Consider the following 72,089-nt stretch of genomic DNA (forward strand, 5'->3'; position numbering starts at 1 on the left):
ACACATGGCAGAGGTAGATACCTACTTTTCTGATTTGTGGGGGTGTCATTTGTTTTTGTTTAAAAAAAAAATAACACACACTGAAATCCACCCTTTTTAGGCCTCTTTAAAAAGGGACAGTGTCTTTTTGAGATAATTGCAAGAATATATATATATATATTATTATTATTTATTATATAACAATGTCAACATCAAAAAAAAAAAAAAAAGTAACATCCTAGTTGTTTTCGTCCAAGCACTCTGATTGTGTTAAAGGCAGCAGGAATTGTGTGTTCACTTGAAAACCAGACGGAATGAGGGCACAAGTTTTGTGCAGCAATAACACAAAATTTGTTTAAGTGTCTGGAGAAGGGAATGGCGGGGGGAGTGTGCTGTTTTGTCGATTTTCTTTTGGAACAAAATAATAGAAAAAAGTCACAATGAGTTACTATTTAATCTGTGGTTTCAAACAGCTGATCGGATCAGTGTCCATCTCTCGCGTCCTAACTGTGAACATTCAGTTAAAGGAGTCTTGCAGAATATTCTTGTTTGTTTGTTTTCAATTTTTCATGGCTAGATTTCTTGCATTTCCCTTATTGCCTTGTTAGCTGTTCTCGCTCCACTCTGGCACCATGCCCACCCCATGAACAGAGTGGTACTGGTGAGGTGAAAGGGTTCTGGGCACCCCATGGGAATAAAGGAATTCTGCTGGCTGTATGCTGGGAGGAGATTGGATGCCCGTTTGAGGTCCACACTGCCGGATGATGGGCTGGTGAGAGACAGATGTTTGGTGCTGGAACATGCTATGTGTGTCCCCTATTTGTGGTGATGTATGATTGGCCACACCAGTGAGACGGGGCATAAGAGGACCAGAGGTGAAATGGGCAGAGAAATGCTGGTAGGGTAATCTGTCCATAGGCTGCATGGCAGTCACTGTGCAACTGCTGTAAGATGGCACGGTAGGCCACGTATTACAGCTAATGTCTTCCAGGCTGGGCACAGGGTCCGTGGGGGGAGCAGAGCTGGCATACATACAAGCTTGGCGCTGAGCAGATTCAGTCCTGTACGAGGTATTCAGTCCTTGCTGCTGGGAGTAACTGGACCTGTAGAAGGGATCCTCATCTGCTGGTGAGGTTTCCATGTAGGGTTTCTTGTACGGATGCTCAGTGGTGGAACATTCCTCATCTGCTGAGAAATAAAATGCATAGTTATCAATAAGAACATGTTGCCCTGTGTTGAGCCTCCCATCCTAGGATCTTAAAATGCTTTACAAGGATGGGTCAGTAGCATCATTATCCACGTTTTTTCAGAGGAGAAACTGAGGCACAGCAAGGTGACTTGCCCACAGTTACACACAACTGGGTCAAATTCTGCTCTCAGATGCATTGCTGTAAAGCTGGAGCTATTCCATGGAGCTGACCCAGATTTACATTGGTAAAACCAAAAATAGCATTCGACCCCAGGTCTCCAGACCTCCCAGATCCCTACTTTGTATTCTAGAAAGGAAAACAGGCTACAAGATAACCAGAGAACAGCCAGGACAGAATTTAGCAACAGGTAACAAAATTCTGTGCTAGGTTAGGTTTTCCACATGAAGTGCCTACAGGTCACCTTAACCTTAGTCTCAGGGAAATCCTTTAGAAATAAGAATGGGAAATGTTTATTGTTAGGGTCCAAGTTTATGTGATGAGAGACAGTATGGTCCAATGGATAGTTCATTAGCCTAGGACTGGGAGACCTGGCTTATATCACTTGGCTCTGCCACTGACCCCTTGTGTGACCCTTGGTAAGTCATGGCACATCTGAGCCTCTGTTTCCCTTCCCACCTTTTCTCGGTCTTCTGCGTTTAGACTGCAAGCCCTTTGATCCAGAGACCGTCTCTTGCTATGTGTATGTACAGTGCCTAGCACAATGGACTTCTGATCATAGCTGGGGCTTCTGGGTGCTATTGTAATCCAAATAATACATAATGATATACTTCAGCTATAAATATGGAGTTTACCATAAACCCACCCTGGATTATATTACTGTTGCCTGATCGGAAACATCTAATTTCAGGGTTTACACCCCTAAATCAAGTGTGACAAAAGCAAAAGCAGCTTTCACTACTAAATCATAAAGAGCTTTTTCCAGGGCCGTCTTTGGTTTCTGCAGCATCAGTAGTTGAGTTCATAGCAGCAAGAGGAATAAGAGAAACAGCTGAGATGCAAATCTCAAATAAATATGTATTTAGTCATAGATTGAAATCCTGGCTCCACTGAAACCAGGGGCAAAATTCCCATTGCTTTCTATGAGAGAGGATTTCACCCGTATTTTTAATGCCAGATGGGACCATTGTGATGCTCTAGACTATGTCCTAGCCTGACTTCCTGCGTAATGCAGGTTATAGAACCTCACTTAGTAATTGCCGCATCAAGCCTATAACGTCTGGTTGAGCTATAGTTGAGCGTTCGCATCTCTTTTAGAAAGACATCCATTCTTAAATTAAAGACTTCAAGTGATGGAGAACTCACCAGGCTTTAAATAAAGTCTAGAAAATATCTAGAAAAGTGGACTTCTGACGCTGAGTTTTCAGAGAAGGATGCAAACACGAGGGCTGGTCAAAAACTTTCCATCTAAATAGTTTATTGAAACCCCAGTTTTCTGTCAAAGGTTTGTTTGTGAAAAGGGTCTGCTTTTCATGCACAAAAATTGAATTCTCATTGAAAAATGAAGCACCTCAGAGTAGAAAAGTTTGCAGGTTTTGGCTCAAAATTGAAAAAATTCTATTTGGAATTGTCCCCACAGTGCCTCACAGGAGTTCTATTTTGGGTTCCTCAGGACCCTACATTTCAAGACTACATTTCCCATGATGTAGAGTGGCCAGAGACTCCCTTGATCCACTGCAGTGGCCCAGCAGGAGGGGGAGATCATGGTGCATCATGGGAGTTGTAATCTGGCCTGATATCCAATTCCATAGAGGAGAATCAGGGCATGAGGCACTCAAACTCCAACTCCCATGAGGAACCACAGCAACATTTTTGCAAATAAAAATGTTCAGGTTTTGGCCTAAAAATTTGGGGGTTGGATTATTTTTTTGCCAAAAAGTCAAAATTGTCATGGGGATGGGGGGAGGGGGAGAAGGGAAGGGAAGGGGCAGGAATGAACATTATCAGACCAGTTGTAGTGAAGAGTGAACGTGCAAAGATGCAAGTACCCACCAAAATATGTGTACACACACACTACCTTCAAAATGCATGTGCAACTATCATCTCTGCAAGTGTGTGCTCTCCTGCAAATACAAGTCTGCACATAATGTGCCTGCAAAAATCCCCAGGCACCCTGGTTGCATGCAAAACCTAGTATTTGCATGTGTTGTCAGACTACATCTCCCATGATGCACCATGGGCTCCCCTCTTGCTGGGACATCGCAGTGCATCATGGGAATCCCTGGCCATGCTACATTGTGGCCGATGTTCTCTTGCCGCAGAACCCATCCCACAGAGAAAAATGGAGACATAAGGAAAATATGCAAATGTAGGATCTTGTTGGTGCAACCAGTGAAACACACTTTTACAGGCTTGCCCATAGCTCACTGCTTTGAAAATTGGGATACTTAACAATTGCCTGTATATCCAAATTCATATACCTGGGGCCAAATTCATTTCTGGAGGATTGCAATCCCATTTTACAACACTGAAATCCACATTTTAAGCAAACACCAGAAATCTGAATCTCTAGCTATAGATACAGCTATAGATAGTTTACACTGACAATCAGTGGATATTGTACACTTTCAGCTGCACTTAAATCTGAGAGTAGAAGAGGAGAACAGCACAATTTTGGGGTGAAATTTGGTGACTTTTTAAAAGCAGTTAAACAATTATTACTTGGGTATAAACATGCATTATTCTCATTATCATTGATCGGATGGATCTCAGTAGTACTAGAAAAACAACGAGGAGTCCGGTGGCACCTTAAAGACTAACAGATTTATTTGGGCATAAGCTTTTGTGGGTAAAAAACCCCACTTCTTCAGATGCATGGAGTGAAAATTACAGATGCAGGCATAATGACACATGAAAAGAAGGGAGTTACCTCACAAGTACTAGATTAATACTAAATTAGTACTAGAATAAAGCTTACATAGTGTCAGGGAATCATGGACATGATAGCCCTAATCCAGCAAAGCACATAAATTTAAGTCCTTTTGAAGTCAATGAGATTTAAGAACAAACTTAAAGCTAAGCACATGCTTTTGTGCTTTGCTGAATCTGGGCCTATATCAGGAGATGGATTTAGAGTAACATCCTGTCTAACCCTCCTGAATATTTCAAAATTCTGGTCCCAAGAGCCGCTACTGAATAATAAGAACACTAGGGCTGAAAAACGTCTTGTAAAATGAAGCATTGTTCTGCTAATAAATTTTTCATCATTAAGCTGTAACACAGCCCCAGCTATGCTCTGCTGGCTCTAGGAAACAGCAGCCCTGGGTTTTACTGTTTATTTTCCTTTTTAAAAAATAGTTGAACTTTGCGTTTTTTCATTGTACTAAGAATTTGCTTGAGTTACAACTGTAGGTTGTTGATTTTTCCATTTAGTCAGGACATTCTTCTCCCTTCCACAGCAGAACCAGGCAAACCTCTCCAAGTTCTATACCCTTTCCCAGATTTACTGTCAGGTGCAGAGAAAAAATAAACCTTTCATTTTGTAAAATCAGGACATTATAGGTCAGATCCTCAGCTGATGTAAGCTGGCATGGTGCCTATGAATTCTCTTGACATCAGTTGAGAAACGGGCTCTCTACTTCCACACTTCAGTTTCCCCAAAAGTCTGATACCAGCCCCCCCAAAAGAATTCTATAGTTTATCCTAACTGCTCTCAGTCTGCCCTTTGGTCCATCTTCCCAACCCCCACCCCTGCTCATCCTCTGAACAAGTTCTTCAGTAAGGAATAAAATGCCGGTTCATCTTGAAAATAGTTGCCATTGTGCAGTGCAGAATCCAGTTCCTCAGCTGGTGTAAACTGGCAAAGTTCCATGGGGCCAGATTCTCTGGTCTGCTCTGCTCCCTTTCCACTCTTCCCAGAGCTCCCCAGCTGGGAGTACACCTGGCATGGAGTCCTGAGCAGGCACAGAGCTGACAGATCAGATTCCTGTGCCTTCCTCCCTACAGCTGGCAAATGGATCCTAAGAAGCCATTGCTATCTGGCACAGTTTAGAGCAACCCCAAGACACCTCTAAACTGTTCGGGGGCCAGGACACAGAATCCAAGGGCCATAATCCTCATCCAGACTGCTTCCCCACTTCCCAGCCTACAGTGAACATAGCAGATAATCTTGACCATTGTCTTCAGTGGACGTGGGCCGATTTACATCAGCTGAGGAACTGGTCTTGTGTGATTTTTCCTTGATGTTAATAACCTGATAGCTTTCTAATGTATTCATTCTTGCAGGGCCCAGTCCTGCAAGGTGACAAGCACCCTGACCTCTGGCTACCATCACTGGGAGCTGAGGCTGCTAATCATCTCACAAGATCAGTCTATTATGATGGGCAAACCTCAAAGGTTTGAGGGTTCTGCTGAGTGTGGAGAAGCAGTCAAAGTTTGGGCAAAGCTTCTCCAAAGTGTATCCAAGCAAAACGGAGACTGTTAAATTAGCTGGAAACTTCGTGAGAACTGGCTTCCTCACAAGGAATTTGGTGCTCCTTTTATTGAAAGGATTTGAGCATAATTGGACCCAAGATTTTCGGTATTTACGACTTCCAGCTGGGTCGTAAATACCACAAGAAGAGCTTTTTAAATGGAATTTGCACATTTCTACCACTGGTCCCATCCAGAATCAGGTACAAAAATGTAAACTATATGGGCGGTTTTGTATCTTGTGGGTCAGATCCTCAGGGTTTCTCCTTTCAAGTCACTGAGGATCCGGTCCACTAGACTCAAGGCAACAAAGACTTGGGCCCTGTTTTTGTTTATAGAAAAAGTTTGTCCACATTCATCAGGCTCAAAAAAAAAAAAAACAGGTGGGCTCAATTTGAGTTTATGCTGAAGGCTTGAATGCTTTTTGTTATTATTATTCTACTCAATCTAGTTTACCCTCCCTGGGTTTGAATAACAAGCCGAAAGTTATAAGGCCAACAAGAAGTAGCAAAGAAAACAATTCCTGGGAGGAAAAGGGAAGGACCATTTTTAAAATCGCCTAAGCAAGGGTGAATGATGCCTGTATCCTGGGACATGGGTCCAAAGAAAGGACTCACGAATGGACTTCGAGCCAATTGCTCAGCTCTTATAAATCCACTGGTCCAACAATGTCAAGATCCGCAATACTGCTGTTCAACTCAAAATAGATTCCAAGGCAGAAATGGCAGCAATTTGTATGGAGACTTTGAAGGAGGGAGCCCAAAGTTGGAGCATCCCAGGATGGGGGTTCAATATCCTATGGAGACAGATACATTCGCAGGGTCAGGTCAAAGCCCTTGTTTGCTACAAAGGCAGGGAGGATGCATTTGGTACCTTTGGTGTCAATAGGATAACCATAAGTAACCCCTTAGACTGAACAACAGCCACTGAATTGGGCCTCCTAAAACTCTCAGAAACTGGGATGGTGTATGGCAAAAAAAAAAAAAAAAAAAAAGACCTTAAAGGAGAAGTTGTGCGGATTCTATTGAAAAACAGGGCTGTAGCTTATCTGTCCAGTATACAGAGAAAACAACAATCCTGCTGCTTCCCAAAGTGAAGGAAGAAATGGGTAGGACGAAAAAGAATGGTATAACAGTGCGGTACTGAATCGACAGAGGCGTGTGCCCTAATGGTGCCTGTTACGAGAAAAATGGGCATTTCCATATCTGTGAAGACCTACTGAGGCTCGGTGAAGCAGTAAGGAGAGAAAGTCATATTCTTTCCACCATGGACGGTATCGTCTCCAACTTCGCTGGTACAACAATTTGGAGCTAAAAGTAGCTAATCTGTCATCTAAAAACCATTCTCTTTATGAACTACTTTAAACAGACTCTGTGTGGATAAAGCACAGGAATGCACTGAAGTAACTAAAGACTCTGTTGATCTCATCTCTAGTACTGCCATTTTATGAGCATTTCAAGTCTACGGCACTTTCGGAAGACACAAACAACAAAGGTCTCAGTTACACCAAGATGACTGGAAGCCTGTAGCATATTATTCCAGATGACTTTCAGATGCTGAGACCAAGTATGCCCAACTAGAGAGAATGTTTGTCGAGTGTATGTGCATGCAAAGAGGGCCACAAGATATTTGCAGGGTCTTATCTATAGAAAGCTTATAACAGACTGCAAGCCACTCATGCTATTAAAAACAGTAAAAACCTAGACATACCTCCTAAGACAGCACCTACATTTTTTAAGATTTAGATTTATTCAGAATACTGCCCCAACAAAGCCCCTGGCATGATATTTAAGAGCGCCATGGATCACCCGGATTTTCCAGAGGCTTGGTATGATATAGAAGCTCATGTAGGTGCCCTTTTGAGTGGTCTGCCAGGCTCGCCGCTGACATTTAGAACTACTAGCACTGATAAACAACTATAAACTGTATCCAATTTTATATGGATGACCAGTCAGACCAGTTACTTGTCAGAGCATCCGCACCCAGCATGTGACTCCTATGGAATAAGAAGAGAACTCACCAAAGCTGAAGGTCTGATTATCTTTGGCACATGTACTCTAGTCCTTCAGGCTTGGCAGGATGCTGTATTAGAAAGGGTACCTAAGGGACTTCACAAAATGCTAGGAGATGGTCCAAATGCTGGTGTGAAGGCCCAGAGTAGGGCAGGTGCTGAACAACAAGGTAGAATCCTGGGATAACCAGAAAAAGCACAAGCCAAAGAATCCCTTGTACCCACATAATTATCCAGAAGGGCTTGGAAACAAATAGCACCTGACCTGTGTGACAAAAAGGCACCTACATGTCTGGGAACCACTGGTTATATTTCTAAATCTGTAGAAATTCTATTTCTGAATAGACGCACAAGTCAATGGGCTATAGGAATCTTAAAAGGCTTTTTTTTTCTTCTCATTTTGGCATTTTGGAAGAAATTGTCTCTCTCAATGGGGCCCAGCCCTGAGGTCCAAGCTTTTGGGATAAAATATTTCTTCCTCTCTCATCACCCACAAGCAGAAGGACTCAGTGTGGTCTCTGAGCAGCATAGATTGTTAAGAGAATTCTACAGCAACAGGATCCCACATTAGCCCAGCTGTTCATCTACAGGGGAAAACAGATCAGTCACCAAGGTAAGTCCATCTTTGCTCAACAGATAAGAACAATGCTACTAACCACAGAGGCAAATCTTTGTCCTAGCAAGTGGTTGAGAGGCTGCTGGGAGATGTGAGATGCCTCAGGATTTCCCCTTTAGCCTTTGGCATACAGATCAAAACTTACCCAAGCCTAAATCAAGAGACCCAGTCCTGATAAAAATGGATAAGGAAAAAAAAAAACTGGTCATGACTAACTGTTGCAGCTACACTCTGACAGTCTTCATGGTAGAGGCTGATCAAAGTGTTTAGCACAGAAAGATACAGGCAGCATCTTCAGCTAGTTCTGGACGCAGCTGAATTACCCTGTGATCCCAGTAACCATTGTACCCACCGCACAGCCTTGCTGAAAGGAGATATTTCTGTTGAGACTAGCGTACAGGAGTTAATGCCTCTGCGGATTTGATGATCCAAGTAAATCAATTGAAGAAAACCCTCCTCAAGACCAGAAGCTGAGCAGAGCTGGGTTAATAATGAATCTGGGGAGCTTATATTTTTGTAAAGTATTAAAGCTCATTAAAAGTTATTTATAAAGAAAATAAAGTGAGGGGGGAGGGGAAGATGTGAAGTGATGTGCGCTGTGTTCTTAAAACTGTAGCAGGAAGCCAGGTAGGAGTTGGATCCGGGAAAGTACAGTGAAGCGAAGAGAGAGAGTTAGGGGGATACTGTTTTCCTTATTCTAATAAAGTTCCTTGTTTCAGTGTTAGAGGAAAGTGACCCGTGACAAATGCAGCCTGAGAGTCAGGTGAAAGCTCGGGTCAGGTTCTGATTTATCCCAACTGGTTTGCTCATCCTTCGTTACTTTTCTTTTTAATTAATCTCACTTTGCAAAGAGCCACTTGGCAGCTATGTTAGCTCTCTCTGTTTCCCATTAACTTCTTGTTTCTTTTCTTTAAGCCCTGGTGGCTGTTTTCGATTTATTAGATGCATGGGGTGGGGTGGGGGGGCACAGAAAGGAAGGCAGAGATTCAGGCTCCTGAGAGGTACAGTTCTGGGCTCAGGGAAGAAGTCGGTGGTATCTGACAGGACACTGCCACTCTTTGATTAAAGCATTTGGCGGCTTTGATAAAAGGCCCTTAACTGCTTGTGCCACTCAAGCCACTGGAGAGATAGCGAGGAGACAGCAGACGAGGGCTCCCTTTGCCAGTCCCCTGCACTTTCACAGGGCCATGCCTGCCGAAAGGGGCTGGTGAACTTATTGCTGAGGAGATATCGTCTCTTCTGTGACAATAAGAGGAAGTGAGATAATTGGGGGATTGAGGGAAACCACCCATGGAGCCACCACTTAGCGGGAATCCCAAAACTGGAAGGAAACCTCTGTTGATTCCTTATCACTTTACAATGTGGAGGCCGATGATGAATTGCTTTGTGTGGCCGGGACACACAGCAGTCAAAGATTGCCGTGAGTGTTTGTTGTTGTTCAGGCTTTCTTGTTTTAAAAAAAGAGCATGGGGGAAGAGGGTCTGGCAAAGGTTACGCTAGTTGTGCAGTGGAGCGGCACTCAGATGCACCGGAGGCGGGGCTCGAACTAAGGGAGGGAAAGGGTAGCAGCTTTCTCATGACTAAGGCCTGGTCGACACAAGGGGGGGATCGATCTAAGTTACGCAACTTCAGCTAAGTGAATAACACAGCTGAAGTCGACGTACTTAGATCGACTTACCGTGGTGTCTTCACCGGGTGAGTCAACTGCTGCTGCTCCCCCGTCGACTCCGCCTGCGCCTCTCACGGCGCTGGAGTACAGGAGTCAACGGGAGAGCGCTGGGGGGTCGATTTATCGCATCTAGATGCGATAAATTGACCCCCGCTGGATCGATCGCTGCCCGCCGATCCGGCAGGTAGTGTAGACATACCTTAAGTGAGCTGAAGGGCAGAGTCTGGCTCTAAAGGGGGGTGGTCTCCTGGACAGGGGGTGGACTCATGTTCTAGGAGGATTGGGTTCTGTTCCTGACTCTGCCATTGACTTGCTGCGTGTGACTTTGGCTCTGCTTAGGTTATAACATCCTCAGGCATTCCCCATGTCTTACTGCATGTATTTGCAGCAGCTAAAAGGATGGGTGATCTCAGTTGGACCTGTTAGGTGTTACCATAATGCTACTAAAGGTGACCTAGAGCAGCCTTATGCCTGAGGAATCAGTGCTAGGGAAGTCACTATTTTTTCCCCTCTGGCATGCCTCTATGGCTCAGTCTTGCAAGCTTTCCCCCCCTGACTGCATATGCCTTTCTCCTGCTGGTGAGCAGCTATTCACAAAAGCAGTCCCACTGACGTTAGCAGGATTACTCATGTCTGTAATTGCTCCTCAGTCTGAATATGGGGTTCCCCGTAAAGCTTTGGCAGGACTGGGCTAAGGTCACACAGCAGTCAGTGGCAAAGAACTCAGGTCTCCTGATTCCCAGTTCAGTTCCCTATTCACTGGACCAAAGACTTAAAGGGACAATAGGCCCCATGCAGGCTGTCTGCATTGGGGTGTATTGCACCCAAATATAAGACAGTATTCAGCAAAACACCACTTGAAACCCAGAATATCTAGGTATGTGCATGTTTAGATGAACCCTTAGACCTTCTCAGAGGCTGTAGAGACAGATAAGTCACCTTATCTCAGTCACTGGCTAGCTTTCTGGATGTGGATTTGACTTGTAGCTGTGTTGCCACCTCTGTGTTTTAACTGAGCTGCTCTTTCGGAACCGAGTTGAATCAATCCTGTTGATACGAACAGTGGCAAGACAGCTCGTCAGCCAGCGCAATTCGGCGTCGCTCCTGACGTCAGTGGCACTGCAGTGGTTTACAACATCTGAGGATCTGGCCCAATGCGTGTAACGCAGGCGACACTGACAACAACAAGCCTTTGCCCATCCAAAGGACTTAACTTTAACCCGTGGCTGGGGAAATCAGGTATTTGTGAGGAATGCCAAATGGGTTTGACATCCATTTTTGCACGGGGAACCAATGAGCGAGATGAGGGGAAGTTGCCAGGGCCTGACCTTTTCTCTTGGTGCAGTGGTAGATCTGGCTGTGCTCCTGGGAGATCGGGTACGGGTTGGCAGGCGGTAGCAGATCCTGGGAGGTGCTAGACACCCCATTCTCGCACTGATACTGGGATGCTAGGTTGGAGGAGGCCGAGAGAACCCTGGTCTCACCACTGAAAGGGCTGTGATTAGAGGCCACTTTTTGTCTCACCGTGCTCCTAGGAACCACTGGGTACTCTTTACTGAAAAACACAGGTGAAAAAATGCAGCACGTTAGTATCGTCCATTTGCTCCAACTTCCAATAGAACCATCTCCCCAAGAATCTACGCTTTACTCATGTTTTATCGGGATAACACGCTACGGGGGACCATAGCACTGCTTATTTTTCTTCCCTCTAGGTCTCTTTAAACGTGTACCTCTCCCGCTCTGACTGCTATTATGTATGTATAATAATAACCAGACCTACTTCTGCCATGCTGCTTACGGGGAATCAAGCTGACTTGGATGTAAATTATATATCGCTTGCCTATTGCTGTTTCTGTTCCTTTCCACCAGCCTCCGTCAGTTTGTCTGTCCTCAGATTGTGATCTCAGAGCAGAGTGTGTCTAGAAAGCACACAGCCTACAATGGTGCTACCATAAATAAATAATCAATTATAAATAATCTAGCTGAGCACGGACGTCTGCCTCATCTTGGGGGCACAACAGCGTAGCTGAACCGATGCAAACCCCCAGTGTAAACATGTTGCGCCAGCATAAACTGGGACTTGCTCCCTTGCAGCTAACCTGCTTTGAAGCATCGTTGTAGCTAGCTAAAAACCTCACGGTGGACCAGGCCGTATAGTCCTTTTCATCCATGGTTCGCAAAGCACTTTAGAAATGTGGGTTGGCGTGATTATCACCCTCTGGGAAACTGAGCAGCTCCACGGAGGTCAACTGCACCCACTGTGTTATTTGTATAGCAGCCACATCCAAACAGGGCCGGCTCCAGGGTTTTTGCCGCCCCAAGCGGCACAAAAAAAAAAAAAAAAAAAAAAAAAAAGCCGCGATCGCGATCTGCGGCGGCAATTCGGCGGGAGGTCCTTCGCTCCGAACGGGAGTGAGGGACTGTCCGCCGAATTGTTGGACCTGCCGCACCTCTCCGGAGTGGCCGCCCCAAGCACCTGCTTGGCAAGCTGGTGCCTGGAGCCGGCCCTGCATCCAGAGACCTCAGCCAAGATCAGGACCCCATGGTCTGTCTGTGAGGGCATAGGAGGCTTTAATTGACACATCATGAGAGGCAGTTCCTGACTCAAGGCGTTTACAATTTAAATAGACAGGGCAGACACAGAGTGGAAGGGGAAACTGAGGCTCGGAGAGGTGAAGCGAATTATTCAAGTTCACCCTGCAGGTAAGTAGCAGAGCCCAGAATAGAACACAGGTCTTCAGTCTCCCAATCTTCTGCTGTATCCACCTCTGATGTATACATGGAGGTTACTCGTGTGACTAAGGTCTGCGAGCTGGAGTCTGGGCCTGATTCTGCAAACACATCCGTGGGACTCGGGCATTAATGGGACATCTTATGTGAGGAAAGGGACTCCTGGTTGCAGGATGGAGCCCTATGCAGGATCAGGCCCCTTGGAGAGAACCCATCGCTGTGGCAACTAGGAGCTTATTTACAAAACTTAACAAAGCCAATTATAGAAAACTCCCTGCAGCAGGCAGCGTTCCTCCAAACCGCTGCCTCTGCTGCTGCCAGAAACATTAGCAGCCATGCTGTCATGGGGAGAAAAAGTCAACCGAGAGCTCAAAGCCAAACAAATGTGTCTCACATCGTGCCCTGGAGCCGGCCAAATTTTGGGCTCTGGTCGTCTGCCAAGCAGAGAGCGTTGCAAAGATGGGGTCCCTTCCCCTGAGTTAGCCCATGGGAAGGGCTAGTAGGAGCCCAGCTTTGCTGCTGTGAAGGGCTTGAAGGCCAGAGGCCCCTCTCACATGCCTGGGCTGTACAGGATAAGAAAGAGGGAAAGGGAGTGGTATGAATGCACTGGCCTGATTTTGCAGCACCTTTCCCTCCCAGGGAAGCCAATGGCAGTTGTGTATTTCTAGGGCCTCAGAGATGCACCTTCAACTTGTGCGGGTTCTGCCCCATGCTCTTGTCAGGGGAAGGGTTTTGCCTTCTGGAGAGGGCAGGGGGCCATGGCCCTCAAACATCATGGAGCTCAGGGATCCCCAACTCCGGGTTATATCATCCTCTCTAGCACAGTCAGCAGCCAAGAGTGTTTTCCTCCTGTGTATGCTGCAGCCTCTGTACTCCAGGAACCAGAGTGAGACCAGGGATATAAAATGTCATTCAGAACTCTGTTTATTAGTTACATGACAAGATGGATCCTCCGGAGTCTAAGCATCCAGCACCTGAGTGTGCCTGCATCGTGCGAGAGACCCCTCACAATGGGAGGCCATCTGGTGATTACACAGATTGCCAGTGAGGAGTGTGCTCGACCCACTGGCAGCATGGGTCCCAATGCTACATCAGTGGTCTGCCCCCTCTCAGAGGAGCCAGGCTAAAGGGGAGTTTACACTTTAACTCCCGCTTGCATTTCCCCTTGAATCCAGAGGAGAGTATGCTGCATATAGTGCCTGATCCCCAGTCCCTTTTCCCTCTGCCCCAACATACCCTGAGAGCCCCCATTGTGCATGGTCACAAGGAGGGAGGGGCTCCCCTCGGCTTGGAGTGGGGGGACAACACAACATTGCTTCATTTCCCTCTCTGTGGCTGCTTTGGGGAACACGGGGGTGACTTTCCATGGTGTTTGTCATGGAGAGAGAGTAAGTCTGTGTAGGAATGGATCATCCCCTCTCTATTCACATGCACAACTCACACAGAAGTTACATATACACACACAGACAGTATAGACCACTACCTTCAAGAGGAAGTGATGGAAAATCGGGGGGTTGCCAAAAGTGTCTGCTTTCAGCTGAAAGTGTTGATTTTTGTTTTTTTGTTTTTTTGTTAAGAAAAACCAAATGTCTGAAAATCAGGATGTTGTTACTCAGAATTGCCACCACAGTGCCTGATGGAGTTGTAATTTGGGTATCTCATGCTCCTGTTCTCCTCTACTCAGACTTTATTTCCTGAAGATGCACAATGGCCATGCCATTTCCATGAGGCATCAGTTCCCTTTACATAGAGGGGAGACCCAGGGGAGATGTAGTCTGGCCAGGGAAGCTGGCCTGTCGAAAGAACGCGAAGTACAACTCCCATGGGACACCTCAGTGGCATTTGTCAGAACAGAAACGTTACGGTTTTCAGCTCAAATATATGTTATTTTGATTTTTTGCCAAAAACTTACAATTTTCCATGGGAAAAAACCCTATTTTTTGACCAGCTCTATATAAAATGTCCTTCTTCCAACTTGCCTATCTATCTACTCATCTATCCATCTATACAGACAGACATCTACAAATTTATATCTTGGTCTTCCCTGCGGTGTCTAAGTTCTCACAAAGAGATTTCTCTGGCACCATCTAAAGCAGCAGTCGTCTTGAAACATTTATTAATGTTTGCAGCGCACACTTGATATGTACTGTGAACATTTATCATCTGAGATTGCCCCCTTGGTCTTTAAAAATGCATTAGACATTTTTCAGTGCCGAAAAGTGACTGCTCCAAAAATAGCCAATTGTAATCGTAGGCCAAAGGTTTAATGGAACGCAAGGTTTTACTTATTGCTGGCACAGAAAGATTGCTGGGTGTAGGACTTTTGTTTTTCAAAATAACTGCATGAAGGGGGACAGGGGAACGTGAAAGGCTGCATGCTACTGGCAAGTGTATTCACCCTTCTGAGCAACAAGGGGATACTGTTGTCATACAGCCAGAATGCCAGGGCTCTACCTTTATATTACGATGTTAATGTAGTACGTTTTTTTCACATTAAACATTGTATATAAAAAGGCTGGTTTAGGAAAGAATTTACAAGGAGGGAAGCTATTTAGGGCGTTCGAAAGGACTAATGGTAAATGTTCAGTTACTGTATTTTATTACTGTTTTGCAGTAGAACTGAGGGGCCCCAATTGAGGTCAGGGCCCCATTTTCTAAGCATTGTACATACACATAGGAAGAGGCAGTCCCTGCCCCAAAGCGCTTACAGTCTGAACAAGCAAGAGATAGCCAGAAGACAGTATTCTTTTGTTTTATTACCATTTTACTGGTGGGGAGCTGAGGCCCAGAGAGGTTAAATGACTTGCTCAAGATCACGCAGGAAGCTTCTGGCAGACGCAGGAACTGAGCCTGGTTCTGCTGCGTCTCAGGCTCCATCTATACTTAACCTGCTATGGCAGCACAGCTGTTGCACTGCAGAACTTCAGGATAGACACTGCCTATGCTGATGGGAGGGGTTCTCCCCTGGGTGTGGGGAATCCGATTCCCCGAGAGGCGGTAGCTAGGTCGATGGAAGAACTATTCCATAGCCTAGCATTGTCTACACCAGGGGTTAGCCCGGCTTGAATGCATCACTTAGGGGTGTGGCTTTTTCACACCCTGGAGAGACGTAGCTATGCTGATTTAACTTTTCAGTGGAGACGAGCCCTGAGTCTACCACCCTAACCACAAGGCCTCACTGTCTCTCTTAAAGCCAATGGGAGATGCATGGCTAAAACCCTACACAGCTGTTTTAAAATCTGCCCCCTTAACAGAGAGCGGGGGGGAAGGAGAGAGAAAAGAGGGGAGGCAGGGGGAAGTGGTCCTTCTCCATGCCCCTGACCAGCAGCAGCAGGGAGGTCAAGGGATGATGGATTCCTGGAGTGACTTCTGCCTGCCAGACAGCGGCACCAAAGCAGCCGCTGGAGGTGGGGATCTGGAATGTCTCTGTACAGCCTGGCTAGCAGTACTAGAAAGCAGCTCCCATATGTGGTGGCTAAGTACAGTGGGTGCAGAGTAGGGAACTCGCCACGTGTCCTATGTGCCCTGTCAAATCAGCTCATGTTTTAAATACCAAATCCTCACCACAAACTGCTCAGCAACAACCCATAGGGCTTATAAAGAATCAGAGAAAATCACCAGCTGTTCTGCTCATGAATAGAAAAGGGGAGACATTTGGGGGACATAGAGAGGGGGGATAAATGATCTGTGATGAATTATTTGCCCATTTCTAGTAAAATCTATTGCATGCTCAGAGGAACGAATCCTTGCTCAGTCACAGTGCCCATCGACATCACTAGGAATTTTACCTGGCTAGCCCTGAGCAATATGTTTTGAGCAACAGACTCAACTCCAGTTTCATTGCCTGTTCAGCAAAGGATGTACAGGCAATGAAAGAGTTAATGTGGGGCTGCGAGGCCAATTATGCTACCTGGCTGCACCTGGAGGGAGGGCTCAGCTTAATGAAAGATGAAGCCCAGCTGGGGAAGAAGCTGGGTGGTGACTATAAAGAAGGGAAGCCTGACTGAGAAGGGAGTGGCAGGAAATAATTTTCCAGTCATGCTTTAGGACTACAAAGTGGAAACATGAGGGGTGGGATGTCAAGGAGGCAGCCCAGGAGTAGAGTTAGCCCTGAGATCCTCTTCTAAATAGAGACATGGAGCAGCCTCTGGCCTGGAGCAAGCTCTGGTGCTGAGGGTCCCTGATAAAAGTGCAGGACTGGACTTCCTGGGAGGTGTTCAGCTGAGTAAGGGAAATGTGAGCGGGATGAGAAGTCAAGCCTGAGGAGGGCAGAAGTTGGGTTAAATTTGAACTTTGGTTGGGGGATTCCAGCAGGCAGCCCCATGAGCCCTGGCCCTGACAGAAGGACTAACTTGAAGAAGCTGTGGGAAAGGCCAGTTGACAGGCTTTGGTAGAAAGAAGGTCAGGGAAGCTGCAGCACAGAGTCTGACTGAGCAGACATTGGTGGCTGGTAGGGTCCTGGACTGGAAACCAGTGTCGGGAGAGGGCCTGGGCTCTCCTAGTCAGCCCTGGAGATGATGGTGCCAGAGCTGAAGACCTTTCGTAAGGACATTGGATTATCTGTGGACATTGTTACCCCAGAAAGGGTGGGACTAAAATGTGACCAGGCCAGGGGGCTGAGCCATGAGAAGAGAGATGACCGGAGCAACCTGTCAGCTGAGCGCTCTAGAGCTGAAAGAGGCACTCCATCATCCCGAACCACAAGCGGCTGCATCAGTGGTAAGTCCGCTCTTCGACGCCACCCTTTTTAAGTTCAAAGTGCTGGCAAAGTTCACAAGCCCATATTGGTTTTATTTATTATCAATAAGCTTGGCAGAATTTGATTATTTTTTTTTAATCATTGAGAGATTATATTAAGTGTTTTATCTATGCAAACTTTCATAGTTGCAGGAAATTATAGGGTGAGAGGGGGTCTGATGATGATGATTTAATGACCGTAAACACAGAGATTCCAAAATGTAAAGCTTTAAACAATGCCGCCTAATTATCTGCAGCTCCAGTTCTGTGAATGCTGGAGCTGGCTGTTTTAGCAGAGCTGTAAATATGTGCTCCATGCAGCATTCTCTAGAACATGTTTTATACACATTAAGATGGGACTCTGAGTTCTCAGGCAACATGTTTCTTTCTTTGCCTATCTGTGAATTTCAGTTATCGGTGGACATTTTTGTGTGTGTGTACGGTAAAATTCTACATCAGCAACGTAGATAATTAGCCTGGGAAGGACTAGAATTTTAACAAGAAAGGCATTTAAAAGAAGGGTAAATGGAGAGCTGAGCAAACTAGACAGGGAGGGCAAAAGAGAATATAATAATCGCCGCCTTCAAGAGTCAGAAAAGTGGTTCTGTAAAAATCCCACCTCTTTGCTCTACATCCCCCGGCTCCCTGTGTGTGTCTGAATTTTATCTGCTTGTTTTACTGGCAAACAACTTTTGCCCTCTATGCAGAGCCAATGCAGCTATGGGAGATTAGGCTGCAATCCAATGTGCCTCCTGCATCATCCGAGAATTGTCAGCTAGGTTGTGCTTGCAAAGGGCCAGGTTTTCCTGCATGTGTGTGTCTTGCACACACCTGGCTGGCACTGTGCATGGCAGCTCCAATGTGCACAGGCAAACTGATTTCAAGATGTGCATGCACACACATCAGTGGACTAAATTCATGGCTGTACAGAAGACCAGTCTAAGGTGTATGCATCACCCAAATCTGCAAATAGGGATTAAGTGAGATTTAAATGGTATATAATCCTTCCATTGACTCTCTGCCCAGTTTATGCACCTCCACTGAAGACTGCATGGATACACACCCACACAAGTTGGATGCTGCCATATTTGAAAGTCTGGTTTAGAGGCCACAAACATCAACCATGCCTCAGTGGAGCAGGGAAGAGGCAAAGACTGTTTATGCTTCCATTTATCCTAAGCCATCTGGAGAGCCAAACTAGCCTCTGGTGCAAGTTAGAGCAGCCATAGGGCTGCTCTATCTTACGCCAGATGGAATGGTCCCTAAAGAATGTTCCACTTGCTGGAAATTAACAGAGCGCATCAAGCTCTTGTCCCCTCTCCAGTTCCCTTTCCCCAGCCAAACCAGATACAAGCACTATGCTAAGTCCAAGATTCCCCAATGCTGGAAGGATCCTCAGTTCCAGCTTTACAGTAGCTTTTAAGTACATTAGTGTTTTGCATTGCAGGGAGGCAGCCCAGCAGTTGTTTGCTGTTGTGCGTTTAGGAGGCACAAGAAGCACAATTTGATTTTCAGCTCTCCAGCAGAGTTTGCAGCACTGAAAGTCAAACAGCTTCATTTGATTTTGCAAACTGAAATTGAATCCTCATAGAACCTCACCATGTGAGTGTCGTGCCACTTTGCTGACTGCAGAGAGGTCCACGCCCCACTTACATGAAGCAAAGCAACTGGCATGTCATTAAGTAAAATTTGGTTTTATAAGGTGCCTCTTCTACAAAAGGTGCCCCAAGGCCCTTGGACAAATATGAAGACTATCCAGAGTTATCCTAATTTGTTTAAACAAAAATTTGGAAGGGAAATTAAAACCTCATGCTGCAGGGCTTAAACCAATCTCTAATAGAGATCAGGATGAGACCTGATGTGAGGGCAGATTATTCCATTTCTACTGTGAGATCTACACTTTCCTCCAAAGCATCTTGTACTGGCCAGTGTCAGAGACCAAATACTGGGCTAGATGGACCTTGGGTCTGGTCCGGTCTGACAAGTCATATGTTCCTAAAGTCAATAAGATGAGTGCAATAGCTAACTGCAAACCCAACGGGTCATATCCACTAATTTATCACTCACATGCAGCCTTGGGCAATCAGGAATGGTTTTATTGAAAGGTTGGCCAGGACACTGAGGTTATCCTTTACTCTTTTTTTTGAAGAGAGTCATGGGATCTTTAACTCTTACCTGGTCCTCTATCTTAAGCAGAGAGGGCTTATGTTTACCAGCTCATCATGAGATGCCCCCTCTATAGCTGCAGAGTCAAAACTGGGGATGGACCTAAGTGCAGATGTGCATATTTGGCACAAAGGTGTTTGATTTTAGGCCAATTTTTTGTTTGTTGCTCGGAACGGGTCAGGAGAGGAATGGAGGTTAGACACAACTGATGCAGGAAGAGGAAGAGAAATTCATTAATATACCATCCCCCAACAAAAAAGCCTGTAGAGTGTAAATTTGCATAATTTTAATATTTGCATAATAGTTACCTGTATAACTAAAAACAGGTGTCTTAGAAGCATTCTTGGGAGAGTGTCCTGGGATCCTGAATTTAGTTAATCTACATTCTGAGAGAAGTCAGAGGAAAAGCTATGACACACTGCCTTCCCTCGCCAAATGACTCCCTGATCTCCTACAAAATCCCCCCTCCCTGAGCTATCAGGCCAGCGCCATGGAAAGCAACCGAGTGGCTGGGTTACGTAATGGAATGAGCTGAAAGTCAGGAGACTTGGTAGGGCTGCACTATTCCATCTCCACAGCTGTGCACTCCACATCGCTATCCAATATCCCATCCTCCCCCTGCCTCCCGGCTTGAGAGGTGATTTAATGAGACCAGTTTGGACAGGTGCAGGTAGCAGTTTAACACTTAACACTTCCACACACAACATCTGATACCAGAAGTGCAGCCTGATGGGGGCTGAGGAGGGGAGTTACAGTGCGGTGGGGGAGTTCACCAGAAGCTGGGAGTGGGTGACAGAGGATGGATCACTTGATTGCCTGTTCTGTTCATTCCTTCTGAAGCACCTGGCATTGGCCAGAGTCAGAAGACAGGACACTGGCCTAGATGAACCATTGCTCTGACGCAGTATGGCCATTCTTATGAACCAGAATTGAGAATACAGGAGACCTAGAGCTATACTAAGTTGAGGGATCAATAGGTAAGCGAAAAGCTGGGGCATACGCCCTACTCAAATGGTTACACTTATGCCTGATGCAAACTCTTTAAAGCTAATGTTTTCAGGCTAAATATCTAGTCTTAACTGTTGCTGAATGTGAGTATGGGGAGGGGCAGGGGAATAGGAAGGTACCCTGGAAATTTTGATGTCAGTATTAATTAGCATTTAACTGTGGTGACCTTCTGGAGATTGTCTGGCTGCCCTGTAACTCTGCACCAGAGCAGTGAAGGAAGCATCAGCAATATTATGCTTCCCTAATAGAGATTTTGCAACTCTTATTGTAGTATCTGCAGAGCATGTTGGAGTGGTACCCATGGACCAATTCCTTAGTCTTACTCTGGACTTGATTCAAATCCCAATGATCTCAATGAACTATATGCATCAGGCCCTGGGTTTGTAGTCTGTCCTTACCCAGGCAACCTTCTATTGGAGTCAGCTTGGCAGAGCAGGGACTGAGCAACATCTCCCCACCAGGGGTGATCATGGTAACCCCTAGTGGGGGGGGTTTATCTTGGGAAGTGTCTAAGGTGACGCATGGAGCTGCTGAGATTTCATTGAGCCAGAGCATGGGAAATGAAAATGCAATGGTAAGATGATAGCTTGCAATGGAACAACCCCAGTTGCATCAAGCATGATGGACCTAGCCAAGAGATTTGGTGTTAGCATGTCATCCTGAGCAGACACTCCTTGGTGAGTCCTCAGATTCACCCAAAAATTCCACCAGCACCAACACACACGCTGACCTGCATGTCTCAGCTATGGAATCCTGGCACTAACTCTTGATCCATATTGATCATCCTACGGCACAAACCAAGGGGCATCTCCCCATTTAGTTCTGTAAACTGTTCTCGAAAGGTAAAATCTAGACACTGCCATGATAGAAGATGTTGGCCCAGATTCTGCTTTTGGTCACACCAACATATATCCAGAGCAAGGCCTTTGAAGCCAATGCAATTACTCTGGAACAATGCAGTTACTCTGCAGTTATACTACTGAAAACAAAATATGGCCTTTTATCTCCATTAGAGAAAGACCCCTATACAATGCCAAGCCTCTTCTACTGTTTTGTGTTGTATGCCCCATTCTAGAACTTTGTCACACGTTATAAAGGCCAGTGATAGCCATTTAAGTCATTCAGTGTTTTGCTTTCATATATATATATATTTTCCCCCAAACAAGAACTTCCCAAATGTGAAACTAAATACAACTGAATTAGTTTGAATGGTAATTAGGACTTGATTTTCAGAAGTGCTAAGCACCTGTGACTCCACTTGAAGTCAACAGGAGCTGCAGGTGCTCCGCAAAAGATTCAAAATGAGAAAGGCCTTAAAAGAAATTGTGGTTTTTACTGTGCTTCATCCCTGAACCCTCAAACTCTCTTCCCATCCTCTAGTCTATTAGCTGCAGGTACAAAAAACTGAACTCTAGGCAATGCCCCCTCCCCAAAATCACTTGGTAGATATGGTTTATTAATACACCTCCATTGGCTCATGCGTGGAGAAGTTTAGGGGCAAAATTCTACTCTGGAATGCACAGTGCGGATCCCTGCTTTAATTTAATCTGCTCTGGATCTATGCAGAACGTTCTGCATGTGATCTTCAGGCTTAATTCTCACTGGCACTATTAGGGAGTTGTAGACACAGCTCTAGGGTGAAATATGCCCCAACAATCCTCCACTGTCTGAGGTATGAATGTGAGAAATAATTTGCCTAAAATTTCCAAGCATTAAAATGACACACAACTTTCATCTGAATTAGTTTTGAATTTCAGTATGAATACAACAGGCAAATGAGATACACACACACACACACACACACACACTTACTTTTCTTACTATGAAAGTAACAGATTTGATCTCCCAAACTAAAGCTCACAAGGTATGTACTCCTAAAGTATATATGCAACTGACATGACCATGAATAGTCCTGTTGCTAATGGAGGGGAAGATAAACTTGTATTGGAGGCCTGCATTAACTAGAATTTGGATCTCACTGCAGACCTAGTCTATTCTTTGCATTTGAATTACCTGCTGTTGAAAGGTGTTGGCTTGATCACCCAGTTGACTGAAGTCTTTTACTTGGACAGGCCTATATGCTCACTTCTGCTGTATATGTGGAGGAGACCAAACCCATGGAGGTGCCATGCAGAGAGGAAGGCAACTAGGGGGATGTTCTCTCAAACTCATACATATGCATACATGTTCTACATAGCTGACAGTTCCCAACTGCTGAAACATCCCATGTGTCTGAAAGGCTGGTTAGAAAAACATGCATGTCCAGGCAGTTGGGGGTGGAGCTGGGGGGAGAAGTCCCATGGTACAGGCATATTCCTTCCCCCAAATGGTGAATTTGCACCAAAATAACCTTGGATATCAGTGCTGCTCAGAGTAGCATGATTCTGCTGTAGACTCTACAGTCCCCACTGTAGATGGGGACTCAGCAAAACACAGGCAGCTGTGGAGCAGAAAGTGGTGGTAAATCAAGGTAGGCTTCGCTGGTACCATGGTGTGGGTGGGGGAGCTGTTTGGCGAGTCCAGAGTTGGAGGGACTGGCTCTCTACAAAGTGCCTGAGCTCTACAGAGATCCTGCTGCATATTCCCATGGATCTTGGCCCATTGTTGGCTTTGGAATGTAGTGCCCCCACCATGGGCACACATTCTGCCACTGCATTTCCATCAGCCCCCATTCCTCTCCTGAATCCAGGACTTCCTAAAGTCTCCAGGTCTCTACGGACTGCAGATTCCTGTCCTGCGTCTTTTACCATGGAGAGGTTGATATTGGCTGCACAGAACACATACAGTGATGGCACTGCCAGCATGTCTCTCACCTGACCTGAAGGGGTCACCCTGCCAGAGACAGGGTCATTCAAGACACATGACTGTTCTATACTTGCTCTTTTCTAAGGTTGCCCACAAGGAAGAGCGTGCTCACGGTGGTGGTGGTGGGTTTTTAGGTGGTAATGGGCCTGTCCTGCTCCGATTGAACTTAATGTCAAAACTCAGACCAACTTCAGGAGTCAGACCCAATAGGCCAAATTCTCTCCTGCCTTTTGGTCCCCTTTCTGCCACTCTGGTAGTTCAAAGATGCTGGGGAGCAGCCAGACCTGGGCAGCTGAGAAGTCCCCTTGTTTAGTGTCCCTGCACCCTCTCCCCTCCAACCTATGTACCAGGGGACATGTCTGGGGCAGGAAAGTCTGTGCTGAGGTGGATCCTCAGTTGGGGTATGATCCCTTAAACCCCACCGTGATCTAATGTGGGGACAAGTGTGAGAACCAGGAATCCATAACCAGCAGATGCTCCCCTCCTGTCCCTGGGCCTCATCTTGGCCTCCTGTCCCTGGGCCTCATCTTGGCTTTGCAAATTGTTTTGGTTCTACTTGCTCTGCTGTCTTGCATTAAATGTCCTCCTTCAATAACCACAGACCCATATTTAAAACACAACCGAACTGAGCTCTAACTAGAAGATAGCACTGCCCTTCCTTCATCATGAAAAATTAATTCTATCCATGGCTACATTACCCAGCGAGATGATAGGTCACCGATTTCTAGTGGTCTATTCTTACATTTTTTCAGCTCCTTTTGTATAACAAGTAGCCTGATACTTTTAGTGCAGCAATGTTTTCAGCTGGCATAAATGGACGCAGCTCCATTGACCTCGATGGAGCTACGCATCTGGCCCATCATTTTTAAAACTTCTCTCTCACACACACACACACACACACACACACACACACACACACACACACACACACACACACACACACACACACTGAATGGTTCTTTATTTCAAAATAACCATCTTACTCCACCCTTCTCCAAAAGAACTTCTTTGTGAAAATGTCAAGGTGCTGGTTTTGTCCTCTGCCATATGGTAAATTGTTTAGGAAGCAAACTAAGCATCAGAAAATATTCTGCAGAGTTGGCACTGTGTATCTTAACCCTTTCAACTACTCCAGTTCCCACTGTGTGTGTATTTCCAAGAGTTTCTGTTCACTAGATCAACAACCACAGGATTGCATAAAACTATTCAGTGACTTTAGCACCAGCTCAGCATGGCCATGATTTTCAGATGACATGAAGTTTTTCTAATAGTCTTCAGTGTTTCACCCCATAGAAAAATAGTAATTAATGTAAAGGTTCAAGACTTTCCATTTACCAAAGCTGTAGGGTAACTGAACAACAAAAACTTGTCAGGGCATGATTGTCCAAGTTTAAAAGGAGGTGTAAGTCGGGAAGGAAAAGCTATTTCATTTTTCAGTGGACTAAAAATATTTACGCCACCTGCCAGGATCTGTGTAGCTGTTAGAAAGGTTATATGATAAAGGATCCCAGGACAGTCCGATTATCGCAAAGGTGGATTCAGAGGAGAATAAGGCAGCTTTTTTATTTTTGGATCTCTTGGATGCGAGCCTACAAACACTTGAACATGTGAGTAAATTTGTCCAGTTGCGTAAGATTAGTCACATGCATAAGTGTTTGCAGCATCAGAGACATTATTTGTTGTCTAGCAGTATGATTTACATAGCCATTAAGGCTCTGATCCTGCCAGTGCTTGCACACGTGAGTAACTTTACACATGGGAGCTCTGAGTGCAATGGAGTGAATCAAGTTAATAGATTCTTAGACCTTAAGGCTAAAAGGGACCATTCTGATAATCTAGTCTGACCTCCTGCAGAACACAGGTCAGAGAGCCTCATCCAGTGATTCTTGCATCCAGTCTAACTGCTTGTGGTTGAGCTAAAGCAGGTCTTTTAGACAGACATCCAATCGCCATCAGAATCCATCATGTCCCTATTTAAGTTGTTCCAATTGTTAACCATCTTCGTGGGTAAAATTTACACCGTATTTCTAATCTGAATTTGTCTGGCTTCAGCTTCCAACCATTGGATCTTGTTCTGCTTTGTCTGCTAGATTAAAGAACTCTGATATTAGAAATCTTCTCCCCATGTAGGTACTTATAAACCATGATCAAGACAGCTCTTATCCTTTTCTATTTTCAGTCTTGACCGGTTTTTCATGAAGTTAAGCATATACATAAATGTTTGCAGGATTGAGGACTAAATTTGACAAACTAAAGTAATGCGTATGCAGTAAATTGCTGCAATGGTGATAAATTTTTTCATACCGTATGTATAAATATTTTACCTTTGCATTCTTGACATTCTGTGTAGCTCCATATCGTCACTACCTCGAAATCCTTTAGCAAAGGGATTGTTTTCAATCTTTAACTGGGTTATCTGAAGGAAGGAACCAGAAGTGGTTTACTGTGAGCATTTCATTCCTACTCCAAAGAATTAAGCATTACAAATCAAGCTTCCTAGAATTTGAAATCTCGGAGCTGACAAGAAGTCCTCCGTCAACACCCGCTCTTTCTTAGGCTTTGTTATGCAACCCTTATGATAAAATTGAGTAAAGACACTTACAGGAGTAAGGGTTTACCAGAATTAGCCCTTTCTTCAGATGACAATTGCTTTGTATTTGAGTTTAAAGTGTTAATTTATATTGTGGTAGCACCTAGAGGACTCCACAAGATTATGGACCCATTTTTCTAAACATCTATTATATTTGTATTATATCTGAGCAGACATAACTGAAGTGAACAGGAATTTCCCCCCTCTTATATCAATCAACAGATACCCACAGTGCCTTTCATCTCAGGGCTTGTCTACATGGTGTGGGGTGTGAATTCTAAAGCACACCCACATGTTGTGCACTAACTGGCCCATGTAGACCTTGCTGGAGTGCACTAAGTGTTCCCCACTGCATGTCACAAAGATGGGTAATATCCTCATTTTCTAACTAAGGAAACTGGCACTTTTTGCTCAGGGCAGCACAACCTGACAGCAGCTGATTTGAAAATAGACTAGGTCTGCTAGTTCTCAGCATTCTGCTCTTGACACTAGACCATGCTGCCTCCAATATAGACTCCTGCTGAAGCTGGTTAACTGCATAGGTCCTTATTCTGTACTTGTTTAACTTGACACATGTGAACAGTCATTCCATTTGATTTCTGTGGGACTTCTCATGTATCCAAAGTTAAGCACGTGCGTAAGTCTTTGCAAGGTCACAACCTTTGCAAGAATCCATGGATGAAATCCGGGCTCTATTGAAGTCAGTGGCTAAACTCCCATTGTTCGTGTAGGCATGGTGTTGCAGAATACAAGTAAATAGTTCTTACTTGCTAAACACAATGGGAATAGTTGCTTGAATGAGCGAAGTTCTCTCGTAAGTTGGGGTTTATGATACTGGTACCAAAACACACACACTTCTCTCTCAAAATTTCCATGAAAATATTAGAGTCCTGCAGTGCGAATGCTTAAGTATGTGAGTCAGTCATCCCACAGCCTTCAGTGGGACTGTTCACATGAGCAGTGATTAATGTGTGTTCATAGATTTGGGCCCCAAGAGAAGTTTAAAAAAAAAAACCACTAAGTGACCTAAAGCCCTTGTTAGGGGCCTGATCTAATGCCCACTGAGGTCAAGAGGAGCCTTTCCATTAACCAGTGGGCTTTGAATCGGGTCCTAGCTCTTTAATTCATTATAAGCATACTTTACGGGAAGCTGCACTTTTTTTCTTTTTAAGAAAGAGCATGATCAGAATATTTGGCTCACTTTAGTCTGACTTGTCACCTCAGAAAAGCATTGACAGCAAGTGAACGGATGTAAATTAACTTCTTCTGAACCCATTTTGGCTTAATGACACTCAATCTAATTGCCACTGACTTTGATAGGTTTTTTTTTTTTCACTTTCTAAGTCAGTTAGTCAATTACATCATTTTATGAAAAAGTAAAGGCAACTCCCATAAAGTCAGACAGAATGCCCAGGACAACATTATGCAATAAAACAGGGCTTTAAATACTGTATTACTTTGGGAGCGGCGGAGGGTTAACTGAAGGAAACTGTGGTCAAAGTTCTCACCTGACCTATAGATTCATCTTTGCTTTACTATTTCTCTATGATAAACTGGGCACAAAGTACTTCTGAACAGAGTTTATGGAAGGACTTGCATATAAAGGGTCACCTTTAAAACTGTCCATAATTATAACAACATTTGAGAGAGAATGGAAGTGTATGTAAACATTTATATATTTTTTTATAGATGTACAGTTTTAGATCATTGTTATGTGCTGGTAGTGCCGCCTATTAATGTTGCTCAACACTTCTCATTACAAAACACCATTTTCAGTTGCTTTTAACTTTAACCATTAGAACTCACATTTTCCATGCCACTGTCTTCCTCTGGCCTTTTTTTTGTTTTGTTTTGTTGTTGTTTAGTTTCAGCCAACAGAATGCAGCCATTTTTTAAAACCAAGCTAGGAGATAATGTTTTGCCCATCTTAATCTGGCGATCTTTTCTCTGAAATGCTAGCCTCCCTATATTTTGGAGCAGGGTCTCAAAAATTTTGCAAGGGGGCATCCTTTGACAGGGAGATGTCTTTTCCTGTCCCTCTGAAAATCTACCCAAATTTTGGTCCAGTTATAATCCTTTGGAAAAAATGCAGTTTGCACATGTTCATTAGACTCTTCAATTTAACAGCTCAAATCTGAAGTTTCCATCTTCATTGACAATACTTCATCCAGGCTAACTCTGTAAGTATCTACACTAAAATGTAGTTCCCACCAGTGTAACTTGCCCACTCCCCTGACTTGACTTAACTCTACCTCCGCGAGAAGCATAGCGCTGAAGTCGATGTAGTTAGGTCAACAGTGTCAGTGCAAGCCATTGCGTTGCTTACATCAACTGTTGCTGGCTTTCAGAAGCTGTCCCCCAATGCCCCACACTGAGAGCTAAATCGGTGCAAGCGCTCCTGGGGAGGACATGCCTCCCCGACACAAGAAGTCTGGTGTGGACATGCAAGAGCAATTTAATTATTGTGGTGGCTGTACATTGGAGTAACTTAAGTTGACTTAATTTTGCAGTGTAGATTTGCCCTGAGTGTATTCTAGTCCAGAATGACGGGCTGAACTGGACTCTCCCTGTAATGGCTATTCACAACTGCTCCAGGTCAGGGTGGGGCTGGAACTGCAGACAGGGAGCCTGTCTTTCCTGTGCTCTCAATGGCACCCCTGCTGGTACCCAGGCAGTGTGGAGAGGGAGCTGTCTGATTTGAATGCAGAGAGAACAAATCCTAGACCTGGGGGAGGGAAAGAAGTATATTGGGATAAGGAATCTGGTGACCCGACAATGGGAGGGAGTGGGAGACAGACAGAGACTGGCAGGACAAGAAGACTGGGGCTGGGAGCTGGTGAGAGAAATGAGATGGGGACTTGAATTGGTTGGACAAGGAGCCTGGGACTAGGAACTAGTTGGGTGGTGGGGGTTGCAGAGGGAGGGGAGACAGACCGGACAAGAAATTGGGGTGTGGAAAAGCAACTGATACTAGCTGGGCAAGGAGACTGGGACAAACAGCCAGGAATGGGGATGACTAGACAAGGATCTGGGGACAGACTGGAAGGAACCCTGAGATTGGATTAAGAACCACATGGGAGACTAGGACTGGGGGATGGGGGGGGGCCTATAGGATGAGGAGCCAGGACAGAAGAACTGGGATAGACTGGGAAGGAATCTGGGGACAAGTTGTAGTGGGAGGTGGGAACTGGGACTGGCTGGGCAAGGAGACTGGGATGAGTAACCTGAGGAGAGGAGATTTGGGAGTAGGTAGGTGAGAAGACTGGGATAAGGAACCAGAAGTGGGGAAGAGACCAGACTGGGACAGGTTGGAGAGGATGTGGCAGAGCCCAAAATGGAACCCAAGATTTGAGTCTCACCATTCCTCTGCTGTTGGCAAATATCTGTGAAACCTACTGGTAAAATGTCATCCCCTTCTAGTGCTGGTCCCCATAGAGGATGATAACCTACTACTGCTATCAGTTACTCCATTAGATCAAGTGGCAGAGGTCTGTGAGGTGGAGCTAAAGGTTTCAAGCTTGCTGATGAACTGTATGGTCACATGCACTTTTCCTTGCCTTGTTCAGAGTGCACAGGATGTATGGTGCTCTGGGGATGAATCAGGGTTGTGAAAGAAAGGAGGCTGTCATCTGTAGGACCCCTGCCTCATTTGTAGCAGAAGTTGAAAGGTAGGTAGTAAAAGAGGCAAGAGATCACAAGAAGCATAAGGATGGCCTCCTGGTTAAGGTGGTTGAACACTCCCCTGGAGAGCTGGATTCTATCCCTGCCTCTGCCACAGAGTTCCTATGTGATGCTGGGCACGTCACTTAAATAAGTGATCACTAACTGTGTGTTCCTCACTTTCTGGGTGCCTGACTTGACTCCCTGGGGTTGAAGTGCAGAATTGCTGAGCTTTGAACGTATAAAATGCTCTAATGCTAAGCACTCTGAAAAACCAGGTCCCAGGCATCTCAAATCGGGTATCCAAAATCAGTGAGCCCCTCTCCCTGCCTCCAGTCCTGATCTGAAAAATGGATAATACAAACCCTTCACCTCACAGGGGCGTTGTGAAAATAGATCGATGTTTGTGAAGCATTCAGATATTGTAGTGATGAGTGCCATAGACTCCCTGAAGAAAATTAGTAACCCTGTGTTCAGAGCTAGATGTGAACAATGTGCAGGAAATAAGGCCTGGGGCCGTATACCAAACAATTGGTATGAAACAAAATTGAATAGCTGCTCAAAATTGAGCACCATCCATCATGTGTGCTGAAAGAGGCAGGGGCCTGGTGAAAAAAGAGAGTATGATCGTGCAATTGGAGACTCTACAATAATGCATACACATGGAGGCCAAATTAATATTGCCCAGGCAACCGTCATACTGGCATTTCCTAACCGCTGAGTGCTTGACTTCATTTAAGATTGCAGTGTTCTTTTAATAGAGGTTTTTGAGTAATATGTGTGTATACAGAAGTGGAAAATGACCCATTTGGTACATATCTAATGACGTGTGTGAATACGGGCTGTTACAATGTACGCTTGTGCGTTGTCCTCTGCACATCTCTGTGCACTGTAGCACATCTGTGGATGTGCTGTCCTTTTCGCTAGGGCTGTTCTTTCCTAGTGCTGTACTTTAGAGGATCTGGGCTATAAAGCATGTTAAATAACCTACCCAAAAATAAGCAAAAAACCGGATATCCTAGGGGGAGCCAATATAAAGCCCAGGTCCAGCTAGGGGGGCAGTAGGTTGTAAAAATTAATGAGAATAATTGTGAATTCTTGCTTTGGAAAGAACCCTCACGAGGGCCGAACTTTAATTATTTCTGTCTATTAGGGTTCATTTCCTGGTCCCAACCAGAAAGCTAGTACCTAATAAATACGAGCGAGTAACACAATGATTTAAGCTGCAGCAAAAGAGAGTCCTTAACTGCAGGGGAAGTTTAATATTTGGGCATCAACCTGATTGCATGCATCCATTGTGCAAACGGCAAGGAAATGAAATGTGCATGTGACCTAGTTTAACGGTAAATATTTCTGGGGTGAGGGTAGGAGTTGCGGGGGGGAGGGTCTCCTCTGAGCTGCTGACAACTGCACTGAAAACCTGACAAATTTTCTTCATGGCCTTGATAGGGCTGGGGAGGGGGAGATCGAGTTGGTTTAAATATCTTTTCTGGCTGCCTAAACTATCGGGGGAAATAAACACCGAATCCATCAGGGGGAATGCAGCGATGCAAGGAAAATAAATCTACGGGTCTGAAATCAGTTGAGTCTTTCGATAGCATATAGAAGCACACTGACTCTCTCCGATATGCATACAGCCGCGCAGCGAAAAGAATCAAGGCTCACCAAAAAGCCCTTTCCAACTAATACTGGAATTCATTTGCAACATAGTTCTGGAGTGTGTGAGATACACACAAGTCACACCGGTATATATGTAAACGAGACAGACGGGTGGGACTGAACAAATACCGAGGTTGAGAATAAATATATTCACCATTGTGCCATGAAAATATCTTTTGCACAATCCGCATCTCATCCGCAAGGGAAATCAGTCCCCGCGGTGAACGAAACAGACCCACGTTTTCACCGAGGCTTGCTTTTCCTTACTAGAGTAATATGAATACTGTTAAACTATGTCACTCCTCAGTCACACACAAAGAGCACTAAAATATCAGCTAGTGCAGGGTCTCGGAAAACTGGCTCTTACAACAATTGGGCAGTCTGCAAACTTGATTCCCTTCCCCGGAGGGAGATGCCATTTAGAGTAGATCATTAAATAGTTATATAATTTCTCAATTGGGTCTTTATCCTGGGCTTAGAGCTATTTAGTTGTTCCTGAGCGGTTGGATGAATTCGTGGGGCTGCAGAAAGGGGATCCACCCATTTGTGTGTGTGTGTGTTTTCCAGACTGGCAAATACACAGGTCATGTCTTATCAACCAAATACAGACGACTTGCAATCAAATATCCCTCTCTATGGAAGTTGACCCAAACATTTGGATTGTGTTGGTATTTGCCCAGAAGACGCTTCTTGCTTCTACAAAGACCTCAAAAGCGGAGTTTGATTTCCTATAGGAAATCAATTTTCAAGTGGTTTTTCTATCCTTTTTATTACCATAAATTCTATTTTTATATAGAGAGATATATAGGTAAACCCATCAACCAGAAGTTAAACCAGATTTTATAGCATCCACAGCGGGGTTATAATTTAAACCATAAATTGGCCAAGACTCAATTTGGCTTCAGTTTGCTAGCAGTGATTGTTCTGTCAGTGCCAACATCTCCTGGTTTTTAACGGCTTGGAGCTATTTTCTTTTTCTCCCTAATGCCCGTGAGATGCTGTTTCTTCACAAACCTATCTCTGTTTTTGTATCGAATGGGTTGATGGCGATACCGATGAGATTGAGAAAGTGAACCTGTTTAAAGTGGCTCAGGCGTTTCATAGTCACATCTCCAGGAAAACATCCATAATTTATCCGGAGTATTAAAGTGACACGTTCTTGGTTTGAAATTAACCACATGATTTAACCTTTTTAAACACAATGAAACCATTCTACACGTCCAGCAGTGTAATTAAAAGCCCTCGCCCTGACTTATAAACAGTTTATGGAGGATTTTTTTTAAAAAGATTTAAAATTCAATTTTACCTTAACATGACCTCCGTGCTTTGAAAATAATCTGTTTGCCTCTAGTCTAATCCTGCTCTTTTGCCACAAGTTTATATTTGCATTAATAATTAAGGATTATCTGGCTCCAGTTAAAGGATCCACACACCCATCAGCCCTTCCTATAAGTGGTCTCACCTGATTGCTATTTAGGAAATTTAACCCCCCTGTCTCCCATTTATCTTTGATCTCTTTCACCTTCTGTCACCTCCCCCACCCCCTTTTTTTTTTAAATATCTTCCATTCTTTTTTCCTGCTATCATACAGCTAGGACCACTTCTCCAGCAGGAAACACGTGCGATTTACCACCGCTGGAAAACCTGTTTTGTGAGGAGTAGACTCTCTCTCCAAACGAGTTTAAAGGCAAAAAACAGGGCTGGGTCGCTTTCGGAAACTTTTAGTCGAAATAATACCACGCCCCAAAGCTCAGATACTTCGTCCTACGGACGAGCCACTAGGAGACACACAAAGTGTGTATAGTTCATAAAAGTTCCATGCAGGTTTCACAAGCATAAGTACGTGTGTATACATCAGTGTGCGCCTGTATACGTGTATGTGCCGATATACTCGTGTATAGCCCTCTACACGAACACACATCCCTCTCATCGCTTTCTTGCGCAGAAAAATAAGACAAGGCATTATTTTATCCACGCCTTTATAGTGCTTCTCGGGGTGTCTTTTTCCAACCCGCCTCCCCTGACTTCCTTACGGGATTTAGCTACACCCCGAAAGCCTTGAGAAGAGGGACAAGCCACGCAACTCCCTTGCGGGCTTTTGAAGAGTTTGCCAGCGAGGACCCATTCTCAGAACAAAAGGAGCAAACGCAGCCAGAGTGGGTTATAAAACAGAACTGCGAAAGATACCGCTCGGGCTCCCTGCTCCAACGCCAGATTACAAGCCTTTGACTGAGTGCGGGGTGGGGGGCAGGGAGAGAAGTAAAACCTACTTCCTGCGTTGGTCGCCCCACCTCTGAGCTAAACCATCCTGTTCAACTACCTTCCCCTCTCCCCCCGGCTTGCGCTAAATCCCATCTTTACACCGTATCGCTGACACGCCAGGAATACCCCCCCTGAACAGTGCAAACCCTCTGAGCTGCTGTGGAAAGAAAGAAGGGGTCTGTGTGATTGGGGTGGGGAGGAAAATGGTGCGTATGTTAGTGGGCGAAGCCTCTGCCCCAGCACTCAGCCTCTTCCACGTTGCGTGGCTCTCCTCCCCCCCCCCCCCCCTCTTTACCTTGTGGTTTTGGTAGGAAGTCACGGCGATGAAGGCCGTCTCCGGAAAGACATGGGTGCAGAAGGCGGTGTTTTTGGAGCCGAATCCGTTATTCTCGTCCGCTTTCACGATATGGAGCCTGGGCTGGTATTTGTGCATGGAGTTCAATATGATCTTGAAAAGAAAAAGACACACAAGAGGGGTGTCAAGCATCGAGGCCTAGATCCTTCACTCTTTCCTCAGGCCAAGAGCCCCCTGCCAGGGCTTTGGGGGGGGGCTTCGCTTGGGAAAGGGGCGCCTGAGGAAACCCCAAGTGAGCTGGTTTGATCATTCATAGACTTCACGACCCCCTAAAAAATGTGTGGGGTTGTTTTGCATCTTTATGGGTCTCCCAAGGAGTAGAAATAGTTGAACTTATTTTCTGGGGAACAAGGCAGACCTTCTCCTCCACTGAAAGCCAGCCCCTTGACACGGGAAGCAGAAATAAGCGGTGAGACTATTTTCCACCAGGAATATAAAATTCATCTCAACAAGGAATCTACAACCAGCCTGGCCATAAATCTTGTTCCTCGCTAAACATGATCTTGCAATAACAGAACTTTCGAGAACTTGAGGGACACGCGTGTGCCTGGGAGTAACATACACATTTACATTTAATAAAAGCCAGTGGGCCAACAGTTCTCCCGGGTGCAATAGAATGACCTTAAATTGCAGCATTTGGCTCGCTGGCTCTATATCTCAGGGGAACGGTTAGTCTCCTGTTTTATTTTGACTGCCTACGCAGTACAGTTATTGCTGGGCTAGTCCCATTTATTGTGGGTGGGGTTGAGTACGAAAGGAAATCCGACCCATCAGACATTACATGATAGAATTCCTGGGGCTCGTAAGTTTAATCATTGCTCAGATTGTGGGAAAGGCCTGAAATGAAGACCCAGGTGGCGTGATAACTACACTGGATTTCCCTTAAGTGCCTTCTTCAAGGATGAAGCTGTCTCAGGGATGACCCTGGAGGGGATTATTTAGCACTGTGCAAGGGGAGCAGCTGCCCTCACAACTGGGGGGGGGGGGGTGTAATTATTTTTAAGCCAACAACCTGAAGGTAGCACTTGCCTCTCCCCTGAAATGGCTCTGTTTCTTTGACTTCTGTTGCCCCCTTTTTAAACTTGTCCACTTTTTAAAAGCTAAAAAAGCTGGCGGAAATGGCTTGAATTGCCAAAATGGCCACAGCTCTTTATAAAAAGAGCATTTTCAAAAATACTTGGAGGGGTTTTTTTCCCCCGAAAGATCCACGAACTTTTTCCAAGAACAATCTCGGGGGGTCGCCATTTTCCCAACTGTTTCTAGCTATAAAATCAATAGTTGGCCCAGATGTTACCAAATGTCAAAATAAGAAAGCATGGCTCCTCATTTGGATACACAGCGGGGCTGATCAGGGCTGGCCCCCATTCCAGGTTCAGCCTTCACCCTGATTTCTTTCTCCGAGAGCTAATCATGCTCCTCAATGGCTCAGCCCAGCCAAAGAGACCTGAATGATTTTTCTAACCCAGCCACCCATCTCTGCATAGACTTCTCTGGATGCCAGCGTTGGTGCCCACCATAAAACCAGATACTGTCTCTTTCGAAAGCTTGGCATTCAACTGGGATTAATCCTGGAAGAAAAGATTCTCTCTCTATCTTCCTCCCCCCCCCCCCTTACCCTCCCTTGGGTTGTAGTCTGTAATGATAATGACTGCTGCAAAACTCGGCGACAGACAGACGCAGTCTGTCCCGCCAGCCCCGGCCCCTGCAAGTCATCTTTGCCTGCCAGGCCCTCTCATCCTGGGGCTTTAGCCAAATTGCTTTGACATCCCGGTAAATCGTGGACATCAACGGTCAACGATCTAATGATTTTTAATTTCATTACAGCGACTCTAATTGAGGGACCACTGGTGCCGCTTCTCCTCTGAAGTCCCTATTGTTTAGCACGGCCTTAGGTTTGTTTAAAGAGACTTTTTCATATCGCCGCCTGCTCACAGCAGGGAGTAAAATGGCTGCTGGCCTCTTCCTTCCAAGGGCATCTCCTATCAGCCACCCGCCGCCCCCTTCCTTCCCTAAAACTTTCTTTGAAGCCTCGGTCCTTGGGGTGGGAGAGTTTAGAAGGGGAAGTGCTGGTGGAGTCTAAACCTCCAAACACAGGCACGATTCCCCCTCTCCTGGAGTTTGGGCAGGAATCTCAATTCCTGGAAGGGACGCTTCTCCACCCATGCTGAAGGAAGAACCACAAGGAGAGCCTATGCCCTATTTTGGGGAGCTGGGGGAGGGATAGATAAACCACAGGACGATTAAGAGGCGGAAGGGGGGTTAGATTATGTTGGGATCTCACATCCATCCCACAGTTCCTCAGTAAGTGTCCCCCCCCCCCACACACACACACACTTCATTGTGCTAGCCATTTGCATTAGCAGGCCACATGGAGGATTCATTCCATCAGTGGAGGCCACGTGTCTATGGATTTCATGGCACAAGATTTGTCGTTTTAAAGAGAATCAAAGTGTTGAAATGAGACTGGAAAATGCACTCTTGGAAACTGGACACGGGGATCTTGATTCATCCGCTCTTGTCTAATTATAAATAGTTTTGTTCAAAGGAAGACCTTTGAACAATGATTGTTCCTGGCTTGGCAATTCACACGCGCCTTTTCGTGCCTGACCCTACGCCTATAGGGCTTGCAGAAATTGTTTGGGTATGAAGCGCTAGCAGGGTTTCTTTTTAAGCCTCGTTCCATTTTGAATGGGAGACCACAAAACACATGACGTCGTATTTCCTTGAATAATTATGCCTGATTTTTACCTTTAACCCAATTCACGGCGGCAGCAAGCAGATTTTAAAGCGCTAAGGCGCCACATGAGGTTAAAACCAGGTAGCTAAATAGCTACCCACTGAAGCTTGGCCTGGCCAGCCGGTTTTTAAGAATACTGTCAAGGTGCATGAGCATGAGCAACTCCCAGTCCATACAGCTAACGACCCACATTTCAAGAACGTTGAGAATGAACATGAATTCAGATGTATCCACTCTCCCACTGACATTCCCAACCCTATAACACTGGGAATGACCTCGACTTCCCTGGGCCGACACTCCTTGCAAATGTTCAACACCGAACAATATAGGCAACGCAGTGCAGAATGCAGACCGAGGCTAAACTGCTTGCAAATGAAAACAGGGCCCCAGAGCGGTTCTTGTGTTCTATTTCTGGTGAGAGAGAGAATCATAAAATGAGGACCTCTACAGGTTATCTACTCCAGTCACCTGCTCTGCTGTAGGATGGGGGGAGGGGAGTGTGTATGTGAACATGAATTTTTTGCTTCATACATGGATACAGAAAGTACCATGCTGTTTATGTTCAAGGCTAATTAGTTCCATTGCCTGTCTTCCCCCGTTGCATTATTCCCTTACATTCCAGCCTCGGAACCTTTGCATCTGGCCCATATAGGATTTCTGACGGTTTTCCTTTTCCTACGAATGACACTCTACTGTTTCTCTAAACAGACCTGCAGTCTGCGCTTTGTAGTGTCCCCCTACAGCTGCCAAGTTACTGGGACAGCCTCAGCTCAGATCTAGCAATTTACCGCGTGGCACAGAGAGATGGCTCATGTTTTATATTTCACCAAGCATCACCCCCCCCCCTCCTTATCCCCACCATGTGTCTTACAGGAATGTCTGAAAATGCAACGTACAGAGTAACAGCTCAATTATAGCCAACTGTTGACAACGGTCCTAGGACGTTGTCAACCACCAGCATGCATCAAAAGCCAGTGAGTGAAATGAATACCAACGTTATTCGTATTAAACCTCTATCCCGCTCCAGCTTCTCCCCGTCCCCCCCTTGACTTTTCATTTCATCGGACAAGCAGAGATGCCACAAAAATAGCAAACGAGTGCCCCCCCCCCCCAAAAAAAAATAAACCCAGCCTGAATATTAGCTCCCGGACCCTGCGCTGGACAAGAAGCCAACCCCAGCACGCGCTGCAAGTGGTCTGAGCCCGGAGCTGGCAGACTTTTGTTGCAATGATTTTGCACCCGGCTTTGCCCAGCCTCCTTCATCTGAAACCAGCGGAGTTGAGGGTGGAAAGCAGGTTTCGGCGGATTGCCCTAGGGGTTGGGCTCCCTTTGGCCCTCCGGAGCGGGGATTCGGTAACGGAGAGAGGAGGGCGCCTCCTCGCGAAGGTACTTACATGTCCGAACGGGTCAAGGTGGTTGTTGGTGAGCTTGAGTTTTTGAAAAGAAACTAACTGCCTCATCCAGTGCGCCCCAGTAGCGGGTGAGTCTGGGTGGACGTAGAGCCTGCCTGGCATGGCCGGCTCTGCCTTCCCTGTCACTGACCTAAACCAAAGGGACACAAAGCCAGCTTAGCCCTCGGGACCCGCGTCAGGCCTACACACCATGTTCACAACCACGGGGCGCGCAGGAAGGATCGGGCTTCGAACGAGGGGGAAGTGTCTGTCTGTCTAGCTACCGCCTTTGGTCTATTTCAGAGGAATAGGTCGCATCAGATATTGTGGCAGGGGAAGGAGACACGAACACACACTGCTCTGGAAATGAATTGGGATTTTTGACACATTTTCCGTTGGATTCTCCCCCCTCCCTTCCCGTTTAACCTCTTCGTCCCCTCTTCCTAAATACCAAACGTGGCCATTCTTAACATTTACCTTCATGGCGATTTTCTCTCTTAAACGCAATTAAATTGTTGGCCCCACGATAACCAATAGGGTCCAACAGGACTAAAGTTATTCGCTAATTAAAATGTTGTGTCCCCCCGCCCCTTTAAAGAGTTTGGCAAACTGGAGTTATCTCGGGATAGTCTGCAACCCCCCCCCCCCCCAACTTTTCTTCCTTTGTAGCTTATTAATAGCACCCGCTGACAGCTAAAAGGTATTTTTCAACCCATTTGAACTCGATTTTGCTAACTGTGCAAGCCAGACCCAAAGATTTCCTCCTATCTCTGCACCTCTCCCGTCCCCCCATGCGTGCATACCATTTATTATCTGCAAATTTGTATCTGTGATCATCCGCTGGCACAATATCCATGAGCAGTATGTACTTAGTTTTTGGATTGAGTCCAGTGACCTTCACTTTGTAACTGGGGAACATACGCCTAAAAAAAATAAACAAATAAACATAAATATAGAGACGAGAACATGACAAGAAGAGCGCAAACTCAGGCAATTGTGAGGGAATTATACGCTAGGGTAATTCAACCATATTAAACGAGAAAACATTCCACATCCTCCAAACACACACACACACACACACACACACACACACACACACAACATAACTTTCCCTTTATGGTCCAACCGGGACTTTTTTCTTTCTGTGGGTATTGCTCCGCCGTTATAGTTCCTATCTCAGGCAAAATAGTTAATTAATTAAAGCTACTAGATTTTTTTTTAAACTCTTCTTTTTGTCTGTGATCAATCCAGTAGTTCAGTTCTTCATTCTTTTACAATACAAGAGTATATAATCTCTTTCAGGGATAGTTATATTTATATCCCTACAAAGAATAAATTACACTTATGTAAGTATGAGCCATTATTTGGTGGATTTTTTTTTTGCTAAAATATTGGCCTTTTAATAAAACACATGCTCGTACATATATTTGTGTGCACATGTATGAAATGTTATATACACACTTACATAGGATATGTGTACACATATATACATAAACACACTTGACAAATATTTTGAAACATGCAAACACCCTTGAAAATGTGATTTTTAGAAAAAAAATTCCTTTACTACAAGCAACTGACTACAAGCAATATTATTTTGGTTTGAGCTTTCCCAGGGTTCAGAAATAAGCATATGAAACTGTATTCTTTAATTTAAAGAAAACCTTAAACTTACTTATTTCTGAAATTGTATTTACTTTCACATCTTTGCAATATGAAATCAAGCCTATTTATTAGTACAGATTGAGTGATTTGAAAACAGGAAAAAGAAAGCTATACAGAGCAAAGTTACTAATCAAAAATAGCACAAACTGATATTTAATATTTTGCAGGAAAAGGGAAAAAAAAGACCTGAACAATGAAAGATAGCTATATCCCTAAATATATAACTAAAAACTATGACAGAAACATACAATTTATACAATAATAAAAATAAAGTGTTACATAAACAGCTAAAACTATTTGGTTTATGCTGGGGTGTTATATGCAATTACTTCTATAGAAGCTCTATGTTGTAAATGTTTTTCATTGCTACCCATATGAGACTTTTCTCCACGCCTGTACTGGAATTTTATGCAAGGTGTTTTATTTTTCTCTTCACTGCTCTGTATACTCTGATCCTTTGCAAGGCAACTTATTCCTGGCATTTTGAAACAAGTCAGTGTGCTGGTCATTTCACAGCATTGGAGTCTATAGTCTATTTGCTCCTTTCCCTTTTCTCAGTAGGACAATTAATTTAGTCAACTCTATTCTATGCAAACCGTACTCCCTAATGGTTCTAGAGAGCTCCAGCCCTTTGTTTATATCCTGTCCCTTTCGTTGTGGAATATTCTCCTTTTAAAACGATACCATTTTTTCAACAATAGATATGTTCAAAGGGAAGCCGAGCCGTTAGACGGATCTATTTGTTATCCACTGCAAAACTTGGTACAGCTAGATCTTTGTTTCTCTAAAGCACAGTTCGGGAGACCACACCGAGCACTATATAGCCGAACAGAATGCAGGTTTGATTCTAGATTGTTTGCAGTGTAACTATAATTTTGAACTATTACTATTTTTCTGTCTGGTGACTTTTTTCCTGTATCGAACGAACCCCTATCGATGATGGCATGAACGTTGTTCAATTGAATATAAAAAGGACAATAATACATTTTGCTTCCCCGGAGTTAATTGATGGGAATTTGCAAGGTGTTGGCAATACCGATTCTCAATCGATCACCAGTTCCTCTTCTCCTTAACTTTTATTTCAGCAAAAGGGGCTTTTCGGTGCCCCAACGCGTTAATATCAAGGGAAATGGTAAATTGCACCAAATGCGCTTAAAAAAACCGCCCACCAACCTCTTTTAAGTGATTCGATTTACCAGGCCAAACATGGAAGTGATCTCTCTCTCTGTACACTTAGATTTGCAAACTTATGTTATTCTAGATAGAGACATAAATAGTAGCTCAGGTTCATCTGTACTTTTTAACAGAATGACTGGGAGATGTCTCTGCATGTGGGTATTTGCCTAGAGCTGAACACAAAATAAATGTCTAGAAGCAGAGAAATCAAATATTTAACTACTCCTTTTATTAAAAAAGCAACAACCCGGTGGACGATTTAATATCACATGAAACTATGCACGATTTTGGCCAATTGATTGCAACCAGCGTGAGTTTGGAAATACTCCAGTGAAGTGGATTAAGGAGAACCCTGTCCTGGTTAAATAAGAAGCCAGAAGAAACAAATCTTTTTAGTATACACTGTATTGGAGGCCTCCCTCTGAAAATATTCCAACCAGCCTTTCTCGCTGATCTACTCAGAATCCTTCAAATACCCATCGAAAAATGTCTTCAACATTTCTGTGGCTTCAATTAGGCAAGAATCTTATTTTATTTCTCCCTGTTTATTTTCATTCTATTTTGTGAAAAGGCCTTGGTAACTCGTAATTATTGAGATTTTAGAGTGATTTAAAATGAACTTTTGACTCTCTCATGACACGTGTCATACATAAGGCGCACACACACAAATAGACAAATATATGTGTGTGTATTGTGTGTCATCGGAGAGATGTTCATACAAAGTTTCTTTTCAATCTCTGTATACTCACACGAATGTATATATTTGTACATAAACATCTGTGCGTACATAATATACATCTGTGTATACAATATCTATCTATATCTATATTCATTTTTAAAAATAGAAGCATGCGATCTTTTATTATCCTTACCTTCCAGCCTTTGTTATAATCATTTCTGTCCCCACTTCGTGAAATTTTAGCCACAATTCTCGTTCGTGTAAAAACACTTTGATCCCCTCCATGCCCTGCAAAGAAATAAGTTAATGAGTGAACACAGGAGAGGACGAGCTGCGAGCTTTCCAAGAGCTGGGGGAAAACAGGAGACCCAGAAGAGGGATTGAACTTTGGCATGTCAGCACCGAGCGCTTCTGCTTTCTATACAGTCCTAACTGACGGGACATTAAAAGACTGTAACTCCCAGACCAGCGCGAAGGAATGATTCATTGAAGGGAAATCTCCAGGAAAAAAAAAATCAAAGAAGCTGTTGCAAAGCCTTGCAGCGAGGAGACGGATTTCTGCCCAGCACCCGCTTTCGTAGGAAAAGTTTGTAGCCTTTTGATATGTGGCTAGAGATAGGCACGGGGCCAACTGCATCAAAACAGAACGTGCTGTTCGGGCAAGACAATGTGCGAGTTTACTAGAAGGAACATGATCCTGGGCAGAGGCGATTCGAAGAAAGAAAGAGAATAAAATACCGTGTGCAAAGCCAGAGAGGAGCCCCGCACCCTTCAGTTCCTCTGCTGGTGGAAATGGGCCCTAGCTCCACCACGGACCATCCTTGGCACCAGCCGACCATGTAGCGCGATATATTTATATAGGTTGCAATGGCAGTGCGAGAACAATACACTATTGACAATAGAGCACCCGAGCCTGCGGGTCTTGTACCCCACCCCCTAAAAAAACAAAACAAAACAAAAAACACTGCACCAGGAAAGAAGGATCGGGCCTCAAAATCGGTTTCCCCCCGTCACAGAATTAACGTGTGTGTGTATGTATATCTATCGACGTATATATAGTACGTCGAAAGAAATAATAATCGTATGGCATTTCATGAATATATTTTTTAAATCTACTTCTTCCTATATGATTTTTGCGCGCCCTCATCACAATTAAGATCTGAATAAGGATAGATTTAGGCTAGAATCTCTCTCCCCCCTCTAATATTCATCTCACACTAATCATTTTCCATTTGTAGATGTACCTGAGATGAAATCACATAGCTACATTCTAAACTTATTCAAGACTTTCCTTGGCTAGGCTACGCCATGAGCCGTGTTGTGCTCTGTTTTCATTTAAAGGGAGGGGAATATTCGCTTAATCTCAGCCTTAACAAAAACTGCCCTGCATCGAATGGGCTGGGTTTAGACGAACAATGGTTTGTTCTAGTCCACGCGAGCCGAATCCTTGAGGTAGGCTCTAGTTTAAAAGAGCAAAACAATCCGTTCACTGGGCGCCCGGCGTCCTGGCCTACTCTCCTGTGAAATGGTTCGGTTCAAAGGCAGAGCGACACAATAATATCAGTCCACCGACGGGTGCATGCTGGAGAGTCTCAAAAGAAATGATGAGCGCCCCTTCCCAGCAACACGGGGAGGGCATATTACTTCCCCAGTGCCCCCCAAACCCTTCAGCTTAAGGAAGAGAGGTGGAGGGTCAAGGAAAGGAGAGGGAGGCACTGAAATATGCTGTGTATATGTGTGTGCATTGTGTATGTGATCGTGTGTGTGTGTGTGTGTGTGTGTGTGTGTGTAGGTGAGCATCGTGGATATGTGTATCTTTGTGTCTGTGTCCGTGAATGTTTGTATATTTGTGTGTGTATGTGTGTATAGATGGGAGTTTGCTTGTAATTACCATAACTAATTGTTCTTAGAGCAGTTAGAGCTGGTCTAGTCTGACACTAGTGTTCAGTCTCATTACTTGACCCTGTGTGCCTAGAATGACCCATCTCTACAGCACAGAAACCCAGACAAATCTCCGCAACAATTCAACAAAAACCCAAACAGGGAAAAGAAAATGCAAGCAGCGAATGCTTCTCGTCAGGTCTCTCCTCCTCCGCTTACCTGCTGGGTGAAAGCTGCCTGGGGAGAGGAAGGCGACTTGCTGCTGGCCCCTAGCTGACTATCTTGTTTGGTTTCAGATTGAAGCTCTTTAGACTCGGAATCAGCTGGCGTGTTGGGGAGCCCAAAGCCTTCTTCAGCATCCGCCATGTTACAAGCTTCCTTCGCTGAGTCTCCCACTGCAGGCGTACACAGCAGAGAGGGAAGATAAGAGAGACATAAGTCAAAGCTGGCATTTAAGAAAATGTATCGAGAGAGCTATAGATATAGACCACCTTCTCCCCCAGCACGCCCTCTGGCAGCAACTCCTCTTCATCTGCCCGGAGAGAAAATATTGGACCCTTTAACCGGTGGGGGCAAAGAGAAGACTCGACTTTATTATTCCAGTCCGCAGGGAAGATTAATTTTTTTATCAAACATCACACACACACACATACACACAGATTTTTTTATTAATCAACACCCCCCACACGCACACACACGAGGAAAAGATTAACAATATAGGTTAGCTGCCCTTCTAGTAAGCTGTTGGCTAAATATATCTGGAAAGGCCAATCGAGATAAGAAAGCGGGTATTTTGTTTTTTTGGGAAGCGCTAGAGTGGAATTAATAGCTTATCACAGATTTCACCTTTTTAAAGAAAATGTACAAGCCTGACTGGTGAGCAACTGACCACCCTTGATTTTTATTCTGATAATAGCGCCCCATTCATGGAGCCATCTACAGCTGATGTTGCTTAACATGATTCCTTGGGAGAACTGAATTCCTCCAAAGGGCGCTTTACCCTCATGGAGACGGGAAGCAAATGATAAAACCTCATTTGCAAAGAAAAATAAAGTCCCCTTGCAAATGCAAACCGTGAAGCAATCAACATTCTCCCATGAAAGTGCCTTCTCCATTCAGGTGCAAGCAACGTGTGAAGTTGCCTTTAATAGATAAATATCAAGTAGTGTCACTGTAGTAGAAGTGACGAATAAATACATAAAATCAAGCCATTGCATAATTTCATGTATTAAATGTATCTGTCAGTTACACTTGCAGCTAAATTGATCTAACCTACAATATTACAGCAGAAATGCAAAATCGGAGAAACTAAACTGAGAGAAAAACTTCAATCAAATACTAACAGTAAAAAGTGAATTTCAAAGATGATTTTAAATTGTCCTTTAGGCAGCAATGAGGGATAAAAGCGATTAAATTGCCTGTTTTCATTCTCTCTCTCTCTCTCTCTCTTTTAAGGCTTCAGAGCTTTGGTGCCATTTTAAATATTTTTACACATTTAAAACAATGTCCCAGAGTCGTTTTTAAAAGCCAGGTCAGGTGGAGAAAGTGACATGTTTTAAGCGCAATAAAATAATGGCTTCTCCGGGAGCTCTTTCCTTCCCTACCCGAATTTAAAGTGCCCTCTTTAAATATGAATCCCCACTTATAGTCTCCTTTAAGTATTGAGACGTGACGTGGTGGGTTTGCACTGGTGCTTGTGGGCGAAAAAGACGAATTAAAACAAAACGTGAAGGGGGACACATGCCACTTCCCTCTCCAAAGATCATTTTATAAAAGGATCTCGCTTCTCCCCCCCGCCCCCCCCCCCCCCGCATTCAAATGCTGCTTTCCCATAACGCACAAGGCAGCTGGTTTGTAATAAGTGGCTGAAGGGCGAAGTGGGAGGGGGGGGGGAGGTCTCGGTGCAGCGAAGGTGTGTGAGAATTGCGTGTGTCGGGCAGAAGGGGATGATACACGACTGCTGGATTTGATGTCTCACGGCTCCACTCAAAAGCCATGAACGCTAATGGCAACTGTGTTGTTCTAGCCCCGCCAGAGCCAGGGACCGTTTCAGGCTCCCGTCGCTGTGCTGCTGTTTTCACTCCGCTTCTCAGCGAGCTCTAGACATCCTGCCTGAGCCATTTTTAATCGGCTTCTCTCGCGCGCCTGTCTCTATTCTTCACCCGCAACCGGCGAAGTTGGAAATAGGGCACGTTCATTAAAACAAAGAGCCCAGCGCCGGGGCGGCAGCGGCAGCAGCTGCGGAGAAGAATTTCCCGAGCCGGCTCGCTCCACACGTCGGCAGTTTTAAACATAATTAAGCAGAAGGGGGCGGGGGGTTGGAAAAATAACCACAGCGACTCAGCCCAATTTGAGATCAGCCCGCCCCCCCCTTACGAGCGCCAGAGAGGAAATGGGGCTTGACAGAACCAGGCCTCGATCGCTCTATGAAAAATGCATCTTACGCTGCTAGCTAGCACCAAAGTGAGTTAGCCACAAAAAACCCTTTCCTTTTGTTCCATCGTTTATTTGTGTTTCTCTTTCTCCCCCCCCCCCCCCATCTCCCAGGAGGTTTACCTGGGAGGAAACCCCTTTGCTGGTTTCCTCCCACAGGCCTTGGCATTCCTTGGGAAAGACAATGTCTGTGTAACAATGACCCCCCTGCCAGCACTTTCCTCTCGCTGTCTCCCTCCCTCCCCCCCCCCCACACAGAGACAGACAGACAGTGACGGACAGACAGGGCAATGGAAGATCCGTTACCTTGCGTGTTGAATTCAATGCAATCAACGCATTTCCATTACTTTCCCCCCCTTGCCATGGCAATGAGTGGCATCAGGCTTCTGCTTTGCATGTCCTTGAATTTATTTATGTTCAGACCCGCATTTTATTTTTTTAAAGCACAGCCTGGTGGGGGGGAAAAAGCTCTCCAATGCAACACTGTCTCTGGCCCTCTTTCTCGCCAAACACTTCCAGGTTGTCAGACGCACCAGAAAGGATCCTGAGACCGAGATAAAGCCTTCCTTCTCGGCCTGATCGGGCGGGTCCGGATTCTCCCCCACCCAGCCCCCTCCTAAGGACTGGGGGGGGGGGAGAGAGAGAGGGGAAGACGACAACCCAAAGTTGAGAGAGGGCGGTCGCTGTGTAGCAGGAGTAGCCTCCCCCAGCAGGTTTGTGATCCTGGCTAGTCCCCTCTCTCTGGAGAGCAGAGCGCGCTGCACATAGGAAATAGCTGCCGAGCGGAGTGCGGTGACGTGGGGTCGGGCTCGGCTTTGCTCGCAAAGTGCTGAGCTTTTCTGTCCAACCAGCTCTGATCCTGCTCCGAGTCTCTCTCTCGCCAGCCCCCCCTCCCCAGCCTATTCTTCTGGCAGGCAAACAAGAACAAGGCACAAAGACAACCATCAAACTCACCAGTAAACCCCCCCCCCCCCGCCTCCTTCCCCACTCCCTCCCTCCCTCCTCCATCCATCTTCCCCAACCGGAGAGAAATTTCAAAGCTTGTGAATCCCCCAAAGAAACCGTTGGCTTCCCTAACACAAACCATACATCGACCCCTCTCCCATCCCCCCCAGCACGCAGTCCCCCAAACACCCCTGAATATATAGGTTCATATTTTAAACCAACTCACGAAAAATATTTTCTAGTTCTCTTGGGGGCCTTTGACATATGAAAAAGGGACTCGTTGACCCAAGCCAGGCTGGATAAAAGGGATACCCAGGGCAAAGAAGGAACCAAGGCACCTCGTTACTCAACCGCCTTAAATCCAAATGGGTTTAACACAAAACGAAGGGTGTGCCTAGCATTTTGTATGGTATCTGCAGAAAGATCAAAGCGCTTTTACAAAATAGATCCTCCCTCCCTCCTCTCTTGACCCCCCACCCTACCCCACCTTTGCAAAGCGAGCAGGAATTCTCCAGCCCTTCCACTGCGAGATGCAAAGATATACAAAAGCGCAGAGGCTCTGCTGTATTAAAATAATCAAGCCGTCAGTCTAGAAGCGGGGATGTGTTTTTATCTGCATCTTCCTTCTCTCTCGCTCTCTCTTTTTAATGTATTATTTTGAGGGTAAAGTTGAATAGGTCAACGCAGGGTAAACAGCCGCCCTGTCGCATTCTACAGCCTGAAGAGAACCAGATTGGTGGGTTGTATTTTTGATAAGAGTTGGAATAAATGGCATGGTTTAGATCTTTCTTTCTTTTCTTTTCTTTTCTTTTCTTTCCAAGTAGGGTTTGACAGAAGCTGAAAAATCGACCCAGACTTCCACCAACAAGCCCATGGAGTGCTAATTCTGGATTCCTATGAAAGTTTGAGGTGAAGTGGGGATAAGACAACGTTGTGCAAAATGTGTGCGTGTGTGCGTGCTCGCAGTTTGGCATCTGCTTAAACCTCTTCACGTGTCCTCCAGTTTAATTGCAACTTGAAAAGAATTAGCAAAGTAGTAGTAAATTCTTTTAAAAATGTGCATAGCTGAACCTACCGTTACAACCAACAAATTAGAGATCGGTATTATAACATATTATTTTCTTATTATTTTTAAAAGGGAAATTATATGCAGAGCAATGCACAAAAAAAAGTATTTTCCCATAAATATTGTAAATGTCAGAATAAATCAAACTGCTTCTTTGGCCTTAGCATGAACATGCCTGCTGTTTATCTTGTAAAATTCATTAGCTCAAATCTCTGTTGCTGTTAAGTAAAGAGAATGACATTTCTGCCTTTCTGCAGCCCCCAAGTGCTTTCTGAATGAAAGTTTCCAGGTAAGCAACTTGGAGGCACCATGTCAGGTCTCTTGTATATTTTGTAACCATTAACTTGTTTATAAAATCCCAGAATTGCACATGATCTCAAAATAGTGAAGATCAGAAATGGAATTCTGCTAGTAAAAATTGAGATTTAAAAAAATAAAGTTAGAAAGTTGCATCCATAGAATGGTTGTTTCCCAGTGGACAGCAAAGTAGCATGAATGGAAAGAAATGCAAAGGGAGATGATCTAGTCTAAGGTGCAATCCACAACGTGGGACAGAACGATCAAACACCGGGCAATGCTTCTGCCTTTAGGCTCTAATATTGCAATGGAAACACTCACCTCTCCAAATCCAAACTAGCTTTTTCAAGGACCTTGAAGAAAAGTTGCAAACGACGCTGATAAATCGCGTTTATTTCCTTCTGCAGGTTGGAAAAAAAACAATAATCTAGGAAAAGGACCTCAAGCCCAGGCGCTATAGGGCTGTATAGAGAAGGAGCCTTCCAGCTAGAAGCCGATTTGTGGTCTCAGACAAATTAAATATTACTGTTTATTACCAGCCATACTCCAATAAAATAAAGAGAGTTCAAGGCGATAGCTGCTATCTCACCAGCCCTTGCACCTATAGGACTCAGAGACGTCATCATACACGCAACTGGCCCATTCTATCATGGTTGACTGCATCAGTAATGGAAGGTTAATTTGTAGTCTTCTTTTCCTTTAAAGCCCTATCAGCTAGGTTTCCCCCTTTGCAAAGAAACCACTCAGTGCAATGCAAAATGCAGCCAGCCTGGGGGGGGAAATATAACCAAACAAACGTGCTTAATACATTTAAAGGGGAAGGGCTGGAAAATCCGAGTGCTGTCTTGGAATGCAAGAGGAAAATGACCATTAAAGCCGTTGGCTCTCCAAGATCAACTCCGTTAATCCCATGGTACTGGCACGGTGCAGCTTACTTTTTAAAAAATGTACAATTAGTATTAATAGGAAAACTTGTCAATGAATGTTGAGGCGCCTCTGCAAGCCCCCTAGGGCACTGGGCTGTATATAGTAAAGGATAACCCGGTTATTGGCACAGATTCGAGTGTGCTTCGGAGAACTATTATCTGCCATGATTCATGATAATAAAAATGGTAAATCGAGGCGGTTTCTTGACAATAGAAACTGACCGGAAAAACTTCTCCTCTCAAACTCTAATGAGTCGCTGCAAATGAATAGCCAGAGCATGTAAACCAGATCTGTTCACCTGGTGCCGTTTTGTGTTGCATTTCACCTCACCCTCTCTGGGGCACAAAGATTTTCCAAAAAGCTGCTAAAACATTGTGTCCTCCAACAGAGAGAGAGAGAGATCGGAAGAGAAATCAAGAGGAGAGAAAATAAATTGGACACCATACGGCCCCAGGAAAACCCTAGATACAAAGCAAGAAGTTGTTGCAGGATCTGTGGACTTCAAGGTAAGTGAATACAGCAGAGACCCAGTGAGCTTCCCAGCTATTGTTTCACTGATTCTCTGCCCTACAGTTCCCCCTGTTTCATGCAAGTGACCTGGCTTTTTCTGGTGGTTGAGTTTGTTCCCCGCCTCCCCTCCCCCCAACCCCCCCAGATTTTCATCCAGAGAACCATATTGGGGCTAGTGCTTCCCGGTACTCACCGGGCTAAAGAAACAGCGGATGCGGACTGCAGCATTCCAAGCAAACAAGAGCAGAACAGAGTGAAGGCCGGTTAAAAAGCAATGCAACCCCAACTCTGGGGGGGACACCCCCACAGATCGGCCCAGCAGGGCAATTGTCGCTTTTAATCACCAGGAAAACCGACTCCGTGCTCCCCGATCGAGTTCAGAATACACAAACACGCTCGTTTGCCCAGAGTGGATTGAGTCCCTTTTTATGGAGAGCCAATGTCGGACAATTTAGCAACAATCTCACCAGAAACGTTTTGCTTTACAGTTGGTCCTACTTTGCCCTAGGCTGCATCAGGCTGGCATTTACTTGTGTATAGTTGCAATTTCAGTTTTAACTTTAAGTGTGCTCTTCATCTCGAAGGGTCTTGACGCTGTTTTATTTAAAATGAAAACAATGCCCATTCACACACTGCACTGGTGCTGATATTGCCCCGCACTCCCGGCCCATATATTGAAATTTACAGATTCCTATTAGCTGGAGGAGAAGGAGGTACCGAGTAGCTGCAATTACTTTTGAAGCCTTCTCTCCTACACTAAAATAATCAGACCAACTCCCAGTATCGACAATGAACAAGTTTACTTGCTGCCTTTTCATTCCAGCAAGGAACCTTTCTACTCAAGCAGGTTGGAGATTTTTGACTATTTTTCCTTTAGGGTTTGCAAACAATGTCAAATATGCTTAAAAACTAAGCAACAGAAGATACAGATCTGTGTGCGTATGTATACGCGCGCACACACCTAAGCACATACATCTATATCTATACACACACATATTGTGTTTCTTCTGTTGCTCGTTTGTTTACTCATACTTGGTGTGTGTGTGTGTGTGTGCATATATTTAGATATAGAGGTAATCACATTCTGTGTATGTATATGTGTGTGTGTGGGGGGGGGTGCATATACATCTGTATATACTGTGACATTCTCTCACTTTATTCACAGGGCTGGATCCTTGTCTTCTCTATTCCAGCAATAACACCCATTGACTTCAATGGGAATGTTGCCTGAGTAAAGATTACAGGGTCAGGCCTACAAACATAACCTTTGAACAGGGGCGCCTTTGGGGAGCCTGCAGTGCCTATGTCCCGCATATATTACCAGTGGTATTGCATTTAGCTGGAAACAGCGGCAGCACCCATGCAGCTCGTCTGACAACTTTATATTGTGTCAGTCGCATCAGTTACTTGTTTATCTAAATATTTACTCGGGGAAGGAAAGAGAGATGGCAAAGCTGATGTCTTGCAGTGGGTCGAGATATCAAGAAAAAGAAATAATGCCTACCTGGGATCCCCTTTTTGGTAAAGGATTTCACAATTTAGGGTGACATTTGAACATTTTAGGAACAACATGATATTCACGAAATAAGGGAGTGTACCAGAATGCACTGGGAGTGTATCAAGAAATAATTACCGCTCTTTTTACTTTTCCATTTTCTCTTTCGACTTCTCTGAAACAATCAATGTCTCCGAAACATGAGAGCAACTTCTTTCTTTCTTTCTTTCTTTCTTTCTTTCTTTCTTTCTTTCTTTCTTTCTTTCTTGGAAGTTGGCTACAACACCTGCCTATTTATACATTGGTGGAAATATGTCTTTTAAAAGTTTCTTAAGTATTTAAAGAACTTCACTCTTTCCTAAATTGCTGGGGCTTTGACATAATGAATTAATTTGAGGATAGTCGGAGTTATGCCTCCGTCAAAATAACGCCCACACTGGTTCAAGCTGCGTCAGTCTTCCCATTACAAAATCACGCTTTTCTGTGGTGTATCACTCGACTGCTCTAGAGTGAAACTTCTGGGGGTCTGATAGTCTGCGTTGATCATTTTTAAATTACAGGTGGACAACATGTTTTTTAGAAGTTTTGTGGATCCAACCGCGCTTTTTTTCTCTCCCCCCTTCTTGTTACTTACAAAATATATATTTATAAACACATTTTCCTGCAGCCCATTAATTGCCCGTGCGAACTGAAGCTTTGGCATAGTTAGGAAAATGAAAAATAAGCAAATAGCAAATACACGGAGGTTTAGAAAGTGTATATTGTACAGGTACAGAACGTTCCTAACTCTGCCTATGCGTCGGGGGCTAGGCAGCATTTTTTTTAATGTCCCCTGGATATACAGTGTTGTGGCTATTGTGTCACTAACTGGCACATTGAGTCCCTAATAATGTACACTGATATGACAGACCGGTCCAGAGACCAGAATTATCTGGTCTCAACAATCCACGGCTAAACTGCCTCTAATGGTAGGTTTTGACGGTATAGTTATGTAAAAAACTTTGTCATCTGTCCTGACCCTATTAGAAGACTCCCTATAATACATAGACAGTAAAGGCAGTCGGAACCCAGAAGGAGACATTATGCTGTCTCATAGCCACCATCTGCTGATTACGGGTCGCTAAAATACCTGTTGATAGGACAGAGCACACCCATGTTACGGTCTTTTGTCAATAACTCTCAGATGAAGGGTCAGAGACACCGATTGGAATAAATATAAAGGATTTGTTCATTCAGAGCTCATCTGGCTTCAGTGCACAGTATCAGACACATCTCAGTGGTAGATTTCCCCCCCCCCCCCCCCCGGTCTTAAGGAAACCATCCCCCCGGAAATTAAATACACGCGCGCGCACAAACCAGAGTTCACATGGTATTAAAGGTCTGGTTTAAAGCCAGGAAAATCAGAGTTAGTTTTGCCCTCCTGTACATAACCAAGGAGTTTTGCCTGTGCAGAGTATTCCTATGGGTACATAGCCCATAGGGACTTCAGTGTTAGGCACAAGGTATAGGGTAAGCTTAGGGTATGTCATTTAAACCAGACCCTTCATAATTTGAGTCATTTAAGGTAATGCTTTGTTGGGTTTATCTGCATAGAATCCATCTCTCCCCATTACAACCTCCCCCCCCACACACACCTCCTGAATCAATTACTAACGCTACAGCCGGATAAAAGCATGTTATTGATGCCAGAATAGCAACGCTAATCTTCTATTGCCAAACACAGTGTCAATCAGTACTTTATCTCGGTCTGAAGAAGAACATAAAATAAGATAAGGCCATCACTCCAGCCCCAGAAAGAAAGTTGAAGGGGCAAGGAGGGCTAAAGCCTTCAGTGCCCTGGGCCTTTCCCTGAGAGTGATCTCTGCTGTAATGACCTTGGAGGGGGGAGGGAACCACACTAAAACGGTTAGACTCATTCACTGGAAAACGCGGCACTAGAGACACCTGCAATTTTTCTTTCTCCCTTTTCCATAACACGAGTCAGGAACGGCTCTTAATACCATTTGCGGTACAGCTATTTCTGAAAGACAAGTACTTAGAGGAGGGAGAGAACACGGGAAGGTCATTCAAACCACTTTGTCATCTAGGGAAACCAGCTCTTTCTTTCTTTCTTTCTTTCTTTCTTTCTTTCTTTCTTTCTTTCTTTCTTTCTTTCTTTCTTTCTTTCTCTCTCAATAATATACATATACACATAACATCTTAAACTGGGTGTGGAATGCATCTATTACATTACATGTGATTAGTGTGTCCAAAGGATGAAGTTTCAATGGTATGTAGGCAAAATATCTTTCTACAGTTAATATTTGAGCGAATATATGTACTCAGACATATAACTGATTCCTCTCTCTCTCTCTCTCAATTATAAATATCTTTGTAAAATCTCTTTCCTTTTGCTAAAAGCGTGCACAAATTTTCAGTTGGCCTCACGACCTCAACACATAGGTGTTTCCTTTTGCCTCTTATTGCCCTGTGGAAGGACCGATTTCCCCTCCAAGTTTTAATAGATTATTTTTTTAAAAAAAAAACACAGATTTTAATTATAAAACAAACAAAACATCTCATTTGGAAAAAAATATATACACCCTTTCCTTAGCCACAACGTGTTGAGTTTTCCTGGCCAGGAGAGATGTTTGAGACTAGAATTCCTTTAAACATATTCTTTCAGAGGAGCAAAGCCATTTTAAGCGGCAACATCTCCCCTATCTCCCGGGGGTTTTGCTACTTATATGGGCATCAGTGGGTATAGACACTCATTCCACATACACACTCAAATTTGGGCAAATGGCTGTGTAGGAAAAATCAATTAAAAACTCCGTAAGACCGTTTGATCACGAGGTAGCTATCATGTTTTTTGAATAAGGACCTCATCCTCACTTTCATCTTATTTGTGTTTGTGTGTGGGCCTGGTTTTGTGTGTGTATATATGTGTAAGTGTATTTTTCTGTATTTATATATGTGTATGCCTGTGTGTGTGTGTATATATGCGTTTGCGTCTGTTTTGCTATGCATTTGTGGGTGTGTATGGATGTGATCAACAATTCCTAATTAATAATGATCATATTGAAAGCCTAACCCATCCCAAACTTTTACACATAAGCCTCTGCTAGGTACAATCTCCTTACCTTGAAACACTCAAAACTCTCCTGACTGCGTGTAGAACCCACTTTCATACTGCCAGGGGCCTAGGTAAGTAGTTTCCAAGACAATGCTTATTTTCTGTCATTAATAACACATTAAAAAAGATTCTTGTTTGGATCCAAGACTGTTTTTTATGGTTCAGTTGGACAAGACTGAACACATGTTAGTTTAAGCAGGTTCATGAAATAGCTGTAAATCAAATAAAGTTTACGAGTTTAGCAGGAAATACTGGATAGATGAAAAAAAAATTCCGTAGAGCAGCAGGCTGATGTAGGTTGCTTTAGTTTTGTCCTGCTCTGTTTCCCTCTGTTCTCTTGAGCATCTTGCGGATTAAAGGCCTCGGACCTCATTGGAGCCTCTGTGTTGGCGCCAAGTGGCATGTTATTAATCAATTGTCCATAGGTCCAGTACACATAAGAGAGAAATTTAATCACCAGAAACCAGACCCAACATAAAAGAGAATCTAGAATCAATTCCCACCCCATTCCCCTCAACTCGTGGAGGCAATCAAATATTTCTCTATTTAAAAAAAAAATGCACCAAACAAATTGCAAATTTTTCAGAGGTTTAACCTGAAGAGCTTTTAAGAAAAGCCCTGCCTTGATCTTGCTATAAAAGCTGATGAGGAAATAATACAGACTAAGAATTTTATAATGAAAAATAAATTTTAAAAAGTGACCTAGAAAGAACCTATTCGCTCCCCTTTTTGAGGGTGAAAAGACTGAGGTGGGTTGCCATTTGGAAAGCCAAAGGCAGAGAGTACTTCAATTTTAGCTGTCACTTTGGAGTTCTGCGCATTGTTAGTTGCATTGCAAGTATAAAACCTGCTCCTTGAGTTTTGCTGGCTGCCTATGTGCAAATTAAGGAAGGTCGATACAATGAAAGGAAAGGAACATATAGGAGACCACATCGATTTTGTTCTGTGTAGACAATAGATATTTTCTGCGGCCCGAAGGTTCTTTCTTCTTTCACATAACTTGAAAAAGTTCATGGGTCTGATTTTATTCAAAGGCATATTTTCCCTTGAAATCCAACAAATCATTTTTTTTTAAAGAGCCACCAATGTTCTTGTGGATATAATTAAAATAAATAAACTAGTTTATTTATACAGCTGATTGTAGCTAATTCCACATTCGTATCCAATATTGATTGTGGAAATATTTGTAGTTAGAGATAACATGGGGTGTTTCTTTCATAATCTATCTATCTATCTATCTATCTATCTATCTATCTATCTATCTATCTATCTATCTATCTATCCCCATACACCCCTCTCTATCTATCTATCTATCTATCTATCTATCTATCTATCTATCTATCTATCTAATGATATACATTTATTCAAACTACAAAATATCCAGCAATTTGTTTGCTTTGCTTTACTTTTCCGTACAACTTTTTCTGTATTAATTTTAAGTTCAATAGGCAGAATACGAAATGATTTAAATGCAATCAGCCGATTTACTGAAATAAATTAAGTATCCTTCCTCCCATATAGTATCTATGGGATCTAAAATATAAAGGCAATCTCACCGAAGTTTAAAGAATACGAATGAAAACCACAAATAAAGAAATAATAGAATTTAATAAAAAATACAGTGTCCAAAATGCCCTTCCCTTTATTTCTGGTTCATAGTTTGCTCCCGCTTTATACATCAAGAAGCTTCAAGCCAATTCTTTGCGTGTTTAAAACCTTCAAAGCTAGATTTTTCCCTATCACTGCAAATTATTTCTTGCCTTCGGAAAGTTGCGTTAGCCTATTTCGCAGCTGTGGAAGCTGCCCGTAGAAACCACCTGAAAGGGTTTTATTTCGCCAAAATAAAAGCGCATTATAGTGAGATTGAGAATGTGGTTAAATTTAATCTTAGATTTAATCTTAAATGTAATCTTTGCTTTCCTAATTACACATTCATTTGCCTTCCGCGGACTGGAATGACTTTTCTTGTTGGTTGCCGCAAGACCATTTGGTAAAGCTCTTTTTCCCTCTTACCTTTGAAATCATACTTCACAGAATATGGGAACCTGAGTCTAAATTATTCTACAAACCTATTGACAGTCTAGGGATGTCTTTGCCCGATTGCAATGCAAGGAATAGTGTGTGTGTGTGTGTGTGTGTGTGTGTGTGTGTGTGTGTGTGTTTTGGGGACAGGGGGTATGGGAGGCAACAATCAGAGGTCATAAAATTTGTCAGACGTGCAGCAATATTTAGCTCTTTATTTTTTTCCCCGGGATTGCCTGGTGTTTGTTTTTATTGTTATTATTAGTTTTCTAACTACTTTTTGCCTTGCCTGACTTAGGAGTTGGCGGTTTCTATTTGTGAGGGGCACGCGCAGGGAGGGGTGGAAGGGAAGAGGGTCGCTCCTGGGCTATATTTGGAAAAGAATTTAGAAGTCCTTCCAGCAAAGCTGTGCAAAAGGTACCAGGCAAACCCGACAGGCAGGCAAGGAGGAGGATGGGCTGCGTTATAACACTCCAGGGCTGACAGGCAGCCCCCACTGTTCCACTCAGCCCCATAGAGGTGCTACATCTTCCCCCTGTGATTAGAAAATGTCCGTTTCCTGTCTCCCGGTGTATTTTTTAAGCAACAGACACGTTGCATCATGAGACATCCTCAGTAAGGAAACGCAGGTTTTGTTGTACACATTTGTTACTTGAATTCTTTTTGCCTGGAGAGAGTTCTCACCCAACGTTACATTATTCCCACCTCTCTCTGAAGACAGGGAATCTGATTCCCAAGAGCTAAATCCTGAAATAAGTTGAGATCTCATTTAGTAAAATAGAGAGACAGAGAGATCCACAACCAACGGGCGGGGTGCAATCTTGCCCCCATCAACCAAGGGTGCCCTGCGAGGCTTAACCACCCCTCGAGCTGCTCTTTGAGTTGTTTGTTTCAGTTTTAATCGCTGATATCGATTCTTCTTGATATAAAGAGAGAGACAGGATCATTCCTTCCGTAAATGCTGGATATGAGTGTGCTAAACGGGAATTAAGGAGCCCTCCCGTCTTCCTGCAGGTTTCAAAAGCCTGCTTTATTTAGCAGTGGAAAGAAAGCAGCATTTTGGGAGAGTCACTTACCTTGAGCTTAGTTTTCCATCCAACTCTTATTTTAAACGCTACACCCGGCACCAGAGAGGCACTTCAGCCGCAAACTCTAGACTCTGAAAAAAGAAGTTCGAATCAGAGTTTGACAAGTTACCTTTCAAATGTCTCCCGTTTACTGCCCTGCACTCTCTAGCTACTGTGCTGAAAACCTGCAAGGTGTCCTTGGGTCCTCGTAGAGTTGTTCACATCCCAGGAGCCCCCAGTCAAGGGGCAGAACGTTGCACTGACAGTTAAACGCACACACATGCAAGTCACGTTTGCTTAGACCTCAAAGCCAGCACGTGGGCGAAGTTGTTTTTTGAAAAATGAAAATGTTATATTTGCCTGCAATTTCCATCAATCTTTCCCCTAGTTGTGGTGTTTTGCCGGAACGGGAGTGCTCTCTATTCTGTTTGCCTGGAATTATACTTGGTTTAAAATGGTCAGCACAGAAAACCTCTGTGATCGCTTTCCTACAGCTCACATACCAGACTGGAATCATTCAGAGAAAGTAGCGTAAGTACATTTTTTCTGAACAATCGTAGGGAATGTTAGCATCGGTGAGAGATGTATGTTTGTGTGTATATATGCCCACACACGTATGTATATACATATATATGTACATGCATATATGCGTATAAATATGTACTTTTCTACACCACACACATATATACAAATATATTTATCTATTTATGCTTCTGTCTGTATTTATATATAGGTATATATGTAGGTACACATATACACATGTGTATGTGAATGCATATGTATGTTTGTAAGTATACACACATATATATGCATATAAACGTCTATGTACAATGCAGACATATATACACACACACACAGACACATATAGCGCCATAATTTGGCAATGATATATATAAGCAGTGATTATAAATACATAATCACCCATATATATTTATCACTGCTAAAATATGGAGATATGTGTATGCGTATAGAGAGAGCAGGTATATGTGTACATAGATGTTTATATGTATGTATGTTTGTATGTATATGCTTGTGTGTGTGCACGCATATACATACAAACATACATATGCACTCAACATTCGTATATGTACACACATACATATGTGTGTGCATATATACACAGATACATTACAGACACATATGTGTGTATATACCAAAGTACATATTTATACATGTATATGTGTGTTTGTATGTATATACCGTACATATATACACACATATGTATGTGTGTGCATATATACACAGATGCACACGTGTGTGTATAAATGTGTCAGATACACCAAGCGTATGTGTCTACATACCATGCATAGAAGATGTGTACCCATGTTTACACACATATACATCTCAGACATTTACATTGCCTGGAGAATTCACCTCCTTCTGTTTCATGTGATTGATTCCCAGTCTGGTATGTGGACTTGAGACAGGGCATCAAGCGTTCTCCTATACTGACAAGTGCCCAAGAGCGAGTCGGGCACACCTCCATACTGACAGAACTGCACATTGGGGGGGGGGAGACCTGTCACCAGCGGTGGGAGCTATAGGTGGCTAAAATCCTGCAATGTTGATCTCGGGGAAACTGTCTCTCCCTGCAAAGAGAACATTGATTTCCAAACCCCCGGATGTCAGTTACACTCCATAACTCCTCCTCTATGCCAGTACGAGGTTGCCCCCACCTCCTTCTTATATTTTGCAGCTGTGTGGCGAAGGTAGCTCCAGATAAGTGAAAGTGGTATTTTTATAGGCTGATAAAACATACTTATCTAGGCTTTTCTGAATCTCACCAAGATTCCCTAATTGGTCATTTGCCCAGTACGGGCTCCGAAGTGCTGATTCTTCTTATACACTATTTTCAGCTGCAAAAGGGATATTCCCCCTCCCCCCCCCCCACCCCCTTGTGTCTATAGACAACCTGGAACCATGACATGTTGCAGTCTTTCCCCCCTTGCTCTGGAGTGTCTTGTACCGACACGTTTGCCCTCCCATACTATTTAATGGTGCCAATCACATTAAATTATATACTCTCACAGTCTTTTAAATTCGTTTATGGGCTTTCGGGGCACTAAAATAATCATAACAAGAAGAAATAATAATAATAATAGTAGTAAAAAGCAGTACATGGTTTAGCTTATAGGCCAGCTTTTCGGAGGGATAATGTTCCCAACTGATTTCTTTGTGTTCTTTCTGGTCACCCACCCCCGCTCCATTTTTTTGTCGGAAAAGAGACCAGATTGTTTTCTTTATAGTTTCTATTTCCACCGTTTTAGTGACTCCTGACCCCATAACCTCTCATTAGTGATATCCCATATGCAGCACGGCCATGGAAAAATAGTTTTGCTATTAGAAACGGAGAGATTATTGAAGCTAGGGGTGCCCAAGGGGGCTTGAAGGAGGGGGAATGCGAGCCAAAACTGGGATACACTTCAGGTTCTTAATTTGAAAGTAGCGAGTCTTTTCTGAAGCGTGTTTAAATAGTGTACAACTGTACTAGCTCTAAAGATGGACGGAGAGATAGTTAGATATGGGTCTGATTGAGTCATAAGTCAACAAAAGTGTTGCCACTGACTTCAATGCCACAATAATGAAACCTTTGACATTTTTGTTCCCATCTCCCGCTAGAGTTTGGTCGTGATGGGGGAAAGGCACCTTCCTTTCCCGACCTTTGCTCCACAATCATAGATTCCCCATTGTCTCAGGAACCCAAATGTATCCGTGGGGTGGGGTCCGTCATCCTACGCAAAACGGGCCAGATCTAGTCCCGGTGTCTGATGTAGATATAGAGCGTGATCCACGTGTTCTCTCTTATAGCAATCATACGTGAATTCAGCCCCTCAAGCCAACAGACACGCCCAAACTTTGTGAAATGTAATGAAACCACTAGTCATCTGAAACCATCGAATCCCGAATTCAAGCTCCTCCACCATCCCTGCCTGGTAGACAGGACAGCGATGGAGGGTTTGTCCCAGATTAAAATGACGTCTTTCCGTTGAGTGGTTTCGTTTCGTTTAAAGATACAGACAAGAAATTGCCGTGTGACATAGGCAAGAAGGGGCCCTATCACTGAAGGAAGATATCAAACGATTACTCCCAAAATAGCTAATCTTTCCGGCGGGGAGTGGAGGGGAAGTTACTTGCTTAACTCTGAGTTAGTTGTTTTAGCTATAGAGGACACTTTTCCTCCGTTGGACTCAATAGGGTTTCGCTGACTGTTCTTTTATTTGTGAGTCTGTAATGCTGGCGTAGGAGAATGCATTGACTTTCTCCGCACTGGCATGGAGCACACGGGAACACAAACAAACACGCCTGGACAGACGCATGTGCAGGCAACACGCGCACCCTGGCAAACCCAGACATCCCCAGTACCAAAGGCCCAGGCACAAACCCCCACCCACACGGACACACGCCTCGCGAACGCACCCAGCGAGCCCCCCGGTTCTGCGCGCTCTCCCCGGTTTTGTAATGGCTCCTGTATTACTTCGTAACAAGCGATTGTACAGGAGACCACGGATCTGAGACCTGCGCCCGTTAACCCCGGCCCCGGCTCTTTGCCCAGGGTGGCTCGCCTTTCTTTTCCCCTCAAAAGAGGAGTAAACTGCCACTGGACGTTCCCATTTCCTTAAACCCCCTGATCGTGTCCCACTCAGTGTGAACACCCCGAAGGGATCTTGGAAAGTTCCCGCTAAACTAATTGCGGAGCGCTCTTTTCTTTTCCTGGGGGGAGGGGGATTAATGGACGGTCTGACCTATGGCTGCTGCAGGCGCATGAATCAAACCAATTCAAAGAGCCCGGTGCAAAGGTTACTCTGACCCCTGACTACTGAGTCAATGCTTCTTTGAGGCTCCCATGCAGCGGGGGCTGCTCCGGCCAAGCTAGGTCCATTTCCCGCTGCCCTGTGCACGCACAGGCTGGTAATAAGCTTATTAATGAATTTTGAATGAACTCAACGGTCGGTCTGGTTTAGTGTTCCCCTCAGAGGTGCCGGGCTTTGGGGGGGGTTAGTGGGCGGGTTGTGGGTTTTAGGGACGATCCTGCGGAATCGGGCTCTCTGTTTTGGTGTGTACTGAAAAGCTCCAGAATAGTGTGTGTGTGTGATAATTACAATTCATTCCCCCCTAGTTCAAGCTATGAGCTGCAATCATTTGATCTGGGCATTTTTTTTTCCTGCCTAGAGAGGCCAGCTGTCTATTAAGTGCCCCATCCGGCTCCTACTAAGGTTAATAGCAAAGCCCCCTTTGGCACGAATGGAATCTGGAGTGGGACCTGCTGAGAGGCAGTGGATGAAACCCGGACTCCATTAAAATCGGTGGGATTCTCCCGTTGATTTCATTGGAGCCAGGATTTCCCGTCTTTCCCAGCCAGAATCCCCTGCACTTGTTGCTTCTTTATGAAGTATTCCAATGTCTCAAAATGCATTTAAATAAAAAAGGCATTTCTGGTTCAAATTATCCAATAAAAATCATGAGTCCTGGGAAATGAGTGAGCTGTGTGTGGTTTCTCTCTCTCTCTCTCTGTGTAAAATTTGCTTAATTTTGCAAAGAAAAATAGCCCAGCCAATTCCACGCTCTGTTCCCTTTGCTTTACGCACCTCAGTGGGCGAGCTATTGTTTAGACAGGACTGAGGGTTGGGAATTTGGAAAGGAAAGACATCACAGAAGAAACCTCCCAAAGCAACATGTGCCGGTTGTTCGGCCTCTCGCTCCTAGCCCGAAAAGGAGACGCGGGGTGGGGATATAGCGGGGTGGGGATATAATGCTGCAGCCTTTCGCCAGGCGACACTCCCCTTTGAGATCATCGATTTCAAACAGATTTCCCTGAGCAAGAGCTGCAGGATCAGGTCCCATTAGAGTGGGGGTGAATATTCTGGCCCTAATGGGACCCAGTGGGGCTGTTCCATTGATGATCCCAATAGGACTAGGATCTCCAATCCAGACCAGCCTTTAAGGCAGTGCACATGCGTAAAGTTAAGCACGTGCTCAAACTCTTTCTTGTCTAGGGATGGATGAAGCACCTCCTGGACAGGAATGAACATAAGCACTTGCTAGATTCTTCCCTGAATGGTGGCCTGAGCGAGGAAGCTAAACTTGGCCGAGTTAGCCCAGCCCCCCTCCCCTTGACTCTTCCCCAGACTAGTCTGGGTTGCCCCCGTGAGGTGACGTTTGCCCTCAGCCCCAGGGAAGGGCGCAGAGCAGGAGCTGGCGGAACCGGTCTCACTCCGGAGTGCTCAGGCGGAAGCGATCGCTGAAGTAGGACGTTCACTGCCCTGTCAAAGTTTCAAGTTCACCCTCGGTTTAAATGTCAGTTTTAATGGAAAGAGCCCCCCCCCCCCCTCCCAGCCCAGGCTGACCTGGGCTATTTTTATTTCGGTAATAAAGAGCTTTTACTTAACGCTGCACTTGCTTTTAACCTGAAAAAAACCCACCTTATAAATGGGGGAGGGGAACGAACCCCCCTCTCTTGATGCCATCCGCCTCTTTAACAGCTTCAATACATTAGTGACGATTAAACGGTTGCTTAGCGCGGCAGCCCGATGGGCTGGGACTCGGATGGGGAGGGGCGCGCCCCTACCTACCGCAGCTGCGAGAGAGCGGGCCCGATCCTGCCCCCGTTTGAAATCAATGGCAACCCTGCCATTGGCTACAGCGGCAGTGAGACCACGCCGGATCCTGTCCCTCTTCAAATCCCTGGCTAAACCCCTGTTGATTTCAATCGGAATAGCCACGGGCCCGTTCCTGATCCCGTGTGGCAATCAAATGCCAAACTCCCCCTGACCTCGATGCGGGCAGGAACGGGGCGGATCCTGATCCCGTTTAAAACCAATGGTCCAGGTGGTGTGGGAATAGACCTGATCTGCCTAGCAACGGACCCCAAGAGAGGGCCCAGAAATAACGGAGGGGAAAGATTTGTCCCGTCAAAATAGTGGTTGCCTCTTCCCCCCCTGGAGCCATCCATACATCCTGTTATTGCGGCAAACTCCGTGTCCAGACCTGCTCCCGTTGGAATTTTGTTTGTCTGTTTTGTTTTTGCCATTAGCTTCAGTGAAAGCAGGGTATAGTCTTGTGCTACTGATATTTGCAAGCCTGAATCTATCCGCAATCCTGAATCAAGTCTATTGTCCTCTCCCCTGTTCCCAAAAAGACAAATAAGTAGCGAGGTAGAACTATAATTGAGCGTCCTGGGTAGAGGATCTTACCCCACCCATCATAGTTCCAATGTGCTCCCCCACCAGTGAGTTATACAGCCAGTTAATAATACGGGATCTGCGGGTCTAATAAAAAGTATTACCTCACCCACCTTGTCTCTCAAGGAGCTTTGGCAATTGGATCTCACTGTGCAGTTCTGGGCTATTAACAGCTGAGGCTGGGGGTTTCAAATTCATCTACAGGAGTTAGGTGCTCAGCTCAATTTCAATGGGTTTTGGGCACCTAACTCCCTTAGGTTCCTTTGAAAATCCTGTTCTGTACCCTATGTGAAAGCAGTTGCATGGTCTCTGTGCAGTCCCTAGTGCATGACAGTCTTTATTACACCACCTGCCTTCAGAACTGGTGGCAAAATTCTCAGGCTTGTTGGGAGGTTCAGCACAGAGGCGGAAGGCTGAATGGACATTAGAGACTGATTTACCTCCTGGGCTCGAAAAGTCCCTCCAGATAAGGGGTGAGGTAGGGCCTAAGGAGAGGGTGGATTTTGTAGTTAAGGCAATGGACTAAAACACAGGTGATTTAAATTCAGTGCCTGGCTCTATCATAGAATCCCTTTGTGACCCTGGAAAGTCACTGCATTTTGCTGTGTCTCAGTTCTCTATCTGTGAAATGGGGATAATAATACTTCCTTTGTCTATCTTGTGTATTTAGACTGTAAACTCTTTGGGAAAGGAGCTGTCTCTTACTATATGTTGGTACAGGCCTACAACTTGGAGGTCACTAGTTGTATATGTTCTTTGTATAAATGGAGGACTTCAGCATCTATCTATCTATCTATCTATCTATCTATCTATTATCTATCTATCTATCTATCTATCTATCTATCTATCTATCTATCTATCTAATTACAAACTCTATTGAAATTGATCACAGTCTAACTTCATTTGATCATTCATTCATGCTCTCTCTGGCCACATGCACACATTCTTGATGCTGCCCCCAGAATACAGCTGACAACACGAATAGTCATATTATGATCTCACTATGACATCAAGCACCCATCTTACTTTGCGCATTCTTATAGGTGGAGACTGTACTGTCCTGTTCTGGCTACCCATATGCTTACATTGCAGTTCAGCTAAATGCCATTGTAATTGCACACACTGCTATGAGTGTGTGTGAAAAATCAAATAAAAGGGAACATGGAAGGAAAGGAGTAAAATGGGGTGGAGAACGCAGGAAATCCAAAGTAAATTTGCCCGAAGAGCAAGTCCTTCGTTTTCCTTGAGTGGGATGGCCATATTGCTTAGAATTTGCACAAGCCCTCTGCACAGGGGCTAATTTCACCTGAAATAGACAAGTTAAAAAGCCCAAATGGCCAATGTAAATTTAGTATGCAGCATCAGCTGCAATGTATATACAAACAGTGGGGTAAGCTGCTTAGGCCAGCACTTTTGGCAAAACCTTCAAAAGAGCCAGGTCCCATGATCAGATATGACTCAGGCACTTAGGGCCAGATCATGAAAGGTATTTAGAGGCCTAACTCCCATTGGAATCAGTGGGAGTTCAATGTCTAAATAACTCTGGGCCTGAGAGCCATATTGAGACATCTAAAAGTGCAGGTAGTTGCCTGGTGAATTTTCCAAAGTCCAAAGTGTAAATCTGGAGCAACACAAGTTAAGTTAATGGAGGTTCTCTGGATTGACACTGGTGGAAGTGGGATCAGAACTTGTCCTACAAAATTTTAATAGGGAATAATTTATTTATCTATATTTTTGTTTGTTTTTCTGTTTAAAAACCCTATAGAATTCTACAGAAGGGTTATAAATTACTGTTGAATTCTCTATATTTCCCCCCATAAGGACAGACCTCCTCGTTTTGTATCTCAGTGCAATCATGAGGTGCTTCATGTGGGTTTGGAGGCACAGTCTGTGAAGGAGTCCACACAAGGTATTCCTCTAAGAGCCAGATTGAACTTTGCATGTTCAAATACCCTATGGGAGTGGACCTAGAACTCTTTAGCCCTGTGTCCCTGATCTCAGCCACCCTGGGCAGATCAGTGTTCAGGGGTTTCAAGGTAACTTTTAATGTTGCCTTGATTTCATGTCTCAATTGCCTCTGAAGCTGTGGGACAAGGATCGTGTGTGTATATTGGGAATGCTGGGTCTAATACTCTGTTTTACAGTGTTTAGCAGGCATCTCAGGGAGTTGCAAATCTACTCACCCCCACCCCCTCTCCCCTGTTTATACTATAGCATTGGTGGTGGGGTGGCTTAGTTTTTATGTGTTTTTTTAGGAAAGTTGGGTGGTTGGTTGCTGTAATATTAGCCTTATTACATCTTGTTACACCAGCCTGGAGCAGTATGAGTTTATAGCATCCATTAGACATTGCACCATTGCTGAATTTCTATCTATCTATCTATCTATCTATCTATCTATCTATCTATCATCTAAAACAAGACCATGGCATCTCTACAATCAGTAAAATAAAACCAATAGTTTTATATAATGTTGATTTCACGGGATAATATTTTACAGTGTGGGGTCACAAACTGACACCTTACAGTACAGTACTGGGATTTGGCTTTAAGGATTACCCTGTTAATAATGTAATGATATCTTGCATCACTAGTAATCGCATCGTTAATGCTTTAGAAGCGATGGTAATGGTCACTTGACTGATAGATATGCGTTGTAGCAAAAGAGTATCATAGCAGCGTAATTGCCACTTCCTTGCCAAGTTGAGGGATTGTTTTCACTTGCTGCCACTGCTGCTCCAGAAAAATCGGATTTGTTTCACTTGTTCACTTTGAAAAAGTCTCCTTGGTGCTGTGTATTTTGTATTCACCTACCTGCCATCCTATCAGATGGAAAGAGGTCAGTGATGTCACTGGAAAGGGGAAAATAGAGATAATGACCCAGACCAGTCAGTGAGGATATAGGGATGGATCCAGGGCCAAATTATAACACAATTTTGGTTCTCCTTCTAAACTCTTCCCTCTCTGCTCCCCTCATGGACTCTTATATACCTCCCATTCTTGAATCCTGGATCTTCTTCCCAAGTGAGGGAGCCAAAACCATGCCTGCAGATACGCCAGCCATCAAAAGTTAGCTGTATGCTACACTGCCACTTGGTATTCTGTCTCAAATTAACTGTACCTGCCTCTGACTTCTGGCCTGGGGAATCCTGCCCTAATTCACCCTGAAGAAATCCAGTACCACATAATAAAGTCCCTCTGTCTATGTTGTGTTTATATAAAACAGAGATCAAATCATGAGTAACTGGAAGAGGAACCAGAACCCAGGTAGGAAGAAAAAGGAGATGGATCTCTATGTGGGAAATGAATTGTTAAGATGGACAAAGCAGTTGTTGGCCAGAAGTGACATGCAGAGTATGTACATGCACACCCACACACCCCTGCCCTACCCCCAGTTGTCCAGCTGATGCATAAACTACCAGAAATTGTCTTTATCATGAAGAAAGCCGATTACACTGCCTTAGATGCCTGTCTGAACCAGGAAAGAAGCATTTTTTTTCAAAAGAAACCAATGCAGAGACAACTGTTTCCATTACATGGAGACAAGAAATTGTTGTAACAACAGATCTGTTGTTAAGAGACTTTGAACCTATAAACATTTACAGTCATAACAAAAGTGGCCTCGGTTGGCAGATGATCAGAATGCAACATAGTTCTTCAAAGATGTGCCAACATCTGTGTGTGGAGGAAAGAATGGAAGAATGTGTGACCTTGTTATTTCCCTTGGCATAAGAGTGAACAAGAAGTCAGCAAATCCTAGATGCATTTGTGGCATAAGAAGCCTTCCTGTGGGGTATAAAAACAACTATAAAGCCTGGGTGACTGTTATGGAGTTATCCCTTTGTCTTTGCAAGTGTAACCTGAGATCAATAGTGAAGCAAAATCTCCCTTGTATTGTGCAGTTGTACTTGGAATAACGCAGGTGTCAGCTCCAGGACACACAACCAAACTTTTACAACTTCTGCTTGAAGGCATTGCCATATTACTCGAGAAATGTTATCCACACTCACTGTGAGTAAAACAGAGTCAGAAGGGGACACCTTAACTGGACATGGTTCCTCTAATAGCCTTGCTATAGTTAATTCATATGATGGTGGACATAGAGTCAGAAAGTTTAAAGCCTGAAGGGACCTCTAGACCTTCCAATCTGACCTGGTCTATCACAGGCTACTAAACACCATCCAGCCACCAATGTGTGAGGCCCCTGCAATGACAGGTAATTGATTACATGAGATATGCCCAGATGATCCTGTCAAGTGACCCACATCCCATGCTGCAGAGGAAAGTTGAAAACAGCCTCTGGGATGCTGCTTTAAAAACTTATATGGCTGACTATTTCCAAAAATGTGGGTTCACCATATAGATTCCAAAGTACCACAAATCCCTCCTCTTCTAGGAATGAGCATTGCTTCCCTACTAGAAGGAGTAGTTGTAGCACTTAGAAGCCCCAGTCAAGGAATTTAGGATGATGGTGCTCGGTGCTGTACATATGCTACGCAACTTGCCATCTTTACTATAGCTGGGAGAAATTCACAACTTTTGTTCTTCAGAATTTCCTATGTTAATGGTGGTCAATTTCACATGATATCTCAGGGACATCCGCTTCCCAAACTTTTGGTTTATTTAAAATTTCTGTGTAATGACCTTCTTTGCACTGAATATGCAATTGTTCAGTGCATGAGCAGTCTTCATACAACAACAGGCCTATTTTCATTCAGCAAGTAGCCCCTTTCTACTCCTACCTCCATTTAGAAGAAGATGGAGATTTTAATTCAAGAACCGGTGCTGATCTTCCAGTATCCACAAACCCACCATGCCATATGCCTTTCCAATAGCAAACTATTAATTAAAATCAAAGCACTCATTAAGATTTTCATTCTTTTAAACCAGGGGTTCTCAAGCTTTTCTATAATACAACGCTCTACTTCACGCTGATTAGGCTTCAACTGGAGTATTGTATCCAGTTCTGGGGGCTACATTTCAGGAAAGATGTGGACAAATTGGAGAGATTCCAGAGAAGAGCAACAAAAATGATTAAAGGTCTAGAAAACATAACCTATGAGGGAAGATTGAAAAAATTGGGTTTGTTTAGTCTGGAAAAGAGAAGACTGAGAGGGGACATGATAACAGTTTTCAAGTACGTAAAAGGTTGTTACAAGGAGGAGAAAGAAAAAGTGTTTTTCTTAACCTCTGAGGATAGGACAAGAAGCAATGGGCTTAAATTGCAGCAATAGAGGTTTAGGTTGGACATTAGGAAAAACTTCCTAACTGTCAGGGTGGTTAAGCACTGGAATAAATTGCCTAGGGAGGTTGTGGAATCTCCATCATTGGGGATTTTTAAGATCAGGTTAGACAAACACCTGTCAGGAATGGTCTAGATAATTAGTCCTGCCATGAGTGGAGGGGACTGGACTAGATGACCTCTCGAGATCCCTTCCAGTTCTATGATTCTATGAATCTATGAACACAGAGATTGTATCATGGACCATCTCCCTTGCCCAACCATCTTTGTCCATGCCCCACCTTCCCTTCCATTCCCCATCAACCAGTTTCACCTCCCTTCCTATTCCCCATTGCCCCATTACCTCCTCTCCTATTCATGGTTGTATGGACACCATGCCCTCTTCCATTCATGGTTGTGTGGATTACCTCCTTTCCCATTTGTGAGCATATATCACCCCTGTGGCAACTACGGGAATTACTTACATGGAAAACTAATATTAGAAAAGGGTTAATATTTAATGAGTATTTTAATGTGATGTAGCAGCTGGAAACAAGGAGAAGGAGGAGGAGACAACACCATGTGCCTGGCCACCTCTCTGAAAAACAACAGTGAGCGTTCCTGAACCACCGTTTGAGAATCGGTGCCGTAGAGCAAGCAGAGAATGCAAGGGTTAGTCACAGAATTTCTAACCGTTTCACTGAGAGGAGCTGAGATGTCTGATGGCTAAATTTTGATGTAAAAATTACAAAGTGGGCATGACATCTAGGTATCAGACTTTTAACGAATGACCATGTGAGTGCCCGAAAATTTTTCAACCATGCTCATTTTTACAGCATATTATCGATTTTGAGTGTTCAATGAGTACTAGTTGGATGTTAATACATTCTCTTTGACCCCTTTTGTGTCTGCTTTGTTCTGCAAATGTCCCAAGATCTGACCCAATGTCCAATGAAGCCACACTTTGACTCCGAGAGATGTCAAAGTGGGCCACATGTGAACAAGTTTACTGGAAAGAATGTTTGCTTCAAATTTTTGACAAATATTGGGGAATATCTACAGAAATCAAATAACAGCTGTTTGTTAGTGTAACAATTTACATGTTCAACCACTTGGGAACCAATAGGGATCTGTTGTAGCTCTCAATATGCAATGTTGTAGAGTCAATGACATCATCTTGCTCCCTGAGATAAGGTGTGGACTAATAAAGCTCCCAGAAGGACTAGAAGCCCATGACCATAAAATGACAGTTCTCAGATTATGTTCTTTGGACCACGATGATTCACAGAGAACTTGCTGATGGTCTGAAGAGCTAGTCACCTAGCTGGCTTTCTTCCTTGATATAGGGAGCTAAGAATGCATTAAATACTTTCCTAATATGTTTCCATGTAAGTCCGAGCTGTAGTTGCTAGAGGAATGTAGGCTCTTCATCATGAACTGCAGGGGCATGGTTCCTGCGATCATCATGAATGGATGGGAAGGTGCCCTTCAAATCTCTCTCTGTGGAATCAATGGCCCAGAGTTTGAAAACCTTGCATAGTACCCAACTCTTCCACACTTTTCTAACTTTTCATTAGGAGATCTCCAAGTACATTAAAAAGGAGGTAAGTATCATGGTCTCCATTTTACAAATAGAGGCACAGAGATGCGAAGTGACTTGCCCACCCTCACTGATTGGCAGAGGCAGGAATAGACCCCAGCTCCCAGGCCAGAATTCTAGCTAGTAGGCCACAAATTTGCATGATCTAAGACCCTCCTAGTCATGGATCAGTAAGTAACAACTGTGGAGCTCTTAATATCCTTGGACCAGATTCTGCCCACCCTTACTCGTGTTGGCTAGTATCTTATTCTGTGAGTAGCCCCATTGATTTCAATGGGAGCTAGTCAGGGAATAAGGTACCTACCACTCATTCGGAGTCACAGTCAGAATCTGGCCTTTCATTCCTAATAATAATAATGGGAGTTGCATAGATATTGACTTTGGGCCGTCCAAAAGGAAGGAAAATCCGAATAAATGAATTAGAGAGTGTCTTGATGTGCCTTGTTTCGGCTCGATTTTCAGAGGGTCGTATGCACAGTTAGTACGATGATGATTGCAGTTGCCAGGAGTTCACATGTTCGATAAGGGCACCAGTCTGTGTTGAAATCTGACCATGTTTGCTTGACGGATGGTCAGAGGTTCGGGGATTGCAATCTTGGCTACAGTCATCCCTCGGCTCTGGATCTCCTGAAAGGCGCCATGAGCCTGCTCGAAAGGCAACTGGAGTCTTTTCCTGGACTTTGCGGGGCTCTGACTCAGGCTCCAAGGATGGTTTCCCCTCTTTAGGAGCCCAAACCTGACTGATTTTCAACAAGACCCAGTCACGTTAGAAAATCCCACCGCAAATGCCCATCCTGCCGTTGGTTCTTATGCGCTGGGCGTCCCACCCGTGATGACTGCCCTAGGCTACGGAATAAGTGGCATTGCCTTTGTGCTATGCTTGGCAGTAGCAAAGCCCATAACACTTGTGGTCGCAGTGTCTAATCAAAGGGCAGATTTGGGATGGCGAGGGGAGTCGGGAGTGGGGGGGGGAATAGGGGTAGTTCTGTATGAACATCAGACTGCACGGATTGCTATACAATCAGGGCCGGCTCTGGCTTTTTTGCCGCCCCGCCCCCCAGCGGGGGGGGGGGGGCGGCCGGAGCCCCGGGGGAAGGGCGGCGAGCCCCGGCCGGGGCTCCACTCTCCCCCCGGCGGCCAGAGCGCCGGGGGGAGGGAGCCGGGGGGGAGGGCTGCCGGAGCCCTGGGAGGAGGGCGGCGAGCCCCGGCCGGGGCTCCGCTCTCCCCCCGGCTGCCAGAGCGCAGGGGCCAGAGCGCCGGGGGGAGGGCTGCGAGCCCGGCCGTGGCCCCGCTCTCCCCAGCGGCCGGAGCGCCGCGCCGCCCCCCTCCAGGTGCCGCCCCAAGCACAAGCTTGGTGGGCTGGTGCCTGGAGCCGGCCCTGTATACAATCACAAAGTGACAAGTCCAAACGTGTGTAACCTGACAATTGGGAAGAAGATAGGCGATTGCAAACATGCTTGTTAACAATGAGAGATTTGGCATGGGCGCTCCTATTTAGCAGTAAAGTCAATCGACATGGGGCCGTTTGGAATATTGAAATCTTATATTGCGAGCACACCCGAAAGAAGGCAGGGAGTGGGGCGGAACAGAGAAACATCCAGGACAGAGGTTCAGTCTGGGATTTTTCACCATTTCTTGTGATCTCTGTTTTCCTTTGTGCTAATACCGGCAGCCAGCGGGCTTGTCTGGATCAAGAGAGCAAGATGAAAGATACAGGGGGGGAAGGTGTTTTCTGAAACGCACCGTGCTCAGCTTCCATGCACATTTCCTTCGCAGAGGTGATTTGTTTTTGTCCGATTAATTTCCCATTCCCTGAAAATA

The 72,089-nt window shown here is 44.5% G+C and overlaps 1 protein-coding gene across 1 annotated transcript; it reads right to left on the reverse strand.

Annotated features, from left to right (window-relative positions):
• Positions 1-583: 583 nt before the first annotated feature.
• Positions 584-43,760, reverse strand: TBX5 (T-box transcription factor 5). The gene is made up of 8 exons (XM_065417791.1): positions 43,614-43,760; positions 41,707-41,801; positions 38,797-38,916; positions 37,997-38,144; positions 33,806-33,958; positions 25,664-25,755; positions 11,222-11,448; positions 584-1,164 (listed from the first exon to the last, which is right to left on the reverse strand). Exons 1-8 carry the CDS (start codon positions 43,758-43,760, stop codon positions 584-586), a joined length of 1,563 nt encoding a protein of 520 aa, XP_065273863.1.
• Between the last annotated feature and the right edge of the window lie 28,329 nt (positions 43,761-72,089).

Source organism: Emys orbicularis, chromosome 16 (assembly GCF_028017835.1).
Source record: "Emys orbicularis isolate rEmyOrb1 chromosome 16, rEmyOrb1.hap1, whole genome shotgun sequence".
Lineage (NCBI taxonomy): Eukaryota > Metazoa > Chordata > Testudines > Emydidae > Emys > Emys orbicularis.

What these genes read in the sequence shown, in the direction of transcription:
- TBX5 (XM_065417791.1), bottom strand. Translation starts at nt 43,760, where the DNA reads ATGGCGGATGCTGAAGAAGGCTTTGGGCTCCCCAACACGCCAGCTGAT. An exon ending in AGGCAGCTTTCACCCAGCAG is followed by an intron (nt 41,802 to 43,613) that starts GTAAGCGGAGGA and finishes ATTTCTTTGCAG; the next exon opens with GGCATGGAGGGGATCAAAGT. An exon ending in CCACTGCACCAAGAGAAAAG is followed by an intron (nt 1,165 to 11,221) that starts GTCAGGCCCTGG and finishes ATTTCTCAGCAG; the next exon opens with ATGAGGAATGTTCCACCACT.